The following is a 72,089-nucleotide window of genomic DNA, read 5'->3' as shown; positions in this document are numbered from 1 at the left end:
GGTGAGCTCAAAGGAAATTCATCTGCCTTAAATGAGGGAATTGGGGGGATACTTGGGACTCTGGGTGAGTTTTGGACCCTGGGCCTCTCCAAGTTTTGTCCCATAATCCTATGGATATTAGGAGGCCTAGCACATTTTAAGGAGCCCAGTAGATCATGGAAGTGTGTATCTTGGGCAAGAGGCTTTAGGAGGGTGTTGTCCTCATTTCTGAGGCTAGAAAAACACATTTAGACATCTTTCCAGATACATCTAATTCCTCTTCTAAATGAAAGTAGATTTGTAAAGACAAAGTAGAATGGTGTTTGCCAAGTGCTAGAATGAGACAGTAGTAGGAAGATTCTGAGTTTTAATTGTACAAGAAGAAATGCCTTCTGGAGATGTGTTACAGGGAGATGCTAGACATATATTAATGCATTTATTATGCTTAAAATGTACATGAATAACAATGTAACTAAGGATATATAAACATATACAATGTAGATTTGTACATGGTAGGTTATTTTTTTATTTATAAATTTAATTTTTATTGGTGTTCAATTTGCCAACGTATAGAAAAATACCCAGCACTCATCCTGTCAAGTGCCCACTTCAGTACCCATCACCCAGTCACCGCCACCCCCGCCCTCCTCCCCTTCACAACCCTTAGTTCGTTTCCCAGAGTTAGGAGTCTTTCATATTCGGTCTCCATTTATGATATCTCCTACTCATTTCTTCTCCTTTCCCCTTTACTCCCTTTCACTATTTTTTATATTCCCCAAACGAATGGGACCATATAATGTTTGTCCTTCTTTGATTGACTTAATTCACTCAGAATAATACCCTCCAGTTCCATCCATCTCGAAACAAAAGGTGGGTATTTGTCATTTCTAATGGCTGAGTAATATTCCATCATATACATATACCACATCTTCTTTATCCATTCATCTTTCGATGGACACCGAGGCTCCTTCCACAGTTTTGCTATTGTGAACATTGCTGCTAGACACATCGGGGTGCAGGTGTCGCGGTGTTTCATTGCATCTGTATATATGGGGTAAAAGCGCAGCAGTGCAAATGCTGGGTCATACACAGATCTATCTTTAACTCCTTGAGGAACCTTAACAAAGTTTTCCAGAATGGCTGCACCAGTTAACATTCCCACCAACAGTACCCCTTTCTCCACAACCTCTCCAACATTTATGGTTTCCTGCTCTGTTAATTTTTCCCATTATCACAGAGTGAGGTGGTAACACATTGTGGTTTTGATTAGTATTTCCCTGATGGCAAGTGATGCAGAGCATTTTCTCATGCGCTTGTGGGCCATATCTATGTCTTCCTCTGAGATTTCTGTTCATGTCTTTTGCCCATTTCATGATTCGAACATTTTTTCTTTGCTGTTAAGTTTAGTAAGTTCTTTATAGATCTTGGAAACTAGCCCTTTATCTGATACATCATTTGCAAATATCTTCTCCCATTGGGGAGATTGTCTTTGAGTTTTTTAGATGGTATCTTTTACTGTGCAAAAACTTCTTATCTTGATGAAGTCCCAATAGTTCATTTTTGCTTTTGTTTCTTTTGCCTTCATCAATGAATCTTGCAAGAAGTTACTATGGCCAAGTTCGATAAGGGTGTTGCCTGTGTTCTCCTCTAGGATTCTGATGCAATCTTGTCTCACATTAAGGTCTTTCATCCATTTTGAGTTTATCTTTGTGTATGGTGCAAGAGAATGGTCTAGTTTCATTCTTCTGCATGTGGATGTCCAATTTTCCCAGCACCATTTATTAAAGAGATTGTATTTTTTCCAGTGTATAGTTTTTCCTGCTTTGTTGAATACTAGTTGGCCATAAAGTTGAGGGTCCAATTCTGTATTCACTATTCTGTTCCATTCGTCTATGTGTCTGTCATTTTTTTGTAATTTTAATTTTATTTTTTATTGGTGTTCAATTTGCCAACATTCAGAAAAACACCCAGTGCTCATCCCGTCAAATGCCTACCTCAGTGCCTGCCACCTAGTCACCCCACCCCCTGCGCTGCTCCCCTTCCACCACCCCTAGTTCATTTAAAGATTTAAAGAGAGAACAGCTGGAATGCTACAATTAGAAGACTTCATGGTTCTATGAAGGTAGGATGACGGGGAAAAAAGAAATAAAGAAACAAATGGCATCCAATGGGGAGGGGCCCCGTAAGGAGCCAGGCAAAGGTCAGGGTGAGTGCCCCCAGGACAGGAGAGCCCCGTCCCAGGAGAGCAGGTGCTTCTCCAATCTTCCCGGATGGAAAGGGGCTCACAGGGAGTTAGAGCAAATCTTTAAATCTCAGGCCGAATTCATAGATTTTCTGGAAGATTTGAATATTATCTAGGTAATTTTGTGGGGACAGGTGACTCGCGGACCCTACACTTCCTTCATCTTGCCCCTCCCCCTCCTCTGTGAGATTTCTGTTGCTGTCTTTTGCCCATTTGGGGTTGGATTGTTTGTTTCTTTGCTGTTGAGCATAATAAGATCTTTATAGATCTTGGAAACTAGCCCTTTATCTTATACCCATTTGCAAATATCTTCTCCCATTCTGTAGGTTGTCTTTGAGTTTTGTTGACTCTATCCTTTGCTGTGCAAAAGTTTCTTATCCTGATGAAGTCCCAATAGTTCATTTTTACTTTTGTTTCTTTTGCCTTTATGGATGTACCTTGCAAGAAGTTACTGCGGCTGATTTCAAAAAGGGTGTCGCCTGTGTTCTCCTCTAGGATTTTGATGGAATCTTGTCTCACATTTAGATCTTTCATCCATTTTGAGTTTATCTTTGTGTATGGTGAAAGGGAGTGGTCTAGTTTCATTCTTCTGCATGTGGATGTCCAATATTCCCAGCACCATCAATTGAAGAGACTTTCTTCCAGTGGATAGTCTTTACTCCTTTATTGAATATTAGTTGACCACAAAGTTGAGTTGTGTGTCTCTTTTTTCCTCAGTTTCCCTCTTTGCCATGAACATCTTCTATGTCACTCACTCATTCTTCCACCTCGTTAACCCTCTTCATTAGGACTTCTAGTTTGGATTGCATCTCATTCAATTGATTTTTAATTTCTGCCTGATTAGATCTAAATTCTGCAGTGAAGTCTCTTAAGTCCTTTGTGTCTCGGTTGTTGAAAATAGTGCTTCCTGATCATGGAGGTGCAAGAATTTCCTAGCCATATTTTTCTTGTTTTTTTACGGATATTGTCCCAGAAGTGGAAATGCTCAATCATAGGGTAGTTCTGTTTTTAGAATTTGAGGAACCACCATATGATTTGCATAGCAACTCTAGTAATGTGCAACCCCAACACAGTGTCCAAGGGTTCCCTTTTCTCCACATTCTCAGCAGCATTTATCTCTTTTCTTTTCTATGATAGATTTTCCAAGGGATGTGTTGTGATGTCTCATTATGTTCTTGGTTTGCATTTTTCTGATGGTAAGTCATGTTGTTTACATGTTTATCATGTGTCTATTTTCTCTACGAAAATGCTGGATCACTGTACACTGTCTGGGGTCCAGGGACAAGACCAGTCTCCAGAGGTCTGACAGGATCCTCATTTAGATAGGCATGGATGGGCGCAGGGTCACTCTTCTGGCTGAGGTCTGGACCCACATTAGTCAAGAGGACACAAATGTAGAATGGGATGAAAGGGAAGCTTCTGAGGTCCTTTACTCTGCCCCTAGAGCCCATAGGTCCTGCTCCTTTGCCCCGTGATTCTGGGAAGACACTGCCTTGAGGACACCTAAATAAAACTATCCTTTTCTTCGGTGGTGTTCCTGCCTGGGGCTGTAATGCTAGAGCTGGAGAGCATGATGCAGGAGGCCTTAATAGATAGCATTATGTGCATGTGTATGTCAAGTGACCTAATTTAAACGCTGAGAAAGTAGTTATCGCAGGAAGTTGGTTTTACCTATATTCTTGTGTGCTGACCTTAGAATGTATTTCAAAAGGGGCATCCCTGAATGGCTCAGCGGTTTAGCACCTGCCTTAGGCTGAGGACATGATCCTCGGTTCTCAAGATTCTGAATCCCGCTTCAGAAGTTTTGCATGAAGCCTGTTTCTCCCTCTGCCTCTCTCCCTCTCTCTCTTTCTGTCCCTCATCAATCAATAAATAAAATCCTAAAAAAGGAAAAAGAAACTATCTAAAAATTCTTTGTAAAATCATAAGGCAAGGGCCAACTACTTATCTTTGAAAAAGAAAAGTTAGTTTAAGGCAGTTTGAAACTATTATCTCATTCGGCAGATTTAAACTTAAGGTCAGGGTGATGATCAGTGGTAGAGGTAAGGATTAGAGTAAAGGTTAGGGTCTAGGGTTAGGAGTTATGGTTACAGTTCAGTTTAGAGGCCAGGGCTAGAGGTTAGGGTTCAGATGCAGGTTAGGGTTTCAGATTCAGGATAGGTGTGGTGCATGGGTTTGGAATCGGGGTTTGGGTTGGGGTTGGGGTTTGTGTAGGATGGGTTTTGGGTTTTGGGTACAGGTACAGGTTGAAGATTGGTTTATGGATTTGGTCAGGGCTCCATCAATGTTTGGGTAAGGGTTTAGCATCAGATTACTTTTAGGATTTGTTTGGGCTTGGTTCATGTTAGGGTTGGGTTTAAGGTTAGGGTTCTGGTTAGGAATTGGGTTAGGTTTGGGTTGGGGTAGGGTGAGGGTTAGTGTTTGAGTTAGGATTTGGGATAGGGTTAGGTTTCAAATTAGGTTTCTGGTTAGGGTTTTGTGTAAGGGTTATGGATCAGTTTAGGGTTTGGATTAAGTTTTGGCTATCAAGTTAGGTTTCTGGTTAGGGTTAGTGTTTAGGGTTCCAGTAGGGGTTGGGGTAGGATCATGTTTGGGTAAGGTTAGGGTTCGGGTTAGGGATAGGGTTTGACTTAGGGTTAGGGTTCGTTTAAGGTGTTTGGGTTAGGGTTAGTGTTAGGGTTCAGGTTCAGGTTAGGAACCCTGTCTTCTGCTTCCTTTGACTCATTGTCTCTTTACAGGAAGCCACTAAAATGAGGCTACACAATGGAAATCAAGAGATCTATGAGATCCTGGGCTCTGAGAGACACTCTTCTGTGGAACTGCTGGCTCAGGACCTGTTGAGCTGTGGTAACACCTGGTAGATACAGGAAATGATTGGATAGATTTTTAGGCTTCTATACTGGAAGGATGTTATCATGGACTGTGCAAAATTATCCGTTCTGCCTTCCTTGAGCATCAGCATTGTCCAGGCCTCACCCAGGGAATGTGTTAATTCCTTTTCACATCAGAGACAGAATGAGGGGTACTGTATTCAAAACCATGACTGACTGGGAATATCAGGGTCTGGTACTCAGACCAGAGACTCGATCCCCTCTGAAATTGTACAGGACAAAGGACTTCAGTACCCACACAGAAAAATGTTCTAGGCTTCAAAGTCCATTGTTTTGAGGGGAGACATAGTAAACCATTTGTAACTTCAAGACATTCTGTCAACTGAGCAAAAACAGCATTTCTCTCAACTAATAGCATTTACAAAGACCAGTATGCCATTGAGTCATCTGTAAATGTCCCCACTGCAGATAGAACACAGAGTGTTAGAAACTCAAATATTGCTCAGGATCACATAATTTGGGCCTGAGAATAAACCAAAGCATGGGCTACATGGCATTTTCCTTAAGGTTATGTAGGTTGGTCTGTTCCTGACATAGGGAGGAAAGTTCAGGGGAGAACCACCTTCTTCTGCAGGCCTTACAGGAGCCAATTGTTTCTAGTCTGGGTCCTTGGCTTACCTTGATCATCTCTGGGTCTTGAGTTTGACCATGAATGTGATCTGTTCTCCCCCAAGACCAGCTATTGATGTAGGTAGTAGCCTGATGCACCTCTGCTTGTCAGGGGAAATGGAGTAATTGAATCCTTGGAACAACTCATCCAAGATTTCCTATGTGGATCTCATATCATATTAATATGACAGCACTAAAAGCAAGTGCTGTATGCTATACAAGACTATGTGTTGTGAAGCAAGGCTTGGGAGTCATTAGAGAGAAAGGTATGAAAGGTCACACCGAGGGTGGAATTGCTTAGAAGAGAATAACAAAAGCGAGTTAGATTTGCACACATCTGGGTGCAGCATGTTGTGGAGCTTCAGAAAATAACAGAAACTGTTTTGGCCAGAGATGGTGAAAAAGGCAGCCAGTGAAGCATTAGGGCAATGAGAGATGCTGAGGACTGGTAGACTGTTAGTTATGTATTGTTCTTCTGCTACTGTATTGCCTTAATACATCTCATCTGACAAATTGTATACATAATTTCTCACTGGTCCTGTGGATGAGGAATCCAGGCACAAATTAGCTTGGCTCCTCCACCTCAAGATCTGTCAGAGGCTGTAGCTGTGGCTTCAAGGGAGGCTAGTGTGGCATAGTACTTTCTGCCATGTATACTCAGTTCTCTGTCACATGAGACTCTATAATTGACAGCTCAAAACATATCTGGTTGAATTTGATTCAGGGATATAGAAGAAAATGGGAAAGGGAAAGAGTCAGAAGTGGAACATGAATGAGTGGAACAGAGGATAAAAGATATAAGAAGGGAGTGGATATTTCAAGTAAAACTTCAATTGGTCTGTCAATCTAGAAGGAAAAACTTGATACCTCTACAGAGCACGTTGGGAGAATACAGGGGATGTATCTGGGGGAGAGACTCTCAGAGCTCAGGATCTTAAATATCTCTTGTTTTCCATTGGGAAGACTACATTTTTGGGGCATCCTATGAAGAGGGAAATGAGTCAAAGGAAGTAGCAGGTGGGGCCCCAAACCAGAACACTAAACCTAACCCTAACCATAATCCCTAACACGAACCCTAAACATAACCCTAGCCTGAACCCTAACCCTAATCAGAACCCTAATCTGAACCTGAACCCTAACTCGAAACCTACCATGAACCCTGACCATAACTGAAAACGAACCCTAACCTGAAGCCTAACACCAAAACCGAACCAAACATGAACCTTGACCCTAACCCTAGCCCTAAACACTAATACAAACCCGGACCCATACCCTAATCCTAATCCAAACTCGAACTCGAACTTTAACCAGAACAGTATGTGAACCCTAACCTGAAATTTAGCCTGACCCTAAACCTACTGAACCCAAACCTGTACCCGATCCTGAAACCTAGCCTAAACTGAACCCTGACACTAACCCTACACAATAAGCCTAAAACCTAAACCTAAACCCTGAACCCTAACTCTCACTTTAACCCTAACCCTAACTGTAACCCTAAAAGTAATTCTTAAACCTAACCCTAACCTTAGCCCTAACCCTAGCACTAGCTATTGTTCCAATTGGCTATTAGATGTAACATGTCATTGTGTTGGATGTATTGTATTGTTAGTCAGTCACTAAGCACCTCCGGGTTACACAGGGGTATTTATGTCACAGGTCAGGACCACTGGGAACTATTGTGAAGGACACAGCCCTCGGAGGCCAAAATGAGGTAACTGGGGCTTTTACTAAATATAACAGGAAAAAGTTGGACAGTTTTACTACAGAAGATGACCATGTCTGCATCTTGGAGCATTTTCCACCCCATTGTGGTACTCCCATTGAAATGAGGCCAGAGGGAAAGTGACCATTGTGATATTACATTGCTGGAACACAGGCCACTTTCAAGTGGTACTCCATGCCACATCCTACCCCTTCTTCTCAATCTTCCATCCTTAAATTTGCCCCTCAGATACACTGGATACCAGCTCACATGCATTATAAATACTATCCATAGACACCTGATGATGTCCCTAGGAAGTGGATTCTAGCCTGATTCAACCGTGAGCAAGTTGGTAAACTGGGGTCTATGTTCTCACACAGTTGGTTAGTAGGACAAAGTACTGAGAAAGCAAGCAGAGAAATAAAGATCTGACTTCAACTCTGTCTCTTCAAAGGTAGGATCTTTCTTTAATTTTCAGAGTGGTTGCTCTGGCATTTTTGGCTCACGATGGACAGTTAAGGAGATTACATGTGGTAAGCCATCATCTTCCAAGAAGGGGCTCTAGATGGGTTTGACTGAATGAAGAGGTGCAGGTGCTGGAATCTTGAAAATGTGACTTCACTAGCTTAATGACAGGCCCACAACTGATGTACAACTCTGATAACCAGGAACGTGCATTCAAGACATTCCCCCTTTACAGCTCACTTAACTGGAGACTGTCAAGATAACAAGATGTTCTTTTTCTGTTGTCCAATTTTCAGGCGATTTGAGCTTAGGAGATTTCAGAGGTAGAGATTTTCATGTTGCTGCTGTTGTCAGGTCGGCCCTCTTCTCTGAAGCTTCTTGTTATGTGTTGGGAGACATCAACAGGTACTACAAGGCTTGGGGCAACCCACTGGATAGCAGACCACACTGTAATCTCAGCTGAGCGGACTCACACCTCTTACCCCTCATTCTGTGTGTGTCTCTGTGTGTATGTGTGTTTGTGTGTAAGGGGGGCATGTAGAAGAACTGGAAGGAGGAATATATCCTTCCTGGGCAGAAACAAGTTGCCAAGTGTTGGAAACTTGACACGTCTTTTGTGTTCAGACCAGGTCCTAGCAAGTAAGATGAGAAGGTGAATACTGTAGACTAAACTCAACTTTGAATATATTAGTCATGAGCCCAAGAATGTCTTCCATTGACTTCTTCCTTGCCAGATGTTTCTTCAGCTGTCAGACTGGCCTAAACTGGAGAACACAGTTTCTAATGGGAGTATCCCCTTGTGGTGATGTTCAGGGAGAACAATAATGTCTTTTGGCCTTGTATATATGGGTCAGTGTAGTTGCAAAACTACACCCAGGAGATCTTGGAGGAGATGAACTCTGGTTTCCATATTCTAACACCCTAGACAATTATCGGGTGCACCAGGGAAACAAGGATCAGTGCTGTTGTGAAGTGAGAATGGGAAGAGGGTTCTTCACAAAAATATGACCCCCACACAAAGATGGAGAGAAACTTGGGACCCTGTTGTAGTGTTTCCACATAATTGCCAAAGAGGCCCAACCACAAAGAGATCTGACCCTCCACTCCTAACCTCCAGCTGCCTATGAGGTGGGAAGACACTCTTCACCTTTGTTGGAATGGTGTAGAATATGTTTCTTGTTTTTGAGCAGTGGGGGTGGTTTGTTTGTTTCAAATAAAGCAATGAGTATCTTTGCATTTTACTACTATTTTTATTATTTCACCTACTTTCTCAGATATCCTGTGTAGAACCCATCTCCACTATCCCTGCAGAAATTCTCTGATCCCTTAAAAAACACCACAATAAGGAGGGTGATTTATCACAAAAGGGAGGGTGACATGAAGCTGTTCTATGTTTCTTTATAATGTTTCATCTCTCAGAACACATCAGATCATTGTAGGCCTAACAGGTCATGAGCTGTTTCCTTATAGATTTTTGTACTACTCCATCAAAGAGGCCATCTGTCACAGTGATATAACATTTCAAGGCCTTGCACTTGACCTGTCATTCCCTTCCCTTTTCTACAATGCTGCAAGCAACAACTTATCTGTCCCCACATATTGTTCAATTACTCCATCTCCCCTGAGAAGCACAGGTGTCTCAGGCCACCAATGACATCAGGACCGGTCTGGGATGTGAACAGGTCACATTCATAACTAAGCTCAAGATGCAGAGATGAGCTTGGTTCAGGGCAAGCCAAGAACCCAGACTAGAAACAAATGGATCCCCTGGGGCCTGCAGAAGAAGGTGGTTCTCCCGTGAACCTTATTCCCTATGTCAGGAACAGACCAAACTACATCACCTTAGGTGAAGAGCCATGCAGCACTTGCTTTACTCTATTCCCAGGCCCAATGTATGTTATCTTGAGCAGCATTTGAGGTTCTAATCCTCTGTGTTCTATCTGCAGTGTGGATGTTTACTATTGAATCAATGGCATACTGGTCTTCATAAAAGCTATTAGTTGAGAGAAATGCTGTTGTTGCTGTTGTTGCTCAGCTAACAGGCTGTGTTAACATTACCAATGGTTTATCATGTCTCTCCTTAAACTAATGCTAATTTGAAGCTTAGAACTTTTTAACTATGGGCACTGAAATCCACTGTTATGTACAACTTCCCTAGGGGATTGGAGTCTCTGTTCTGAGGCCCTGATATTTCCAATGGTTTGTGGTTTTGAAGCCGACTACAGTACCTATTCTTGTGTCTCTGGAGTGAAAAGGAATTAACCCTGCCTGTGGGTGAGGCCTGGGCCATGGTGACTCTCAAAGAAGGCAGAATGAATAATAATATATAGTCTGTGGTACCATGCTTCCAGGATAGAGGCCTGTCCAACAACCCAATCATTTCCTGTATCTACCAAGTGGTTACAACAGCCCAACAGGTCCTGAGCCAGCAGTTCCACATTTGAGCGACCACCCCATACACAGAAGAGGAGGTGATGCTTGCCACTACTACCGGTATGTTTTGGGAATGTCATTGCATTTCTCTGAGTTTCCTTTTTCTCCTCTGGAAAGTGCTGTGGTAAGAGAATGAACTACATATGTTTACTGTGGGAAATCTAGGAAGAAACAAGGCATAGACTTTTCTGATACCTGGCAGTTTAGAAAGGTAACTGAGCATCTTCATGTGTAGCAGTCCTCTCTCCCCAGCTAAGAAGCTCTCCACATCAAACCCCATGGGCCTGTGGCACTCAGGGTTTGCAGAAGCATGTGGAAAGCAGGCAGTTTTCCTGATTGCAAAGGACGTCTGGGTTTCCGTCTAAATAGTCCTGCTACTTGTCCGTTATGTGCCCACAATAGAGGTCACTGTAGAGGGCAGAGCAGCTCAAGGTCCACTCAGTATATGGAAAGTGTTGGTTGGATTCCTTCATCCAATAATATATATTAATCACCTATTATTGCAACATATTTCTAGCACTAAGATCATTGAATGAATACAGTAGATACAGTGTCTTGAACTCAAGTCCAATCAGAGTGTCAATCACTCTACACATCATAGGCATGCATGTCCATAGCTTGTTTAGATGTGACATCTTTATTTTGCTCTCATGGGATGAATGGATCCACCCACATTTGGACCAATTAGGGTGGATGATAAGATCAAGTAAGGGCGGGTAGGCTGGGCAGGATGGCAAAAGTGTAGGGTTCTAAGTCACCTTCCCCACATTACCTAGATAACTTTTAAATCATTCTGAAAGCCTAAGAATTCAGCCTGAAATTTAAAGAGAGAAAAGCTGGAATGATACAGTATGAAGAGTTTGCACTTCTATCAAGGTAGGAAGAAGGAAAAAGGTAAAGAAATAAAAAAGCATCCAGGGGGAGGGTCCCCTGCAAGGTTCTGGGCTAAGGCCATGCGGCAAGTGTCCCCAGGACAAGAAAGCCCAGTTCTGGAGAAGCAGATAATTACCAATCTTCCTGGACCAAAGGGTGCTCACAGGGTATTCGGTCAGGATCCCAGTAGTGGCAGGGATGCTCTCAGGCTCCCAGGGGCACTAACAGAGAAACAGTGCTATGGGGAAGAGTGCACCACATGACGCAGACCGAGCACCCTAAGTGAGGATGCTGGAGTTTGTGCTTGGCGGGTCCTCAGGAGTAGCTCAAATGGTGGCTCAGGTTACGGCTCCAGGCAGAGGTCGCTGTGAGGAGAGGACCCCAGAGCTGTTGGGGTGGTGGCTCCATTGGCGGCCCCACGTGAGGGGGCCTTCACGGCCCCAGGGGCGTGATTTCAGTGGTGCTGGTTCCAGAGCCAATGGAGCTGGGGGACACAGCCCATGATCTGGTGTTCCCCCTGGGACAGGTAGAGGCTGGGACTGTCCAGGACAATGAGGAGGCTCCTGTCACCATGTGGCACTGAGTTCTGCAGATCAGGAGCCCCTGCCTCTGTAGTATCCAGGCCCCTGCGGACTGGGAGCTATGGTAGTTATTGTGTGAGCTGACTCCAGAACTGAAGAGCTGGCTGCTGCCACTCTTTTTGTTCATCCTTGTCACTTTGTACCTGGGAGTGAGCAGAGACGTCACAGGATAAACATCTCCCACTGAGCCAGGCACCTGACAGAGACTTGACAGCTACCCCAGTTGCACACACCTGAGAATCAGCACAGAGGCCTCTCTGCAATAAGACCAGCTGGAAGAATAGGGTAAAGCAAGTTTTGACGAGGCAGCACTGGAAACTTCCAGGGGAAGTTGAGGGATTCACAGTATATAGAATCACAGTATATAGAATATAGTATATAGAATCACAGTATATAGGATATAGATACTCCCCCTTGTTTTTTGTTTTCTGATTGTTCCCCCCTCCCCCGTTTTCTCTTTTTTGCTTTTTTCCCGTACAATTTGTTTTTGGCCAGTCTGCACTGAGCAAAAAGAGCAGAAGGAAAAACTCATCACAAAAGGAAGAATCAGAAACTGTACTCTATCCCACAGAGTTACAATATATACATTGCAATTTAATGTCACCAAGTTAATTCAGAAGCACAATTATAAACCTACTCGTGGCTCTAAAAAAAGCATAAAGGATTCAAGAGACTTCAGGACTACACAATTTAGACTAATTAAGCAGAATTAAAAATCAGTTAGATGAGATTAAATCCAAACTGGAGGTCCTAACGATAAGGGTTAACAAGGTAGAAGAACGAGTGAGTGACCTAGAAGACAAATTGATGGCAAGGAAGGAAGCTGAGGATAAAAAGAGAAAAAAATAAAACATCAAGAGGCTATGTTAAGGGAAATAAATGACAGCCTCAGAAGAAAAAACCCTATGTTTAATTGGGGTACCAGAGAACACCAAAAGAGACAGAGGACCAGAAAGTGTATTTGAATAAATCATACCTGAGAACTTCCCTAATTGGGAAGGGAAACAGACTTTCAGATCCAGGAGATAGAGAGATAGAGAGATCATCCCCTAAATCAATAAAAATCAATAAAAAAACCACTCAACACCTCAATATTAAATGCTGAAACTTGCAGATTCCAAAAGATAAAGAAAACTGGGATCCCTGGGTGGCGCAGTGGTTTGGCGCCTGCCTTTGGCCCAGGGCGTGATCCTGGAGACCCGGGATCGAATCCCATGTTGGGCTCCCGGTGCATGGAGCCTGCTTCTTCCTCTGCCTGTGTCTCTGCCTCTCTGTCTTTCTCTGTGTGACTATCATGAATAAATAAATAAAATCTTTAAAAAAAAAAGATAAAAAAAGATCCTTAAAGTAGCAAGAGATTAGAAATCCCTAAACTTTATAGGGAGAAATATTAGGTTAACAGCACACCTCTCCACAGAGGCCTGGCAGGCCAGAAAGAGCTGGCAAGATATATTCAGGGTCCTAAATGACAAGAACATGCAGCCAAGAATACTTCGTCCAGCAAGGCTCTCATTCGGAATAGAAGGAGAGATAAAGAGCTTCCAAGATCAGAAAGGGAGACAGAACGTAAAGACTGCTAACTCTGGGAAACGAACTAGGGGTGGTAGAAGGGGAGGAGGGCGGGGGGTGGGAGTGAATGGGTGACGGGCACTGGGTGTTATTCTGTATGTTAGTAAATTGAACACCAATAAAAAAAAAAAAAGAAGTAAAAAAAAAAAAAAAAAAAAGAGCTTCCAAGATAGGAAGAAATGAAAAGAATATTTGACCATCAAAGCAGCTCTGCAAGAAATATTAAGAGGAATCTGTAAAAGAGAGAGGAAGTCCAAGGAAACAATCCATAAAAAAAGGACTGAATAGGTATCATGATGATACTAAATTCCTATCATTCAATAGTAACTCTGAATATGAATGGGCTTAATGACCTCATCAAAAAGCGCAGGGTTTCAGACTGGATAAAAAAGAAAGACCCATCTATTGGCTGTCTACAAGAGACTGATTTTAGACGTAAGGACACCTACAGCCTGAAAATAAAACATTGGAGAACCACCTACCACTCAAACAATCCTCAAAAAAACCTGGGGTACCATCCTTATATCTGATAAATAAAGTTTTATTCCAAGGACTGTAGTAAGAAATGAAGAGGGACACGATATCATACTAAAGGGATCTATCCAACAAAAGGACCTAAAACTCATGAATATTATTGCCTCAATGTGGTGCAGCCAAGTACATAAATCAAATAATAACCAAAATGAAGACATACTTAGATAATAATACACTTATACTTGGTTACTTGAACACAGAGCTTTCTATAATAAAAAGATCTTCTAAGCACAACATCTCCAAAGAAAAAAGAGCTTTAAATGATACACTGGACCAGATGGATTTCACAGATATTTACAGACCTTTACTTCCAAAAGCAACTGAATACACATTCTTCTCAAATTCATATGGAACTTTCTCCGGAATACACCACATACTGGATAACAAATCAGGTCTTAATTGATACTAAAAGTTTGAGATGATCCCCTGCATGTTTTCAGACCCTAATGCTTTGAAATTAGAACTAAATCACAAGAAAAAGTTTGGAAGGATTTCAAACACGTGGAGACTAAGGACCATCCTCCTAAAAGATGAAAGGGTCAACCAGGAAATTAAGAAGGAATTAAACCGTTCAAAATCTTTAGGATACAGCAAAAGCAGTCCTGAGGGGGAAATGCATTGCAATACAAGCACCCATTCAAACACTGGAAAGAACTCAAATACAAAAGCTAACCTTAAACCTAAAGGAGCTTGGGAAAAAACAGCAAATAGATCCTACACAAAGCAGAAAATAGATATTCTTTTGAGCAGAATGCAATGAGATAGAGATCAGAGGAACTGTGGAACAGAATAACAAAACCAGAAGTTGGTTCTTTGAAAGAATTAATAAGATAGAGGAGCCACTAGCCAGCTTTATTAAAAAGAAGAGAGAAAAGACTCAAATTAATAAAATCATGAATGAGAAAGGAGAGACCACCAATACTAAAGAAATACAAACAATTTTAAAAACATATTATGAACAGCTATACACCAATAAAGTAGGCAATCTAAAAGAAATGGATGCTTTTCTAGAAAGCCACAAACTACCAAACCTGGAACTGGAGGAAATAGAAAACCTGAACAGGCCAATAACCAGGGAAGCAATTTAAGTGGTCATCCAAAACCTCTCATGTCACAAAAGTCCAGGCCAGATGGCTTCTCAGGGGAATTCTATGAAACATTTAAAGAAGAAACCATACCTAATTATACTAAAGCTGTTCAGAAAGATAAAAAGAGAGAGTCCTTTCAAACTCATTGTGTGAGGCCAGCATCACCTTAATTCCAAAACCAGACTAAGACCTCACAAAAAAGGCGAATTATACACCAATATCCCTGATGAACACGGATACAAAAATTCTCAGCAAGATACTAGCCTATTGATACTATCTCAGCAAGATACTAGGATCCAACAACACATTAAGAAGATTATTCACCCTAGGTGGCGCAGCGGTTTGGCGCCTGCCTTTGGCCCAGGGCGCGATCCTGGAGACCCGGGATCGAATCCCACGTCGGGCTCCCTGCATGGAGCCTGCTTCTCCCTCTGTCTGCCTCTCTCTCTCTCTCTCTCGGTGACTATCATAAATAAATTTTTAAAAAATATATTAAAAAAAAAAGATTATTCACTATGACCAAGTGGGATTTATCCCGGGATGGAAGCCTGGTTCAACAATTGTGAAGCAATCAATGTGATTGATCATATTAGCAAGATAAGAATCAAGAAACAAATGATACTCTCAATTGATGCAGAGAAAGCATTAGACAAAATACAGCATCCATTCCTGATCAAAACTCTTTAGAGTGTAGGGATAGAGGACACATTCTTCAGCATCTTAAAAGCCATCTATGAAAAGCCCATAGCACATATTCACAGTGGGCAAACACTGGGAGCCTTTCCCCTAAGATCAGGAAACAAGACAGGGATGTCCACTCTCACCACTGCTATTCAACATAGTACTAGAAAACCAGGCCTCAAAAATCAGGCAACAAAAAGAAATAAAAGACATTCAAATTGACAAAGAACTCAAAATCTTCCTCTTCACAGATGACATGATACTGTACAAGAAAACCCAAAAGCCCCCATCCGAAGACTGCTAGAACTCTACAGCAATTGGGAATGTGGTAGGATACAAAATCAATGCCCAAAAATCAGTGGCATTTCTATACACTAAAAATGAAATTGAAGAAAGAGAAATTAAGGAGTCAATCCCAATTACAATTGCACCCAACAGCATAAGATACCTAGGAAAAAATGTAACCAAAGACATAAAGGATCTATACCCTAAAAACTACAGAACACTTCTTTCTTTTATGATAGTCACAGAGAGAGAGAGAGAGAGAGAGAGAGAGAGAGAGAGGCAGAGACACAGGCAGAGGGAGAAACAGGCTTCATGCACCGGGAGCACGACGGGATTCGATCCCGGGTCTCCAGGATCGCACCCTGGGCCAAAGGCAGGCGCCAAACCGCTGCGCCACCCAGGGATCCCTACAGAACACTTCTGAAAGAAATTGAGGAAGACACAAAGAGATGGAAAAATATTCCATGCTCATGGATTAGAAGAATTAATACTGTGAAAAAGTCAATGTTACCCAGGGAAATTTACACATTTAATGCAATCCCTATCAAAATACCATGGAATTGCTTGAGATTTGGAACAACTCATCTTAAGATTTGTGTGGACTCAGAAAAGACCCCGAATAGCCAGGGGAATATTTAAAAAGAAAACCATAGCTGGGGCATCACAATGTCAGATTTTAGGTTGTACTACAAAGCTGTGCTCATCAAGATGTTGTGGTACTGGCAGAGGAACAGACACATAGATCAATGGAACAGAATAGAGAATCCAGAAGTGGAACCTTATCATTATGGTCAACTAATATTCGAGAAAGCATGAAGACTATCCACTGGAAAGAAGACAGTCTCTTCAATCAATGGTGCTGGGAATATTGGACATCCACATGCAGAAGAATGAAACTAGACCACTCTCTTGAACCATACACAAAGAGAAACCCAAAATGGATGAAAGATCTTAATGTGAGACAAGTATCCATCAAAATCCTAGAGGAGAACAAAAGAACACCCTTTTTAAACTTGGGCATGTAGCTTCTTGCAAGACACATCCATGAAGCAAGAGAAACAAAAGCAAAAATGAACTATTGGGACTTCATCAAGGTAAGAAGCTTTTTCACAGCAAAAGAAACAGTCAACAAAACTCAAAGACAACATACAGAATGGGCGAAGTTATTTGCAAATGACCTGTCAAGGAAAGGGCTTGTATCCAAGATGTATAAAGAACTTATTAAACTCAACAGCAGGGATCCCTGAGTGGTGCAGCAGTTTGACACCTGCCTTTGGCCCAGGGCGCGATCCTGGAGACTGGGGATCGAATCCCATGTCAGGCTCCCGGTGCATGGAGCCTGCTTCTCTCTCTACCTATGTCTCTACATCTCTCTCTGTGTGTGGGTGTGTGACTATCATAAATAAATAATAAAAAATAAACTCAACAGCAAAGAAACAAATGTTCTAATCATGAAATGGGCAAAAGGCATGAACAGAAATCTCACAGAAGAAGACATAGACATGGCCAACAAGCACATGAGAAAATGCTCCGCATCACTTGCCATCAGGGAAATAGAAATCTAAACCAAAATGAGATACCATCTGACACCAGTGTGAATGGTGAATATAACAGGACAGGAAACCACAAATGTTGGAGAGGCTGTGGAGAAAGGGGAACTCTCGCACTGTTGGTGGAAATGTGAAATGGTGCAGCCACTCTGGAAAACTGTGTGGAGGTTCCTCAAAGAGTTAAAATAGCTCTGCTCTACCACCCAGCAATTGCATTGCTGGGGATTTACCACAAAGATATAGATGCAGTGAACCTCAGGACACCTGCCCCTCAATGTTTTTAGTAGAAATATCCACAATAGCCAAACTTGGATGGAGCCTCAGTGTCCATTGAAAGATGCATGGATAAAGAAGATGTGGTATATTTATACAATGGAATATTATTCAGCCACTAGAAATGACAAATACCCACCTTTTGCTTCAATGTGGATGGAATTAGAGGGTATAATGGTGAGTGAAATCAATCAGAAAAGGACAAACATTGTATGGTTTCATTCATTTGGGGAATATAACACATAGTGAAAGGGAATAAAGGGGAAAGGAGAGATAGTGAGTGGGAAATATCAGGAGGGAGACAGAACATGAGAGACTGGGAAATGAACAAGGGGTGGTGGAAAGGGAGGTGAGTGAGGTGACCTGGTGATGGGCACTGACGGGGGCCCATTATGGGATGAGCCTGGGTGTTATGCTGTATGTAAATTGAACTCCAATAAAAAAAATCATCCCACACATTGAACAAATACAAATAATAAAATAAAAATAAAATAAAATAATAAATAAAATAAAATAAAAACTCTAATCCACACCCTAAACCTAACCCTTACGTGAAACCTAACCAAACCCCTAACCCTAACTTGAATCTGACCAGAACACTAACAGGAACCTGACCTCCAATCTGAACCCTAACCCCAACACTGGTGAAAACTAACCTGAAATTTAACTCGACAACAACCCCACATGAAACCAAACCAGATTCAGATCCTTAACCCTTATACTAACCCTACTCTAAACACTAACCCTAAACCCTAACCTTAAAACAAAATGCTAACCCTAAACGCTAATCCTAAATCTAACTATGAGCCTAATCCTAAACCTAAACCTAAACCCTGAAACCTAGCCCTACCATAGTTCTAAATGGAAATTAGATGTGACATGCCATTGTGTCGGCTGTATTGTACTGGTCAGAAGCCAGTCACTAAGCACCACGGGTTTACATAGAGATACTTATGCCACAGTTCATTTTACTGGGAGTCATTGTGAAGGCTGTGGCCCTCAGAAGCCAAAACAAAGCAACTGGGACTCATTCTAAATATAAATGGTAACAATTGGACAGCTATACTACAGAAGATGACCATGTCTGCATCTTGAAGCATGTCAATACCATCTTGGTGTCGCCATTACAATGAGGTCAGAGGGAAGGTGACCACTCTGATATTAAGTTGCTGGAATCCAGGCCACTTTCATATGGTACTCCATGCCACATCCCACCCCTTCTTGTCAATATTCCATCCTTCTATTTGCGCCTAGGATACACAGGATACCAGCCCAAATGCATTAAAAATGTCATCCATGGATATCTGATGATGTCCCAAAGAAGTAGATTTTAGCGTGATTCTACCACCGTGCAGCTTGGAAACTGGGACTATGTGAGATACCCCTTGGTTTAGATATGACACAGAACTGGGAAAGCAAGCAGAGAAATAATGCTCTGAATTTAGTTCCATCTCTCCAATTTATGAGAAATTGCATTTTCAGAGTTGTGGCTATGGCATTTTTGGCCCATCATGTACAGTTAAGGAGATGACATGGAGTAAGCAGTCATCTTCCTAGATCCAGCTCTGGGTATAACTGACCAAAGGAAGGGGGAATCTAGAAAAAGTGACCTCACTTCCTTGGTGACAGGCCAACTGACCTAGAACTCTGGTAACCAGGAACCTGCCTTCTATAACTTCCCACTTTCCAGCTCACATAACTGGAAAGAGTCAAAAGAACAAGATGTTTTGTTGAGGTTGTCCTACTTTCAGGTGCTCTAGGCTCAGGAAAGTCCAGAGGAAGACATTTTCATATTGCTGTTGACCTCAGCACGACCCACTTCTCCGAAGCTTCTGTTTATGTGTTGCGAGACAACAACTGCTACCACAAAGCAACCTGGGGAAGCCCAACGGAGAGAAGACCACACTGATATAACCTGAGTGGGATCACACATCTTACCCCTCATTGCATGTGTGTCTGCGTGTTTAGGTTTATGTGTGTGGTGTGTGTGTGTGAGTGTGTAGAGGGGACAAGAAAATGAAAATGCCCTTCCTGAGCAGAAACCAATTGCCAGGTGCTGGAAGCCTGACATATCTCTGTATTCAGAACACAGGTCATAGCAGGCAAGATGAGAATTTGAGTGCCTGGGACCAAGCTCATCATCGAATATGAGTCATGAGTCCAAGTGTCTCTTGCATCTGGCTTTCTCCATCACAGATACCTTTTCAGCTGCCTCTGTGGCCTGAACTGGAGAACATGGTTTCTAAGGGGGGGAAACCCCTTGCAATGCATTCCAGGGAGGACCTTAATTCTCTTGGCCCTTTATAAGTGGGGCACTGTGTTTGCAGAGCTGCACTAAGAAGATCTCTTTTTTAATAAATTAATTTTTTATTGGTGTTCAATTTACCAACATACAGAATAACACACAGTGTTCATCCCGTAAAGTGTCCCTCTCAGTGCCCATCACCCACTCACCCCCACCCCTCACCGTCCTCCCCTTCCACAACCCCTAGTTCGTTTCCCAGAGTTAGGAGTCTTATGTTCTGTCTCCCTTTCTGATATTTCCCACACATTTCTTCTCCCTTCCCTTATATTCCCTTTCACTATTATTTATATTCCCCAAATGAATGAGAACATACACTCTTTGTCCTTCTCTGATTGACTTACTTCACTCAGCACAATACCCTCCAGTTACATCCACATTGAAGCAAAAGGTGGGTATTTGTCTTTTCTAATGGCTGAATAATATTCCATTGTATACATAAACCACATCTTCTGTATCCATTCATCTTTCGATGGACACCGAGGCACCTTCCACATTTTGGCTATTGTGGACATTGCTGCTAGAAACATTGGGGTGTAGTTGTTCCAGCATTTCATTGCATCTGAATCTTTGGGGTAAATCCCCAACAGTGCAATTGCTGGGTCATAGGCCAGGTCTATTTTTAACTCTTTGAGAAACCTCCACACCGTTTTCTAGACTGGCTGCACCAGTTCACATTCCCACTAACAGTGTAAGAAGGTTCCCTTTTCTCTGCATCCTCTCCAACATTTGTTGTTTCCTGCCTTGTTAATTTGACCCATTCTCACTGGTGTGAGGTGGTATCTCATTGTGGTTTTGATTTGTATTTCCCTGATGGCAAGTGATGCAGAGTATTTTCTCATGTGCATTTTGGCCATGTCTATGTCTACCTCTGTGAGATTTCTCTTCATGCCTTTTGCCCACTTCATGATTGGATTGTTGGTTTCTTTGGTGTTGAGTTTAAGAAGTTCTTATATAGATCTTGGAAACTAGCCCTTTATCTTATACCTCATTTGCAAATATCATCTCCCATTCCGTACGTTGTCTTTTAGTTTTGTTGATGGTAGCCTTTGCTGTGCAAAAGCTTCTTATCTTGATGAAGTTCCAATAGTTCATTTTTGCTTTTGTTTCTTTTGCCTTCATGGATGTATCTTGCAAGAAGTTACTGTGGCTAAGTTCAAAAAGGTGTTGCCTGTGTTCTCCTCTAGGATTTTGATGGACTCTTGCCTCACATTTAGATATTTCATCCATTTTGAGTTTATCTTTGTGTATGGTGCATGAGAGTGGTCTAGTTTCATTCTTCTGCATGTGGATGTCCAATTTTTGCAACACCATTTATTGAAGAGACAGTCTTTCTTCCAATGGATAGTCTTTCCTCCTTTATCAAATATTAGTTGACCATAAAGTTGAGGGTCTACTTCTGGGTTCTCCATTCTGTTCCGTTGATCTGTATGTCTGTTTTTCTGCTAGTACCACAAAAGCATGACCACAGCTTTGTAGTAAAACCTGAAATCTGGCATTGTGATGTCCCCTGATATGGTTTTCTTTTTAAAAATTCCCCTGGCTATCCGGGGTCTTTTCTGATTCCACACAAATCTTAAAATAATTTGTTCTAACTCTCTGAAGAAAGTCCATGGTATTTTGATAGGGATTACATTAAACCTGTAAATTGCCCTGGGTAACATTGACATTTTCACAATATTAATTCTGCCAATCCATGAGCATGGAATATTTTTCCATCTCTTTGTGCCTTCCTCAATTTCTTTCAGAAGTGTTTTATAGTTTTTAGGGTATAGTTCCTTTACCTCTTTGGTTAGGTTTATTCCTAAGTATCTTATGCTTTTGGGTGCAATTGTAAATGGGATTGACTCCTTAATTTCTCTTTCTTCAGTCTCATTGTTAGTGTATAGGAATACTATTGATTTCTGGGCATTGATTTTGTATCCTTCCACACTGCCAAATTGCTGTATGAGTTCTAGCAATCTTGGGGTGGAGGCTTTTGGGTTTTCTATGTAGAGTATCATGTCATCTGGTGAACAGGGAGATTCTGACTTCCTCTTTGGCAATTTGAATGCCTTTAATGTCTTTTTGTTGTCTGATTGCTGAGGCTAGGACTTCCAATACTATGTTGAATAGCAGTGGTGAGAGTGGACATCCCTGTCTTGTTCCTGATCTTAGGGGAAAGGCTCCCAGTGCTTCCCCATTGAGAATGATTTTTGCTGTGGGCTTTTCGTAGATGGCTTTTAAGATGTCGAGGAAAGTTCCCTTTATCCCTACACGCTGAAGAGTTTTGATCAGGAATGGATGCTGTATTTTGTCAAATGCTTTCTCTGCATCTAATGAGAGGATCATATGGTTCTTAGTTTTTCTCTTGCTGATATGATGAATCACATTGATTGTTTTATGAGTGTTGAACTAGCCTTGTGTCCCGGGGATAAATCCTACTTGGTCATGGTGAATAATCTTCTTAAGGTATTGTTGGATCTGATTGGCTAGTATCTTGTTGAGAATTTTTGCATCCATGTTCATCAGAGATATTGGTCTGTAATTCTCTTTTGTTCGTGGGGTCTTAGTCTGGTTTTGGAATTAAGGTGATGCTGGCCTCATAGAATGAATTTGGAAGTACTCCATCTCTTTCTATCTTTCCAAACAGCTTTAGTAGAATAGGTATGGTTTCTTCTTTAAACATTTGATAGAATTCCCCAGGGAAGACAACTGGCTCTGGAATTTTGTGTCTTGGGAGGTTTTTGATGACTGCTTCAATTTCCTCCCTGGTTATTGGCCTTTTCAGGTTTTCTATTTCTTGCTGTTCCAGTTTTGGTAGTTTGTGGCTTTCCAGGAATGCATCCACTTCTTCTAGATTGCCTAATTTATTGGTGTATATCTGTTCATAATATGTTTTTAAAATCATTTGTATTTCTTTGGTGTTGGTAGTGATCTCTCCTTTCTCATTCATGATTTTATTAACTTGAGTCTTCTCTCTCTTCTTTTTATTTTTTAAATTTTTTTAATAAATTTTTATTTATTTATGATAGTCACACACAGAGAGAGAGAGAGGCAGAGACACAGGCAGAGGGAGAAGCAGGCTCCATGCTGGGAGCCCGATGCAGGATTCGATCCCGGGTCTGCAGGATCACGCCCTGGGCCAAAGGCAGGCACCAAACCTCTGCGCCACCCAGGGATCCCTCTGTCTTCTTTTTAATAAGTTTAGCTACTAATGTCCACAATAACCAAATTGTGGAAGGAGCCTCGGTGTCTATTGAAAGATGAATGGATACAGAAGTTGTGGCTTATGTATACAATGGAATATTACTCAGCCATTAGAAATGACAAATACCCACCTTTTGCTTCAATGTGGATAGAATTGGAGGGTATTATGCTGAGTGAAGTAAGTCAATCAGAGAAGGACAAACAGTGTATGATCTCATTCATTTGGGGAATATAAATAATAGTGAGAGGGAATATAAAGGAAGGGAGAAGAAATATGTAGGAAATATCAGAAAGGGAAACAGAACCTAAAGACTCCTAATTTTGGGAAACAAACTAGGGGTGGTGGAAGGGGAGGAGGGCGGGGGTTGGGGGTGAGTGGGTGACAGGAACTGAGGGGGACACTTGATGGGATGAGCACTGTGTGTCATTCTCTATGTTGGTAAATTGAACACCAGTAAAAATTATTTTATTAAAAAAATAAGGTTGGCTAATGGTTTATCTATCTTATTAATTATTTCAAAGAACCAACTCCTGGTTCTATTGATGTGTTCCACAGTTCTTCTGGTCTCAATTTTATTGAGTTCTGCTCGAATTTTCATTCTCTTCTTCTGCTGGGCATAGGGTCCATCTGCTATTTTTTCTCTAGCTTCTTTATGTGTAAGGTTAGGTTTTGTATTTGAGTTCTTTCCAGTTTTTGAATGGATGCTTGTATTGAGATGTATTTCCCCCTTAGGACTGCTTTTGATGCATACCAAAGATTTTTAATGGTTGTATCTTCATTCTCATTAGTTTCCATGAATCTTTTTAATTCTTCCTTAATTTCCTGGTTGACCCTTTCATCTTTTAGCAGGATGGTCCTTAACCTCCACGTGTTTGAGGACCTTCCAATCTTACTAAGAAGATCTCTGTGGCTTCACGTATTCTAACTCACTAGCCAATTATCAGGTGGACCAGGCAAACAAGAATCAGTTCTGCTCTGTGGTGAAAATGGGAAGTATATTCTCCACACAACTATGGCTCCCACACAAAAAAATGAGTGAAATCTGGGGCCATCCCATAATGTTTCCATATGGGTGTCCCACAGTTTGGGTCTAGGGCAAAAAGATATGAACCTCCACTCCTAACTCCAGCTACATACGTGGTGGGAAGACACTCTTCAACTATGTTGAAATGGTACAGAATATATTTATGTTTTTGAGGAGTGGGGATGGTTTGTTGTTTCACAGAAAGCAATGAGTATGCTTGTGTTTTACTACTATTTTTATTATTTCATCTAACGTCTGAGATATCCTGAGTAGAACCCAGCTCCACTGTCCGAGCAGAATGTCTCTGAGCCCTTACAAAACCTCACACTAAAGAGGGTGATTTAACCCAAAAGTAAAGGTGGAATGAAGCCATTCTATAAGTTTCTCTATAACGTGTTGTCTAGCAGAACACATCAGATCAGGGCAGCCTGGGTGGCTCCGCGGTTTAGTGCCCCTTTGGCCCAGAGCATCATCCTGGGGGCCAGGAATTGAGTCCCACATCGGGCTCCTTGCTTGGAGCCTACTTCTCCTTCTGCCTTTGTCTCTGCCTCTCTCTCATAAATAAATAAAATCTTAAAAAAAACAACACATCAAATCATTGTAGGCCCAACAGGTCATGAGATGTGTCCTTAGACATCTTCATTTTACTCCATAAATGAGGCCAATTGCCACAGTGTTTCAGTCTTTCAATGCCCTTAACACTTGATCTGATGCCATTCTCTTGCCATTTCTGCAGTGATGCAAGAAACAGCTTATGTGTCCCCACAGAGTCTTTGCATTGCTATATCTGCAATAACCTGGAACCCAAGACTACGTGGAAGGCCTCTCATGCCTCCTGATCACAGTAACTCAGGCTCTTGAGTTACTCCAAGGCTTCAATGACTCCATCTTCCCTGACAAGCACATGTGCATCAGGCCACTGCTACATCAATTGACAGTCTGGGGTGGAAACAGCTCACATTCATGGTAAAATTCAAACCCCAGAGATGACCAGGCAATCCAAGAACCCAGGCTAGAAACAATTTTCTCTCCTGGGGCCTACAGAAGAACATCGTTCTCCCCTACCCCTTCTTCACAATGTTGGGAGCAGATGATGGTACACCTGCTTAGGGGAATGGCTACACAGCGAATGATTTGATCTATTCTCAGGCCAAACATATGTGATCTTGAGCAGCGTTTGGGGTTCTAACACTCTGAGTTCTGTCTGCAGTGGGGATGTTAACTGCTGACTCAATGGCATACTGGTCTTCGTAAAAGCTATTAGTTGAGGAAATGATGTTTCTCAGCTTAGAGAATGTGTTGAAGTTACCAATGGTTTACCATTTCTCCTCTAAAAACAATAGTACTTTGAAGCCTAGAAACCTTTTCTGAGTGGGCACTGAATTCCTTTGTCGTGTACCGTTCCTGAGGGTCAGATCACCAATGCCTGATCTTCCCAGTGGTTCATTGTTTTGAAGCTGACTAAAATGTCCCTCCTGTCTCCGGTGTGAAAAGGAATCAATCCTGTTGCTGGCTGAGTCCTGGATCATACTGACACTCAGGGAAGGCAGACTGGATAGGTTTGTACAGAACCTGGTACCATCCTTCCAGGATTGAAACCTCTGAATCAACCCAATAATTTCCTCTATCTACCTGGTATTCACCACAGCACAACATGTTATGGGTCATCAGTTCAACAGGTGAGTGACGACCCCATACACAGCACAGGGGGTGCTGCTTGCCTCTACTACAGGTATGTTTGGGAATGTCACTGCACCTCTAAGCTTCCTTTTGCCTCCTCTGAAATTTGCTGTCATAAGAGGCTGAACCTCATGGGGCTACTGTGGGAAATACTGGGTGAAAACCTGGCATAGACTTATCTGGTGTCTTGCCCTTGAGAAAGGGCTGGTGAGCAACTACATGTTTAGCAGTTCCCTCTCCTCAGTGTGGGACCTATCCACATCAACACTCATGGGTCTGTGGCAATCTGGGCTTGCAGAAGCATGTGGAACGCAGGCAGTTTTCCTGTGTGCAAAGGACTTCTGGGATTCTGTATAACTGGTCCTGCTACTTATCCTTTATGTGTCCAGAATAGAGGTCACTGGGGGAAGGCAGAGCACCTCAAGTTCCACTGAGTCTATGGAGTGTTGGTTGGGATTTCTTCATCCTATCATATAGATTAATACCTAGTATTGCAGACACATTTTTAGTCACTAATATCATTGAAGGATTACAATAGATACAGTGTCTTGGTCTCTAGTCTAATCAGACTGTCAGACGTCAATCACTGTACATGTCATAGGCACACATGTCCATAGTTTGTTAGATGTGTCTTGTTCATGGCCACTTCATTGCATGAATGGATCCACTCGCTTTTGGACCATTCGAATGGACAATAAGATCAAGCAAAGGCATAGGTGTTTCAGTCAGTTGGGACTCTCCCTTCAGGTCAGATCATGATCCCAGGGTCCTCTGTTTGAGGCCTGCATTGGGCTTGTTGCTCAGTGGGGAGCCTGCCGCTCCAGCTCCCTCTGTTGCTCATCCTGCATTTTCTCTCTCTCTCTTCAAGAAATTAATAATTATCCTTAAAATTGTTATTAAAGATCATGTAATACTTTTAATGTACTTTTGATTCAGTAAGATAAACCTTGATGCCTCCGCAGAGCATTTTGGGAAACTACAGGTGTTGTGACTAGGGAACAACTCTTAGAACCAAGGATTTCATAGGCCTCTTCTTTTCTATTGGGAGCGATTCATTTTGGGCCATTCCTGTGAAGAGGTAAATGAGTCAAAGTGAGGAGCATATGGGGTCCCTAACATGAAAATGAACCTTAACCCTAGCGGTAACCCTAATCCTAACCTGAAAGCTAACCCAATCCAAACCTTAACGTGAACCGTACCTTAAGCCTATTCTGAACCCTAACCCGAAACCTAACACTAACCCCAACACCAACACTACACGAACCATAACCCTTAACCTGAACTGAACCCGAATCTTGAAACTAACCTTGACCATAACATGAACGGGGATCAGAATGCTAAACCAACCCCGAAATCTATCTAAACCCTAACCAGAACACTAATCGAATCCTAACCCAATCCTAACCCCTCATTAACCTGACCTGAACTCGAACACAGAACTGAACACAATCCAGAAACCTATAAATAACCCTAACATTTAAACATAATCCAAAACTGTAACCCTAAAGCCTAAAACCTAACCCTAAAACCTAATATTAATGCTCACCCTAAATCCTAATCCTAACCCTAAACCCTAACACTAAACCCTAATCCTAAATCAAACCCTCAAACTAAACCCCAAACATTAACCTAACCTAAAACACAACCCTAAAACATAACCCTGAACCCTAAACCCTAACACTAAATGCTAACATTAAACCTCAATATAAACCCTAACCCTAACACTAACACTAAACATATCCATAGTTCTATTCTGAACTTAGACGTTACATGCCTTTGTGTTGGGTGTATTTTATTGGTCAAGGGCCATTCACTAAGAATCTCGGGATTACTCAGGGATACTTATGCCACAGGTCAGAATGGCTGGGAGCCATTGTGAATGCTGCAGCCCTCAGTTGTGAATATGAGGCAACTGGGTCTCATTATAAAAATAAAAGGGGGATCCCTGGGTGGCGCAGCGGTTTGGCGCCTGCCTTTGGCCCAGGGTGCGAACCTGGAGACCCGGGATCGATTCCCACATCGGGGTCCCGGTGCATGGAGCCTGCTTCTCCCTCTGCCTATGTCTCTGCCTCTGCCTCTCTCTTTCTCTCTCTGTGACTATCATAAATAAAAAAAAATTTAAAAATAAAAGGAAACAATTGGACAGTTTTACTAAAGAAGATGAACATGTCTGCATCTTGGAGCATTTCCACCCCAGCGGGGTGCCCCCATTGAAATGGGGCCATAGGAAAAGTGACCATTGTGATGTTACTTTGCTGGAAACCAGGCCACTTTCAAGTGGTACACAATACCACATCCCACCCCTTCTTGTCAATCCTCCATCCTTCAATTTGTGCCCCAGATACATAAGACACCAGCCCACATGCGTTAAAAATATCATCCATAGACACCTGATGATGTTCCTAGGAAGTAGATTCTAGCCTGATTACCAATGTGCAAGTTGAGAAACTGGGGACAATGTGAGAGACACATGTGGTTAGATAGGACACAACTATGAAAAAAAGTGGAGAAATAATGGTCTGAATTCAGCTCCATCTCATAGGTAGGACCTTACTTGTATTTTCAGAGAGTTGTGGCTATGGCATCTTTGGCTCATGATGCACAGTTAAGGAGATGACATGGGGAAAGCAGTCATCTGCAAAGTAAGGGCTCTGGATAGGTCTGACTGAAGGAAGGGGCCTAAGAGATGGAATCTTGAAAATCTGATTTCCTTGGTGTCAGGCCACAACCTATTTAGATCTCTGGTAGCCAGAAACCTATGTTTTAGAACTTCCTGCTTCTAAGCTCACTTAATTGGAGTGGTCAAGAAAATAAGATGTTCTGTTGCTGTTTTCCTACAGTCAGGAGCTCGTGGCTCAGGAGAATCCAGAGGGAGTGCATTTCATGTTGCTGTCGACCTCAGCTCAGCCCTTTTCTCTGAAGCTTCTGTTATGTGTTGGGAAACATCAAAAGGTACCACAGGCAAATTGAGGCAGCCAATTGAAGAGTAGACCACACTGTGATTTAAGCTGAGTGGGCTCTAACACCTCATTGTATGTGTGTCTGTATGTGTATGTTTTTTGTAAGTGTGTGTGTAGACAGGACAGAGGAGAGGAACATGATCTTCCTGGGAAAAGGGGGGCTGCTGTTGGAAGTTTGACACATGATTTGTGTTCAGTCACCCAGGTCATAGTAAGCAGATGAGAAAATGAGTGTTGGGGACCAAGCTCAACTTTGAATATGGTAGTCATGAGCCCAAGTTACTCTTTCATCTGGCTTTCTCCTTGCCAGATGTGTCTTCCTCTGCCCCTGTGGCTTGAACTGGGGAACACACATTCTAATTGGGGTATCCCTTTTCGGTGAACTCCAGGAAGGACCCTAATGTCTCCTGGCCCTGTATATTTTGGGAACTGTTTTTACATACCCGCACACAGGAGATCTTGGAGGAAATAGTCTGTGGCTTCAACTATTCTATCTGCCTAGACAGCTATCTGGTGCAACAGGAAAAGAAGACTCCATGGTGTTCTGAGGTGAGAATAGGAAAGTGTTCTTCAAAGAAATTCATCCATGCACAAACATGGAGAGAAACCAGGGGCCCTCTTGTAGTGTTTCTTCATGAGTGCCCCACAAGCTCAACCCCAAAGAGATATGAACCTTCATGGCTAACCTACAGCTATGTATGAGGTGGGAAATCTCTCTTCATCTATGTTGGAATGGTGCAGAATATATTTCATGTTTTGTGGAGTGAAGTTGGTTTTTTTTGGTTAACACAAAGCAATGAGTATCTTTGCATTTTAGTACTATTTTTATTATTTTACCAATACGTCCCAGATATCCTATGTAGATCCCAGCTCCACTGTCCCTGCAGAAAGTCTCCTGTTACAACTCATCATACTAAATGATTTTTTTAACACAAAAAGGAGGGTGAGATGAATCTACTCTGTATACTTTTCCATAATGTGTCTGTCAGAACACATCAGATCACTGAAGGCCCAATATGTCACGAGCTGTTTCCTTATAGATATTCATAGTACTCCATAAATGAGGTCATCTGCAAGAGTGATTCAGTCTTTTAAGGCACTTGGCCTGTAGAAAGGGCTGCTATGCATCTTCCTGTGTAGCAGTTCTCTCCCCAGCAAAGAAGCTCTCCACATCAACCCTTATGGACCTGTGGCAGTCTGGGTTTGCCAAAATACATGGAAAGCAGGCAGTATCCCTGTTGGCAAAGGACTTCTGGGACCCCATCTAACTGTCCATAGTTTGTTAGATGTAACATCTTCATGGCTGCCTCATGAGATGAATGGATACACCCACATTTGGACAATTAAAATTGGTAATAAGATGAAGAAAGGGTCTGAGTGGCTCAGATAGTTAGTCCTCTGCCTTCAGGTCAGATCATGGTCCCAGGGTCTTCAGTTTGAGCCCTACATTGGCCTCGCTATTCAGTGGGGAGCCTGCCTCTCCTGCTCACCATGTTTATTCTCTCTCTCTGTCTAAGAAATTAGTAATTATCCTTAACCTTTTTTTGGTAAGATATAAAGTAAAACTTTGGTCTTTGGATCCAGAAGGAGAACATTGATGCCTTCACAGAGCACTTTGGGAGACTATAGGGGTTGTGACTGGGGAGCAACTCAGTACGAAGGATCTCATAGACCTATTGTTTTCCATTGGGAGTGCTTCATTTTGGGGCCTTCCTGTGAAGAGGCAAATGAGTGAAAGAGAATAGCAGATGGGATCCCTACCCTGAAAACGAACCTGGATGATTACCTAATGGTAACCCTAAGACCTAAACTGAATGCTAACCCTAACTCTAATCCAAACCTAACCCGAACCATAACCCTAACCCCAACATGAACCCTACCCAAAACATGACCCCTAAACTGAACGAGAACTCAAACATTGAAACTAACCATAACCATAACACGAACGTGGACCTGAATCCTAAACCGTACCTGAACCTTATCCCAACCCTAACCAGAACAATAGTTAAACCCTAACCTGATTCCTAATGTGACATTAACCTGACCTGAACCTGAATACAAAACTGAACATGATCCAGAAACCTAAACCTAATGATAACCCTAAATCATAACCTAAACCTAACACTAAACCCTTATGCTAATACTCACCCTAATACATAACACTACCTTAAGCCTTACCCATAACCCTAACCTTAAACCCTAACCCTCAACCTAGAACCTAAACATTAACCTAACCCTAAAACCTAACCCTAAACTCTAACCCTAACCCCTAAACCTAAAGGCTAATCCTAAACTCACCCTTAACCCTAACACTAACTCTAAAGCCTAGCACTAACCCTCCCTCTAATCCTTACCCTAAACTGTAACACTAATGCTCACCCTAAATCCTAACCCTAAACCTAACCCTAACACTAAACCTAGCCATAGTTTTAATTCGAACTTAGATTTGACATGTCATTCTGTTAGCTGTATTTTATTGGTTAGAAGCCAGTCACTAAGCACCTCCAGGTTATACAGGGATATTTGAGCCATAGGCCAAGATCCCTGGAGTCACTGTGAATGTTGTTGCCCTCAGTTGCGAAAACTAGGCAACTGGGTCTCATCCTAAATATAACAAGAAACAATTAGAAAGTTTTAATACAGAAGATGACATTATCTGCATCTTGGAGCACTTTCAACCCATCGTGGTGTCTCCAATGAAATGAAGTGAGAGGGAAAGTGACCATTATGACATTACTTTGTTGGAACCCAGGACAATTTCAAGGGGTACCCCATGCCACATCCCATCCCTTCTTGTCAATCTACCATCCTTCAATTTGTGCCTCACATACACAGGATACCAGTCCACACGCATTAAAAATATCACCTAAAGAAACCTTATGATGTCCCTAGGAAGTAGATTCTAGCCTGATTACCACCAGGCAGGCTGGGAAACCAGGGACTCTGTGAGAGACACAGGCGATTATATAGGACACAGAACTGGGGAAGCTAGTGGAGAAACAAAGGTCTGAATTCAGCTCTGTCTCCTCATAGGTAGGATCTTATTTGCATTTTTAAAGAGTTGTGGCTATGACATTTTTGGCTTATGATGTATAGTTAAGGAGATGACCTGGGTTAAGTAGTCATCTACCAAGAGGTTTTGGACAAGTCTGAGTGAAGGAAGGGGCCCAGGTGCTGGAATCTTAAAAAAGTGACCTCAATTCCTTGATGACAGGCCCAAAACTGATTAGAATTCTGGTTACCAGGAACCTGTGTTCTAGAACTTCCCACTTTCCAGCTCACTTAAGTGGAGACAATCAACAGAATAAGATGTTCTGTTGTTGTTGTCCTACTTTCACATGCTCTCACCTTAGGAGAGTCAAGAGGGAGAGATTTTCACGTCTCTGTTGATGTCATCTTGGCCCACTTCTCTGAAGCTTCGGGTTATGTGTCAGGAGGCATCAACAGGTACCACAAGGCAACGTGGGGCAGCCCACAGGAAAGCAGACCACACTGTGATCTCAGCTGAGTGGGCCCATACCTCTTGCCCCTCATTGTGTGTGTGTGTGTGTCTATGTGTGTATGTGTGTGTGAGTGTGTGTATATAGAGAGGATGGAGGAGAGGAACATGCCCTTCCTTGACATAAACCAGCAGGTTTGGGATGCCTGACATATCTTTTGTGTTCAGTCCCAAAGTCATAGCAGGCAAGATGAGAAGGTGAATGATGGGGACCAAGCTTAACTACGAGTATGTTAGTCATGAAACAAAGAGTCTCTTTCATCTGGATTCCTCCTTACCAAGTGTCTCTTCAGCTATACCTGTGGTCTGAACTGGATTACACATATTCTACTGGGGTATGCCCTTGTACTGATGACAAGGGAGGATCTAATGTCTCTTGGCCTTGTATATACGAGGCACTGTATTTGCCGAGGTGCACTGAGGAAATAATTGTGGAGATGGTATGTGGCATCAACTGTTCTATATCCCTAGTCAATTATCAGGTGCACCAAGCAATCAAGGATCAATGCTGTTCTCATGAGAGAATGGGAAGAGGGTACTCCACACAAATATGGCCCCCACAGCAACATGCAGAGAAACCTGGAGCCTCCATAATGTTTCCATGTGAGCGCCCGACTCCTAACCTCCAGCTACGTATGAGGTGGGAAGACACTCTTCACATATTTTAGGGTGATGCAGAATATATTTTATGTTTTTGATTAGTGGCGGTGGTTTGTTTGTTTCACAAAAAGCAATGTGCATTTTACTACTGTTTATTATTTCATCTAACGTCCCAGATATCCTTCATAGAACCCAGCTCCACTGTCCTTGCAGAACGTCTCTGAGCCCTTACTAAAGAGGATGATTTATCAAAAAATGTAGGTTGGGATGAAACATTTCTATACTGTGTCATCTGTCATAACACATCAAATCATTGGTCCAACAGAATATGAGCTTTGTCCTTATAGATCTTAGTAGCACTCCATAAATGGGACATTTGCCACATATATTCAGCCTTTCAAACCCTTGGCACTTGACCTGATGCCATTCTTTTAACATTTCTGCAGTGCTGCAGAACACACTATGTGTCTCAACAGACTGTTTTAGTTGCTAGATCTGCCATAACCTTGAACCCCAGATTAGGGGGAAGGCCTCTGATGCCTTCTGACCCCAGGTAGCTAGCTCTTTTTGTAGAGATCCACACAAGAATTCTTGGATGAGTTGCTTCAAGTCTCCAATTACTTCATCTCCTCTGACAAGCACAGGTGCATCAGGGCACCAATGAAATCAATTGCCAGTCTGGGGTGAGAACAGGTCACATTCATGGTCGAACTCAAGACAGATGATGAGGGCAAGCCAAGAACCCATACTATAAACAATCGGCTTCTCTGGGGCCTGCAGAAGAAGGTGGTTCTCCCTTGAACCTTCATCCCTCTGTCAGGAATAGACCAAGCTACATAAGCTTAGGGGAAATGCCATGCAGCCCATGCTTTGGTCTATTCTCAGGCCCAATGTATGGGATCGTGAGCATCATATGTGTTTCTAACCCTCTGTGTTCTATCTGCAGTGGGGATGTTTACTGGTGACTCAATGACATACTGATTTTCATAAAAGCTATTAGTTGAGAGAAGTGCTGTTGTTGCTCAGCTAACAGAATTTGTTGAAATTACCAATGATTTACCATGTCTCCCGCCAAACCAATGGTACTTTGAAGCCTAGAAACTCTTTCCTATTGACACTGAAGTCTTCTGTCCTGTACAACTTCCAGAGGAGATGGGAGTCTCTAGTCAGGGCGCCAGACACTGATGTTCCCAGTGATTTATGGTTTTGTTTTGTTTTTTGTTTTTTTTATGATAGGCATACAGTGAGAGAGAGAAAAGCAGAGACACAGGCAGAGGGAGAAGCAGGCTCCATGCACCGGGAACCTGACGTGGGATTTGATCCCAGATCTCCAGGATCGCGCCCTGGGCCAAAGGCAGGCCCTAAACCACTGCGCCACCCAGGGATCCCTGATTCATGGTTTTGAAGCTGACAACAAATGTCCCTCATTTTGTCCCTCGTGTGAACTGGAATAAACCCTGTCCCTGGGTGAGGCCTAAACTATGCTGATTCCAAAAGAAGGCATAGTTTTTACACTCCCTGTTGCTATCCTTCCAGGATAGTAGCCTCTAACACAACCCAATCATTACCTGTATCTACCAGATGTTCAACACAGCCCAATAAGTGTTGGGCCAGCATTCAGACAGATGAGTGACCACCCCATATGCAGCACAGGGAGTGAGGCTTGCCTCTACCACCTGTATGTTTTGAGAATGTCACTGCTTCTCTCTGAGCTTCCTTTTCCTCCTCTGAAAAGTGCTGTGGTAAGAGGATGAACTCCGTGGGCATACTGTGGGAAATCCTGGGAGAAATGCTGGCATAGACTTTTCTGTTGCCTGGCCTTGTAAAAGGGCTGCAGGGCATCTTCATGCATGGCAGTTCTCTCTCCACATGGAAGAAGCTCTCCACATCAACACTCATGGGTCTGTGGTACCTGGGTTTACTGAAATACGTGGAAAGTAGGCAGTATTCCTCTTTGCAAAGGACTTCTGGCATTCAATCTAAATGGTATTTCTACTTTCCTTTATGTGCTCAGAGTTAGGGGTCATTGGGGGAATGGAAAGCAGCTCAAGGTCCTCTATGAATAGTGCTGGTTGGGATTACTTCATCCAAGAACATAGATTTAGCAACTAGTATTGCAGACACATTTCTAGTCGCTAAGATCATTGAAGGAATAAAGTAGATACAGTTCTCATTTACATACCTCCGTTTAGATGTCAGTCAATCACTCTACACATTGTAGGTAGGCATGTTCATAGTATGTTATATATGGCATCTTCATGGCTGCCTCATGGAATGAATAGGTCCACCCACATTTGGACCATCAGGATAGATGATAAAATCAAGTAAGGGCACTGCATGCTCAGTCACTTAGACCTCTGACTTCAGGTCAGTTGATGATCCCATATTCCTGGGATTGAGCCCTACATTGGGTACCTTGCTCAATGTGGTACCTGCTTCTCCTGCTTCCTCTGCTACTACCCTTCTTATTTTCTCTTTTTCTCTGAAAGATATTAATTAATATCCTTAAAAATTTTTGTAAAAGATCAAGTAAAACTTTGGTCTTTGGATACAAGAGAACATTGATGTCTCCACAGAGCAAATTGGGAGACTATAGGTGTTGTGGAACGACTCTCAGAGCTCAGATTCTCATAGATCTCTTGATTTCCATTGGAGCGATTCACTTTAGGGGCTTCCTGTGGAGAGGCAAATGAGTCAACGGGAGTAACAGATGGGGTCTCTAACCTGAAATCAAACCCTACCCCTAAATCTAAACCTAATCCCTAACCCGACCCTAACCTGAACCCGAACCTGAACTCAAAACCTAACTGGAATCTGAAAATGAACCTGAAACTTGGCCCTAATCCTAACTCTAACCCTTTAACAAACCTGGACCCAACCCTAAACTTATCCTGAACCCTAACCCGAACACTAAGCCATACACTAGACAAAACCTAACCAGAAACCTAACCAGAAACCTAACTCTAACCAGAATCCTAACACTAACCCTCACCCTCACCCAAAAAGCTAACCCAAATCCTAATACGAACCCTAATCAGAACACTAAAATGAACTCTAACCCTAACCGGAGCCCAGTTCTAATCCTAATCTTAACCATAATTCTGACCCTAAACTCTGACCTGACATTGACCTGAGCTCTGACCCAAATCCATAACCCAAACTAGAACCTATACCCAACCAGTAAACCGAAACCCATTCAAACACAATCTGAAACCCAACATAGCCCTATTCCAAACCTGTCCCTACCCCTGTCCCAAACCCAACCCCTTACTCAAATCTGAACCTCAGCATCTAAGCCTAGCTCTTAACCCCAACCATAACCATAACCATACCCCTAACTGGACCTCTTATTCTAAAGCTAGCATCTACCTATTATCCTGACCCTGACCCTAAGGCTAAATTCGCCAAATTAGATGTTTATTTCAAACTGCTTTCTTTTTTTAAATTATTTTTATTTATTTATGATAGTCACACACACAGAGAGAGAGAGGCAGAAACACAGGCAGAGGGAGAAGCAGGCTCCATGCACCAGGAGGCTGATGTGGGACTTGATCCCAGGTCTCCAGGATCGCACCCTGGGCCAAAGGCAGATGCCAAACCACTGCGCCACCCAGGGATCCCTCAAACTGCTTTCTAATAACTGCTTCCACATGGTTAAATTGCTGTCACTTGTCTTATGCTTTCACACAGACATTTGAGATAGTTTCTTTTTTATTAAGAATTAATTTATTTATTCATGAGAGACACATTGAGTGGGAAAGAGGCAGAGGGAGAAGCAGGCTTCATGCAGGACTCCCAATAATGGATTCAAACCAGAGACTCTAGGATCATGTCCTTGGCCTAAGGCGGGTGCTAAACCACTGAGTTACCCAGAATGCCCCATTAAGGATAGTTTCTAAGGTCAACACGCAACAGTATAGGTAAAACTCACTTCTTGAGATATCTCCTTTCTTTCTCACAGTTGAAATGGGGTCAGTTGATATGCACATGCACACATAAATGTGATACATGTTAACGTCACACCAATGATGCCAGAGGGAACAGCACCCAAGTAATCATTGTTTCTCAGAGTTAAGTATATAGCACATGCCTTATGATTCACAGTTCCTCTTCAGATACCTCCTCAAGCATTATTATTGGTGTGGTGCTGACTCTACCAGCAGTACATGCTTCATACATGTTCCCTAGAGCTCCTCCTGACAACACCATGAGCTGCCTGTGTGTATTACTTCCTATTGTGCAAGTTTCAAAAGGTGGAGAATTTCCCAACAGGGGCACTGAGGAGCTGGTATTTGACCTCAGGCCTTCAGGTTCTGCTTAGTTCTCTGCGGTATGGTGTCAGAGAAGCCCACACACAGTAACTGGAGAGAGGGGGCTGTGCTTAAGCTGGGGCACTACATGGCCAGTGAGACTCCTGAGCCAGGGGTTCAATGGGCCACATGTGTATTGGGTCCTGCAGATGACAGCTGCATAGTCTCCTGTGTCCCTGTGCCTGCAATGGTAATGTTCTCCTGGTGACCTTCCTCTGGGCAGTGTTTTCAAAATCTCCATTCTCACCCAGGATGTAATGCCTCACTCATTTAACCACATGGTTTTCTTTTTTTTAATAGTAAATTTATTTTATATTGGTGTTCAATTTGCCAACATACAGAATAACACCCAGTACTCATCCTCAAGTGCCCCTCTCAGTGCCCGTCACCAATTCACCCCCAAGCCCTGTCGTCCTCCCCTTCCACCACCCCTAGTTCATTTCCCAGAGTTAGTTGTCTTTTTTTATGATAGTCCCAGAGAGAGAGAGAGAGAGAGAGAGAGGCAGAGACATAGGCAGATGGAGAAGCAGGCTCCATGCACCAGGAGCCTGACGTGGGATTCAATCCCGGGTCTCCAGGATCATGCCCTTGGCCAAAGGCAGGCACCAAACCACTGCACCACCCAGGGATCCGAGTTAGGAATCTTTATGTTCTGTCACTCTTTCTGATATTTCCTACCCATTTCTTCTCCCTTCCCTTCTATACACTTTCACTATTATTTGTATTCCCCAAATGAATGAGAACATATAATGCTTGTCCTTCTCTGATTGACTGATTTCACGCAGCATAATACCCACAGCTCCATCGACGTCAAAGCAAATGGTGGGTATTTGTCATTTCTAATGGCTGAGTAATATTCCATTGTATACATAAAGCACATCTTTATACATTCATCTTTTGATGGACACTGAGGCTCCTTCCACAGTTTGGCTATTGTGGACATTGCTGCCAGAAAAATCGGGGTGCAGGTGTCCCGGCATTTCATTGCATCTGTATCTATGGGGTAAATCCCCAACAGTGCAATTGCTGGGTCGGAGGGCAGGTCTATTTTTAACTCTTTGAGGAACCTCCACACAGTTTTCTAGAGTGGGGGACACTTTCACATTCCCACCACAGTGTAAGAGGGTTCCCTTTTCTCCACAACCTCTCCAACATTTGTGGTTCCCTGCCTTGTTAATTTTCCCCATTATCAGTGGTGTGAGGTGGTATTTCATTGTGGTTTTGATTAGTATTTCCCTGATGGCAAGTGATTCAGAGCATTTTCTCGTGTGTGTGTTCACCATGACTTTGTCTCCCTCTGTGAGATTTCTGTTCATGTCTTTTGCCCACTTCATGATTGGATTGTTTGTTTCTTTGGTGTTGAGTTTAATAAATTCTTTATAGATCTTGGAAACTAGCCCTTTATCTGATACGTCATTTGCAAATATCTTCTCCCATTCTGTAAGTTGTTTTTTAGTTTTGTTGACTGTATCCTTTGCTGTGCAAAAGCTTCTTATCTTGATGAAGTCCCAATAGTTCATTATTGCTTTTCTTTCTTTTGACTTCATGGATGTATCTTGCAAGAAGTTACTGTGGCCAAGTTCAAAAAGGGTGTTGCCTGTGTTCTCCTCTAGGATTTTGATGGAATCTTGTCTCACCTTTAGATCTTTCATCCATTTTGAGTTTATCTTTGTGTATAGTGAAAGAGAGTGGTCTAGTTTCATTCTTCTGCATGTGGATGTCCAATTTTCCCACCCCATTTATTGAAGAGACTGTCTTGCTTCCAGTGGATAGTCTTTCCTCCTTTATCGAATATTAGTTGACCATAAAGTTCAGCATCCACTTGTGGGTTCTCTAACCCATTCCATTGATCTATGTGTCTGTTTTTGTGCCAGTACCACACTGTCTTGATGACCACAGCTTTGTAGTACAACCTGAAATCCAGCATTGTCATGCCCCTGGCTATTGTTTTCTTTTTTAAAATTTCCCTAGCTATTCGGGGTCTTTTCTGATTCCACACAAATCTTAAAATAATTTGTTCTAACTCTCTGAAGAAAGTCCATGGTATTTTGATAGGGATTGCATTAAACATGTACATTCCCCTGGGTAACATTGACATTTTTACAATATTAATTATGAGAATCCATGAACATGGAATATTTCTCCATCTCTTTGTGTCTTCCTCAATTTCTTTCAGAAGTGTTGTATAGTTTTTAGGGTATAGATCATTACCTCTTTAGTTAGGTTTATTCCTGGGTATCTTATGTTTTGGGTGCAAAGGAAATGGGATTGACTCTTCAATATCTCTTTCTTCAGTTTCATTGTTAGTGTATAGAAATGCCACTGACTACTGGGCATTGATTTTGTATCCTGCCATGCTACCAAATTGCTGTAAGAGTTCTAGCAACTCATACAGCTTTTGGAGGCTTTTGGGTTTTCTATGTAGAGTCTCATGATATAGGCGAAGAGGGAGGGTTTGACTCTTCTTTGCCGATTTGAGTGCCTTTAATGTCTTTTGTTGTCTGATTGCTGAGGCTAGGACTTCTAGTACTATGTTGAATATAAGTGGTGAGAGTGGACATCCATGCCTTGTTCCTGATCTGAGGGGAAAGGCTCCTAGTGCTTGCACATTGAGAATTATATTTGCTGTGGTCTCTTCATAGATGGCTTTTAAGATGTTGAGGAATGTTCCCTGTATTACTACACTCTGTGGAGTTTTGATCAGGAATGGATGCTCTATTTTGTGAAATGCTTTCTCTGCATATAATGAGAGGATCATATGGTTCTTGTTTTTTCTCTTGCTGATATGATGAATCACATTGATTGTTTTACGAGTGTTGAACCAGCCTTGTGTCCCAGGGATAAATCGTACTTTGTCATGGTGAATAATTTTCTTAATGTACTCTTGGATCCTGTTGGCTAGTATCTTGTTGAGAATTTTTGCATCCATGTTCATCAGGGATATTGGTCTGTAATTCTCCTTTTTGTTGGGGTCTTAGTCTGGTTTTGGAATTAAGGTGATGCTGGCCTCATAGAAACATTTAGAAGTACTCTATCTCTTTCTATATTTCCAAACAGCTTTAGTAGAATAGGTATAGTTTCTTCTTTAAATGATTGATAGAATTCCCCAGGGAAGCCATATGGCTCTGTACTTTTGTATCCTTGGAGGTTTTTGATGAGTGCTTCAATTTCCTCCCTGGTTATTGGCCTGTTCCGGTTTTCTATTTCTTCCTATTCCAGTTTTGGTACTATGTGGCTTTCCAGAATGTGTCCATTTGTCTAGATTGCCTAATTTCTTGGCATATAACTGTTTATAATATGTTTTTTTTAATTTTATTTTATTTTTTATTATGATAGGCACACAGTGAGAGAGAGAGAGAGAGGCAGAAACACAGGCAGAGGGAGAAGCAGGCTCCATGCACCGGGAGCCCGATATGGGACTCGATCCCGGGTCTCCAGGATAGCGCCCTGGGCCAAAGGCAGGCGCCAAACTGCTGTGCCACCCAGGGATCCCAAGGATCTTCTCTTTATCTTTGGAATTTGCAAGCTTCACTATTAGATGTCGAGGTGTTGAACAGTTTTTATTGATTTTCGGGGGGGGGGGGAGGATCTCTCTATTTCCTGGATCTGAATGCCTGTTTCCCTTCCCAATTTAGGAAAGTTTTCAGCTATGTTTTGTTAAAATACATATTCTGGCCCTCTGGCCCTTTTAACGCCTTTGGGAACCCCAATTAAACGTAGAGTTTTCTTCCTCAGGCTGTCACTTATTTCCCTTAATCTATCCTCATGATGTTTTAATTGTATCTTTTTTTCCTGAGTTTCTCTCTTTGCCATCAACTTGTCTTCTATGTCACTCACTTGTTCTTCCACCTCGTTAACCCTTGGCCTTAGGACTTCTTGTTTGGATTGCATCTCATTCAATTGATTTTTATTTTTTTTTCATTCAATTGATTTTTAATTTCTGCCTGATTAGATCTAAATTCTGCAGTCATGAAGTCTCTTGAATCCTTTATTCTTTTTTCTAGAGTCACCAGTAGCTGTATAATAGTGCTTCCGAATTGGCTTTCTGACATTGAATTGTAATCCAAACGTTTTAACTCTGTGGGAGAGAGGACTGTTTCTGATTCCTTCTTTTGAGGTGAGAGTTTCCTTCTCATCATTTCGCTCAGTGCAGAGTGGTCAAAACAAGTTGTGTTGTCAAAAGGTGAAAAAGAAAGTAGAAGAAGAATGAAAGAAAAAGAGAAAAAGAAGAAAAAAGAGAAAAAAGGAAAAAAGAAGAGAAGAAAAAGAGTATAAAAAGAAAAACAAAAAAAGGGGGGGGAAGCAAACGGAAATCAAAAAGCCAAAAAAAAGGATAAAAGAAAAACAAAACAAAAAAAAGAAAAAAAGAAAAACAAGGGGGAGTATCCTTTGATTATGTATACTGTAAATCCCTTGACTTCCCCTGGAACTTTCCAGTGCTGCTTGGTCAATAATTTTTTCCCCTGTCCGTCTAGCTGTTCTTCTGGGGGAGGGTCCTTCTGTGCCAATTTTCAGATGTTATCACCTGGGGGGGCTGCTCAGCAAAAGATATTTAAGCTGTTTAACCTGTGAGGCCACTGTGAGGCTCAGTGGGCATCGTTTACCCCGTGAGGCCCCAGGAGGAACAACCACAGTTGTGGCGGCCAGTGCTGGAGCCCTGGATTCAGTTCCCACAGTAGCTACAGGGCTCTTAGTCTGCAGGGGCCTGGATGGTTGGGGGCGGGGCTGCTGATCTGCTCAGCTCGGGGCAGGAGGGCACTTGCTGTCCTGTGCCCTCCTGGCCTCTTCCTATCCCCGAGGGAGGTCGAATCCTAGGCTGTGTCCCTGGTGCCCTGTGCTCCCAGGCCTGTACTGTTGGATTCATGCTCCAGGCTGTGCAGCTCCCTCTACGTGGAGCCACAGCCTGAGTCCATCCGAGCTGCTCCCAGGTCCAGCTGTGCACACGCTTCAGCACTTTAGGGAGTTCAGTGCACTCTCTCCAGGGCACAGGTGCTCCATTACTGTCCCAGGGAGCCTAAGGGCATCCCCGCCCCTACTGGGGTCCTGCTCTAACTCCCTGTAATCGCCTTTCTGCCCAGGATGATTGGTGAAGCTTCTGCATCTCCACAACAGGGCTTTCCTCTCCTGGGGGCAGTCACCCTGGCCTTACCCTAGCTCCTCTTGGGGCCCCTCCCCCTTGGATGTTTTTTGTTTCTTTATTTCTTTTTTCCCCATCTTTCTACCTTGATAGAAGTGTGAAATCTTCTCACTGTAACATTCCAGCTGTTTTCTCTTTAAATCTGAGGCCGAATTTGTAGATTTTCAGGATGATTTGAAGGTTATCTAGGTAATTTGGTGGGGACAGGTGACTTGGGGATACTACTCCTCCGCCATCTTGCCCCACCTTCCCACTTATGTTTTTTTAGACACTCTGGCTGCTGGGAACCTCGAGAAATGTAGAATTTGCTGGGCAATTTGCCACTTAAGTATAATTAGGTTTCTGCTAAGAAACAAGACAAAGAAGTAGATATTGAGTGGCTGCCTGCACTTTCCTGTTCTGATTAAATTCATTGGTCTGTTGAGGGTAGGTCATCATGTTGTCCAGGAGATACTCTTGGGGCCCTCTTCCCTTAGTGTCATATGATGCACGGTATATATTTTGAAACTTTTTGTGCACCATCATTGTGTGTGAACATGGATTGATGTGTGTGTATGTGTGATTGCATATGTACAAGGGAGAGCTAGGGCACAGGGAAGGCCATGGCCACCCGATTGCCAGCACTGTCTAGTACCACTCTACATTGGCACTGACACTTCATCCCAAGGAATTGGGGAAGCATACCCAGATTATCTCCATGGTGAACTGGAGTGCGTCATAAGAGCCAACAGACTTTGACACATTCTGCATCCCCCTGGAAGGAAGAAGTCATATCTGCAGGTTGAAACTTTTTCCTTCCCCCTGCCCTGGACAAACTGGAAGAGACTTTTTAAGTATGAGTTGAAAAACAATCCTCCAAAAGGGGGAGAATAACTCATGATTCTGAAGTCTAGAAAGTTGATATACACCTGTCCAATATCTTTGCAAGGAAGGTAGATAAGGCTATTGATGTATTGAAAAACATTTAAAACCAAAGGAAATCCATAAGATTATGAGAATTTTTCTTTCCTAAGTATTTTATTTATTTAGGGAGAGGGACTGAATGAGAGGGCATGAGTGAGTCCAGGGGCAGAGGGAGAGGGAGAATACCCACCAAGTGGGGAGCCTGATGAAGGGCACAACCCAGTATCCTGTGATCATGACCTGGGCTGAAGGTAAATTCTTCACCCACTGATTCAGCCAGAAGCTAAGTTGTTATGAGATTGTGCTAGTCACTCCATTCTCCACATTCACCCACTTTCATCTCTTATGAAGATCTTTGGCATATTTTTTATCCATTTCCATCATTTGGCTCTTTTTAAAACCTAGATTCATCTCTTTTTAAAGTATTTTATTTATTTATTCATGAGAGACACAGAAAGAGAGAGAGGCAGAGACACAGGCAGAAAGTGAAGCAGTCTCCATGCCGGGAGCCCAAAGTGAGACTTAATCCTGGGTCTCCAGGATCTCACCCTGGGCTGAAGGTGGCGCCAAACACTGAGCCACCTGGGCTACCCCATAGATTCAACATTGAGAAAGGATGAGCCCATGTCTCAGAGCAAATTAGTCTGCCTTAAACTGGGGAGCCTGGGGGAATCTTTGGGACCGTGGGAGAGTTCTGGACACTGGGCCTCCCAAGTGTCCCAGAAGCCTATGGATGTTGGGAGACCTAGTGCATTTGAAGGTACCCAGCAGAGCATAGTAATGTGTAGCCTGGGCAACAAGTTTAAGGAGGATGCTGGCCACATTTCTGAGGCTAGGAAAAGGCATTTAGACATCCTATTCCTCTTGCAAATGTAAAGTAGATTTGTAAAGACAGAAAGAATGATGTTTCCCAAGGACTGGAAAGAGGCAGTAGTGGGAAGTTTCTGATTCATGGAATAGAGTTATTGTTGTAGAAAAATGAATTCCTTCTGAAGATAAGTTACAAGGGGAAGAGGGGCAAGATGGCAGAAGAGTAGGGTCCCCAAATCACCTGTATCCACCAAAGTACCTAGATAACCTTCAAATCATCCTGAAAATCTATGAATTCAGCCTGAGATTTAAAGAGAGAATAGCTGAAATCCTACAGTGAGAAAAGTTCACACTTCTATTAAGGTAGGAAGATGGGGAAAAAGAAATAAACAAAAGGCATCCAACGGGGAAGGGCCCCACGAGGAGCCTGGCTAAGGCTGGGGCGAGTGCCCCCAGGACAGGAGAGCCCCGTCCCGGAGAAGAAGGAACTGCACCACTCTTCCTGGGTGAAAAGGGGCTCGCAGGGAATTAGAGCAGGACCCCAGGAGGGCGGGAATGCCCTCAGGCTCCCTGGGACACTAACAGACACCTGCGCACCCAGGAGAGTGCACCGAGCTCCCTAAGGGCTGCCGTGCGCACACACTGAGCTGGGAGCAGATCGGGTGGCCACTCCATGGAGGGAGCTGAGCAGCTCTGGGAGCACCTCGGAGGAGCTCCGGCAGTGGCTCTGGGGAGGGGGCTGCGTGGCCGGGAGGAGCTCGGTGGTGGCGGCTCTGGCAGAGGAAGAGGCTCCGTGCGGAGGGGGCTGCACAGCTCCGGGAGCACCTCAGAGAGGCTCTGGCAGTGGATCCATGGAGAGGCAGCTGCGTGGCCCAGAGCGCAAATCCAACAGCGCAGACCGGGAGCACAGGGCGCTGGGACACAGCCCAAGATCCGGCCTCCCCCGGGAGAGGCAGAGGCCCAGAGGGCCCAGGACAGCAAGTATGCTCCTGCCCCAAGCTGAAGAGATCAGCGGCCCCACCCTGGAGCCTCCAGGCCCCTGCAGATGGGGAATTCCATAGTTACTGCGGAGGCTGAATCCAGGTTTCCAGAGCAGCCACTGGGGTTGTTCCTCCAGGGCCTCATGGGGTAAAGAACCCCCACTGAGCCCTGCACCAGGCAGAGGGAAGAGCAGCTCCCCCAAGTGCTAACACCTGAAAAAGAGCACAACATGTCCTTCCTGCAAAAGACCAACGAGACGGAGGTTCCAGGGGAAGACAAGGGACTTAAAGTATACAGAAACAGAAGATACTCCCCTGTGTTTTTTTTTTCTTCTTTATGTCTGATTGCTTCCCCCACCCTTTTTATTCACCTTTCTTTCTTTTTCTTTCTCTTTTTCTTCTCTTTTTCCCTTTTTTCTTCCTTTTTTCTTTTTCTCTTTTCTTTCCTTCTCTCTCTCTCTTTTTCTCCTTTTCCCAATACAACTTGTTTTTGGCCACTCTGCACTGAGCAAAATGACTAGAAGGAAAATCTACCTCAAAAGAAAGAATCAGGGATCCCTGGGTGGCGCAGCGGTTTGGCGCCTGCCTTTGGCCCAGGGCGTGATCCTGGAGACCCGGGATCGAATCCCACATCAGGCTCCCGGTGCATGGAGCCTGCTTCTCCCTCTGCCTATGTCTCTGCCTCTCTCTCTCTCTCTCTGTGACTATCATAAATAAATAAAAATTAAAAAAAAGAAAGAATCAGAAACAGTCCTCTCTCCCACAGAGTTACAAAATCTGGATTACAATTCAATGTCAGAAAGCCAATGAAGAAGCACTATTATACAGCTACTGGTGGCTCTAGAATAAAGCATAAAGGACTCAAGAGACTTCAGGACTGCAGAATTTAGATCCAGTCAGGCAGAAATTACAAATCAGTTGAATGAGATGTAATCCAAACTAGAAGTCCTAATGACCACGGTTAATGAGGTGCAAGAACAAGTGAGTGACATAGAAGACAAGTTGATGGCAAAGAGGGAAACTGAGGGAAAAAAAGACAATTAAAAGACAATGAAGACAGATTAAGGGAAATAAACGACAGCCTGAGGAAGAAAAACCTACGTTTAATTGGGGTTCCCAAGGGTGCCGAAAGGGTCAGAGGGCCAGAATCTGTATTTTAACAAATCATAGCTGAAAACTTTCCTAATATGGGAAGGGAAACAGGCATTCAGATCCAGAAAATAGATCTCCCCCCCCCGAATATCAATAAAAACTGTTCAACACCATGACATTTAATAGTGAAGCTTGCAAATTCCAAAGATAAAGAGAAGATCCTTAAAGCAGCAAGAGACAAGAAATCCCTGACTTTTATGGGGACGAATATTACGGTATCAGCAGACCTCTCCACAGAGACCTGGCAGGCCAGAAAGGGCTGGCAGGATATATTCAGGGTCCTAAATGAGAAGAACATGCAACCAAGAACACTTTATCCAGCAAGGCTCTCATTCAAAATAGAAGAAGAGATAAAGATCTTCCAAGACAGGCAGGAACTGAAAGAATACTTGACCTCCAAACCAGCCCTGCAAGAAATTTTAAGGGGGACTCTTCAAATTCCCCTTTAAGGAGAAGTTCAGTGGAACAATCCACAAAAACAAGGACTGAATAGATATCATGATGACACTAAAGTCATATCTGTCAATAGTAACTCTGAACATGACGGGCTTAATGACCCCATCAAAAGGCGTAGTGTTTCAGACTGGATAAAAAAGCAGGACCCATGTATTTGCTGTCTACAAGGGACTCATTTTAGACAGAAGGACACCTACAACTTGAAAATAAAAGGTTGGAGAACTACTTACCATTCAAATGGACCTCAAACAAAAGCAGGGGTAGCCATCCTTAATCAGATAAACTAAAATTTACCTGAAGAATGTAGTGAGAGATGAAGAGGAACACTATCCCTTACTTAAAGGATTTATCCAACAAGAGAACTTAACAATCCTCAATATATATGCCCTGAATGTGGGAGCTGCCAAATATTTAAACCAATTAATAACCAAAGTGAAGAAATATGTAGATAATAATACACTTATACTTGGTGACTTCAATCTAGCTCTTTCAACCCTCGATAGGTCTTCTAAGCACAACATCTCCAAAGAAACAAGAGCTTTAAATGATACACTGGACCAGATGGATTTCACAGATATCTGTGAACTTTACATCCAAACTCAACTGAATATATATTCTTCTCAAGTGCACATGATACTTTCTCCAGAATAGACCACATACTGGGTCACAAATCGGGTCTGAACCAATACCAAAAGTTTGGGATGGTCCCCTGCATATTCTCAGACCAGAATGCCTTGAAATTGGAACTAAATCACAACAAGAAGTTTGGAAGGACCTCAAACACGTGGAGGTTAAGGAACATCTTGCTAAAAGATGGAAGGGTCATGGGATCCCTGGGTGGCTCAGCGGTTTAGAGCCTGCCTTCAGTCCAGGGTGTGATCCTGGAGTCCTGGGATTGAGTCCCATGTCAGGCTCCCTGCATGGAGCCTGCTCCTCCCTCTGCCTGTGACTCTGCCTGTGTCTCTGCCTCTCTCTGTGTGTCTCTCATAAATAAATAAAATCTTTTAAAAAAAAGATGGAAGCGTCAAAAGAAAAAAAGATGAAAGGGTCAACCAGGAAATTAAGAAAGAATTAAAAAATTCATGGAAACTAATGAGAATGAAGATACAACCGTTCAAAATCTTTGGGATGCAGCAAAAAGCAGTCCTGCGGGAGAAATACATCGCAATACAAGCATCCATTCAAGACTGGAAAGAACTCAAACAAAAGCTAACCTTACACATAAAGGAGCTAGAGAAAAATAGCAGATGAACCCTATGCCCTGCAGAAGAAGAGAGTTAATTAAAATTGGAGCAGAACTCAACGAAATTGAGAACAGAAGAACTGTGGAACAGATCAACAGAACCAGGAGTTTGTTTTTGAAAGAATTAATAAGATAGATAAACCATTAGCCAACCTTATTAAAATGAAGAGACAGAAGATTCAAATTAAGAAAATCATGAATGAGAAAGGAGAAATCAACCAACATCAAGGAAATACAAACGATTTTAAAAACGTATTATGAACAGCTATACAGCAGTAAATTAGGCAATCAAGAAGAAATGGACGCATTCCTGAAAAGCCACAAACTACCAAAACTGGATCAGGAAAAAATAGAAAACCTGAACAGGCCATTAACCAGGGAGGAAATTGAAGCAGTCATCAAAAACCTCTCAAGACACAAGAGTCCAGGGCCAGATGGCTTCCCAGGGGAATTCTATCAATCGTTTAAAGAAGAAATCATACCTATTCTTCTAAAGCTGTTTGGAAAGAGAAAGAGATGGAGTACTTCCAAATTGGTTATATGAGGCCAGCATCACCTTACTCCAAAACCAGACAAACACCCCACCAAAAAGGAGAATTACAGACCAATATCCCTGATGAACATGGATGTAAAAATTCTCAACAAGATACTAGCCAATCAGATCCAACAATTCCTTAAGAAGATTATTCACCATGACCAAGTAGGATTTATTCCAGTGACACAAGGCTGGTTCAACACTTGTAAAACAATCAATGTGATTCATCATATCAGCAACAGAAAACCCAAGAACCATATGATCCTCTCATTAAATGTAGAGAAAACATTTCAAAAAATACAGCATCCATTCCTGATCAAAACTCTTCAGAGTGTAGGGATACAGGGAACTTTCCTTGACATCTTAAAAGCCATCTACAAAAAGCCCACAGCAAATATCATTCTCAATGGGGAAGCACTGGGAGCCTTTCCCCTAAGATCAGGAACAAGACAGGGATGTCCACTCTCACCACTACTATTCAACATAGTATTGGAAGTCCTAGCCTCAGCAATCAGACAACAAAAAGACATTAAAGGCATTCAAATTGACAAAGAAGAAGTTAATCTCTCCTTCTTTGCTGATGACATGATACTCTACATAGAAAACCCAAAAGCCTCCACCCCAAGATTGCTAGAACACATACAGCAATTTGGTAGCATGGCAGGATACAAAATCAATGCCCAGAAATCAAGGTATTCCTATACACTAACAATGAGACTGAAGAAAGAGAAATTAAGGAGTCAATCCCATTTACAATTGCACCCAAAAGTATAAGATACCTAGGAATAAACCTCACCAAAGAGCTAAAGGATCTATACCCTAAAAACTATAGAACACTTCTGAAAGAAATGGAGGAAGACACAAAGAGATGGAAAAATATCCCATGCTCATGGATTGGCAGAATTAATATTGTGAAAATGTCAATGTTACTCAGGGCAATTTACAAGTTTTATGCAATCCCTATCAAAATACCATAGACTTTCTTCACAGAGTTAGAACAAATTATTTTAAGATTTGTGTGGAATCAGAAAAGACCCCGAAAAGCCAGGGGAATTTTAAAAAAGAAAACCAAAAATAAAATAATAAAATAAAATAAAATAATAAAATAAAATAATAAAATAAAATAAATAAAATAAAATACAATAAAATAAAATAAAATATAAAATACAATAAAGTAAAATAAAATAATAAAATAAAATAAAATAAAATACAGGGACACCACAATGCCAGATTTCAGGCTGTACTACAAAGCTGTGGTCATCAAGACAGTGTGGTACTGGCACAAAAACAGACACATAGGTCAACGGAACAGAATAGAGAACCCAGAAGTGGACCCTCAACTTTATGGTCAACTAATATTCGATAAAGGAGGAAAGCCTATCCATTGGAAGAAAGACAGTCTCTTCAATAAATGGTCTTGGGAAAATTGGACATCCACATGCAGAAGAATGAAACTAGACCACTCTCTTGCACCATACACAAAGGTAAACTCAAAATGGATGAGAGATCTAAATGTGAGACAAGATTCCATCAAAATCCTACAGGAGAACATTGGCAACACCATTTTCGAACTTGGCCACAGTAACTTCTTGCAAGATACATCCATGAAAGCAAAAGAAAGACAAACAAAAATGAACTATTGGGACTTCATCAAGATAAGAAGCTTTTGCACAGCAAAGGATACAGTCAACAAAACTAAAAGACAACTTACAGAATGGGAGAAGATATTTGCAAATGACATATCAGATAAAGGGCTAGTTTCCAAGATCTATAAAGAACTTATTAAACTCAACACCAAAGAAACAAACAATCCAATCATGAAATGGGCAAAAGACATGAAGAGAAATCTCACAGAGGAAGACATAGACATGGCCAACAAGCACTTGAGGAAATGCTCTGTGTCACTTGCCATCAGGAAATTACAAATCAAAACCACAATGGCGTACCACCTCATTCCAGTGAGAATGGGGAAAATTAACAAGGCAGGAAACTACAAATGGAGAGGATTCTGAGAAAAGGGAACCCTCTTACACTGTTGGTGGGAATATGAAATGGTGCCCCCACTCTAGAAATCTGTGTGGAGGTTCCTCAAAGAGTTAAAAATAGATCTGACCTATGACCCAGCAATTGCACTGTTGGGGATTTACCCCAAAGATTCAGATGCAGTGAAACGCTGGGACACCTACAACTTGATATTTCTAGCAGCAATGTCCACAATAGCCAAATGTGGATGGAAGGAGCCTCAGTGTCCATCAAAAGATGAATGGATAAAGAAGATGTGGTTTATGTATACAATGGAATATTACTCAGCCATTAGAAACGACAAATACCCACCATTTGCTTCAACGTGGATGGAACTGGAGGTTATTATGCTGAGTGAAGTAAGTCAATCGGAGAAGGGCAAACAGTGTATGTTCTCATTCATTTGAGGAATATAATAGTAAAAGGGAATAGAAGGGAAGGTAGAAGAAATGTGTGGGGAATATCAGAATGGGAGACAGAACATAAAGACCCCTAACTCTGGGAAATGAACTAGGTGTGTTGGAAGAGGAGGAGGGTAGGGGGTGGGGGTGAGTGGGTGATGGGCACTGAGGCAGACACTTGATGGGATGACCACTGGGTGTTGTTCTGTATGTTCGTAAATTGAACACGAATAAAAGTTTAATTTATATAAAAAAGATAAGTTACAGGGACATTGCCCTAAGCTATTAATGCATTTAATATGCTTAAAATATTCTCTATTAACTTAATATAATCAAGGAAATATAAATATATACATGGTAGATTCGTAGATGTTAGGTTTTTGATCACGTGTACTGTAGATCAATAAGATGTATTTCAGGGATGCCTGGGTGTTTCAGTGGTTAAGAATCTGTCTTGAGGTCAGGGCATGATCCCGAGTTCTGGACACATGGGTCCACCCTGCATGGAGTCTGCCTCTCCATCTGCCTGTGTCTCTGTTTCTCTCTCTCTCTCTCTCTCTCTCTCTCTCTGTGTCTCCAGAATAAATAAATAAATAAAACAATAAAAATGAATAAACAAAATATATTTCATCTAAATCCTGTAAACATAGAGAAATGAGCAGTGGAATATTAGACTTCCCTTTATACCCTCCAATTTTACTGTTGCTATTTTAACTCAGCCACTTTCCTTGAGACAACTGTGATCAAACAAATTGTTCTCATCAAATGCCCAAGTACTTAAAGGCTCAAAATCATAATCTACGAAAGTATTACTGAGCTTTTGAAAAGGTAGTCTTGGGCAGCCCTGGTGGCGCAGCAGTTTAGCACCGCCTGCAGCCCAGAGTGTGATCCTGGAGACCCTGGATCGAGTCCCACGTCAGGCTCTCTGCATGGATCCTGCTTCTCCCTGTGCCTGTGTCTCTGCCTCTCTCTCTCTCTGTGTCTCTATGAATACATAAATAAAATCTTAAAAAATATATAAAAAATGATAAGGTAGTCTTCAGTGGTAATTTATTCCTCTATCAATTTAAAAAATCTCACACTAATTGAAAATTCTATTACCTATTATATACACTTCAATATTCATTCAATGATTTTTAAAATCATAATTATTTCTTTTTAGGCAAGTGGTTGGATTTTTTTTATCCATATCATAATATGCTGGCTTCAGATAGTGTCCGCTGTTTAAAGTTTTGTTTAGGTGTCATTACTTTTGCCAGTCAACTTTTCAAAGCCCCATTATAAATATTAAAATAATGTTGGCCCCAGTTTTATTGATATATTGACATAGAGCACCTTGTATGTTGAAGGTAAACAGCATAATGATTTTACATTCCTATATTGTGACATGATGACCAGAGTGTGTTTAAACACCATCATCTCTGATAGACACAAAAATATAGTAAATAAAAAATGATATTCATTGTGATGAGAACTCTCATTATTTCCTCATTTTGCCAACTCTCAGATACAGTATAAAGCAGTATTCACTGTAGTCATCATGTTGTACTGTAAATCACTATTACTTCTTTATCTTAAAGTTGAAAGTTTGTATATTTTCACATTTCCCTCAACAACCATTTTGGTTACTTCAATCTGATCTCTTTTTTTGAATGACTTTTTTCTTTTTTCTTTTCTTTTTTTTTTAGATTCCACACATGTGTCATTCTCAGTCTCATTCATTTCAATTGGCAAAATGATTTCAAAGTCCAGTACCATTACCACATGTAGCAGGATTTCCTTTCCTGGAATAGTGACTCCTATTTCATTCTACAGCTAACACTTCTTTATCCATTCACCACTGATTGGTATGGATGTTTTCATGTATTGGTTGTTGAAAATAATGTTTCCTGCTCATGGAAGTGCAAACAATTCCCACCATATTCTTCTGTTTTCTGTGCATATGGTCCCAGAAGTGGAAATGCTCAATCATAGGGTAATACTCTATTTAAATTGTGAAGAACCACCATATGGTTTGCATAGAAACTGTACTAATGTGCGATCCCAACAACAGTGCTCAAGGGTTCCCTTTTCTCCACATTCTCAGCAACATTTCTTATCCCATGTCTTTTCTATGATAGCTTTTCCAATGGATGTGATGTGATGTCTCATTTTGTTATTGGCTTGCATTTTTCTGATGGTTAGTCATGTTGTCTACCTGTTTATTATGGTCTATCTTCTCTAGGAGAATGACAATGCACTGTACAATGATCTGGGGTCCAAGGACAAGAACAATCTCCATTGGACCATCACGATCCTCGTTTAGATAGGCATGGATGGGTGCAGGGTCACGCTTCTGGCTTAGGTGAGGTCCCATACTTGTAAAGAGGACACCAATTGAGATGACAGGAAAGGGATGAAAGGGGGGATTCTGAGGTTATTTACTCTGCTCCTGAAGCCCATGGGTCCTCCTTCTTTACTCTAAGATTCTGGAAAGACACTGCTTTGAGGAAACTCAAATAAAACTACTCTTCTCTTTGGGGGTGCCTGCCTGGAGCTGTAATGCTAGACATGGAGAACCTGATGCAGGAGGCCTCCTATGCAATGATATTGTGTGACTTCTCCTGGAGGAACTACAGAGGAAAGACTCCTGCAGATACCACTGTGGTTACTCCCTGCCCAGAGACAACTCAAAAATCTTAGTGGCATTTATCCCTGCAGTCCCTCAACAGTGGTTGAGGTGAAGTGGCTTCCAGGAAGTTTTTATTGATTCATTCCACAACTGGGCACAAAGCACTTGGGTACCTTGGTGGACCCATCCGTGGAGCTGAAAATACCACGAGGTTCCTGCCTTTAGGAACTCAGTCTGGAGATGGATAAAAGCACAAAAACAACAATGCATGAAAGAAAAGAGCAAGTGCTGTATGTTACATAAGACTGCTGTGAAGCAAAGCTGGGGCATCACTGGAGAGAAATGTATAAAAGGTCTTACTGAGGGTGACATTGCTGAGAAGAGAATAATGAAAGAGCATTAGATCTGCACACATCTGGGTGTGTGCAGAAGAAGGGACTCCTGCTGCAGACACTAACAGAAGCTGGTTTGGCTAGAGGAGGTGAAAAATGCAGCATGGCTGAGGGGAAACACGGAGGAGAATTAAGGAGAAGGAAGGGGTCAGGGAGAGATGCAGTGGCCTGGTGGACACTTTGTGATGTATTGTACTTCTGCTTTTGTATTCCACAATTCTTCACATCTCAAAATTCATGTATTTAGTTTCTCTCCAGATCTGGGGATGAGGAACCCGGGCACAAATTTACTTGGTTCCTCCAACTTAAGGTATGTCGGTGGCTGTGGTGGTAAACATATGGGAAGAGAGTTTAGCAGAGGACTTTCTGCCATGTGGGCTCAGTTCTCTACCATGGGAGCCTCTATATGTGGCAGCTCAAAAAATCTCTGGTTGATTTTTGATTCAGGAATAGAGAAGATATTTGTTTTTTTTTTTTTTTTAAAGAAGATATTTGAAATGTGAAAGGGTCAGAAGTGAAACAGGAGAGGAAAGAAATAGAAAGAGAAGTTATTTCCAATTGGACATAGATGTGACATTTCTTCATGTAGGTTGTATCCTATTGGTCCTAATCCCATCACTAAGCACCTCACGGTTACGCAGGGATACTTAGGCCACAGGTCAGGATCGTTTGGAGCCATTGTGAAGGCTATGGGTGTCAGAGACCAAAACTGGGCTACTGAGTCTCATTCTACATATAACAGGAAACAATTGAACAATTTTACTACAAATGATCACCACATCTGTATCTTGGAGCATTTCCACCCCACCTTGGTGCACCCATTGAAATGAGGCCAGAGGGAAAGTGACTATTGGGATATTACATTGCTGGAACCCAGGCCACTTTCAAGTGGTACTCCCTGCCACATGCCACCGTTTCTTCTCAAACTTCCATCCCTAAAATGAGCCTCAGATACACAGAATACCAGGTGACACGTGTTATAAATATCATCCATAGACCCCTGATGATGTCTCTAGGAAGTAGATTCTAGCCTGATTCTCCCACCGTGCAGGTTGGCAAACTAGGGACTATGTGACAGACACCATGGGTTTGATGGGACACAGAACTGGGAAAGCAAGCAGAGAACTAAAGTTCTGAATTCAGCCCCATCTCTTCAAAGTTAGGACCTTACTTGCATTTTCAGAGTTGTGGCTATGTCATTTTTGGCTCATGATGGATAGTTAAGGAGAGGACATGGAATAAGTAGCCATCTGCCAAGAAAAGGTTCTGGATAAGTCCGACTGCAAGAAGGGAGGGGGGCTGTTATCTTAAAAAAGTGACCTTACTTCCTTGGTGACAGCCCCACAACCTATTTAGAACTCTGGTATCCAGGAACCTGCATTCTAGAACTTCCCACTATGCAGCTCACTCAACTGGAGAAGGTCAAGGGAATAAGATATTCTGTTGCTGTTGTCCTTCCATCAGGCACTCTGGACTCAGAAGTGTCTAGACGGAGAGATTTTCATGTCGCTGTTGATATCAGCTCATCCCTCTTTTCAGAAGCTTCTGGTTATGTGTCGGGAGACATAAACAGGTACCACAAGGCAACTCGGGGCAGCCCACTGGAGATCAGACCCCACTGTAATATCAGCTGAGTGGGCTAACACCTCTTAGCCTTCTTTCTGTGTGTGTCTTTCAGTGTATTTGCATGTGTGTGTATGATTGTGTATATGGGACAGAGGAGAGAAACATGCCCTTCCTGGGCAGAAACCAGCTACAAGGTGTTGGAAGACTGACACATCTTTTGTGTTCAGACCCTTTTGTGAACACAAGATGAGAAGGTGAGTGCTAGAGACCAAACTCAACTTTGTACATGTTAGTCATGACCCTGAGTCTCTTTCATCTGGCTTTCTCTTTGCCAGATGTCTCTTAAGCTCTCGCTGTGGCCTGCACTGGAGAACTCGGTTTCTAATGGGGTTATCCCCTTGCAGTGATGTTCAAGGAGGACCCTAATGTCTCTTGGCCCTATATATATGGGACACTGTATTTGCAGAGCTGCACCCAGGAGATCTTGAAGGAATTGGTTTGTGGCTTCAACTATTCTAGAGAATTATCGGGTGCTTCAGGCATACAGGGATCATTGCTGTTCTGAGTTGAGAATGGGAAGATTTTTCTCAACACTACTATGGCCCTCACACAAACATGGAGAGATACCTGGGACCCTCTCATAGTGTTTCCACATGAGTGCCCCATGGGGCCAACCGCAAGGAGATCTGAATCCGAATCCTAACCTGAATCTGAACCCTAACCCTATCACAAACCCGAATCTGAATCATAACCCCAAAGTCAAACCCTATCCCAAAACTTGACCCTAAACCTTTCCTTATCCCTAACATGAACACCGACTGAACCCTAACCCAAAATCGAACCATAACCTGTGAAATAATCCAACCCTAGCCTGAAGCATAATTGGACACTAACCAGACCTCACCTGAAACCAAACCCTAAGGCCTAACCCTAACCTAGTCCGAAACTTAACCCTAACCCTAATCCTAACCCTTACCCTAACACAAAACCTAAACTGAAATCTAACCCTAAACCTAAATCTAACTTGAATCCTAACTGGAATATTAACTGGAACATTAACCCAAACCCTAAGCCAAATCTGCACCTGAACCCTATACCAAAACCTAACCCCAACCCTAACCAGAACCCTAACCTGAGCCCTAACCCTAACCCTAACACTAACTGTAAGCTGACCCTAAACACTTACCCAAACACTGACTAGAGTCTTGTCCTGAATACATAACCCATTCTCCAAACCGTACCCAAACCCATAACCAGAACCCCATCCAACACCAACACCAACTCAACCAGATCCCCGATTCCAAAACCGTCCCGAGCCCTATCCAGACCCGAACCCCTAACCCACTTCTGAATCCCAACCCCTATACCTGACCCCTAACCCTAACCCTAATCCTAACCCTAACCCTAACTCAACCCCTTAATCTAACCCTAATCCCTACCCCTGGTCGTGACCCTGACGCTAAGGCTCAATTCGCCAAATTAGATACTAGTTTATTTATTTATTTTTTTAATTTTTTTGAGATACTAGTTTAAAGCTGTCTTCTAGTAACTCTTCTTTCTCATGGTTAAGTTGTTGGAACTTTTATGCTTTCTTTCTTTTTTTTTGTTTTATGCTTTCACAGACTTTGAGATACTTAGTTTTTCTTTTTTAAAGATTTTGTTTATTTATTCATGAGAGACAGAGAGAAAGATAGAAAGAGAATGAGAGAGAGAGGGAGAGAGAACCAGGTTCCATACAGGGCTCCCAAGTTGTTATGAGATTGTGCTAATCACTCCACTCTCCACATTACCCCACTTTCACCTCTTCTGAAAATCTTTGGCATCTTGTGTATCCATTTCCTCATGCGGCTCTTTTAAAAAAAAACTTTGGAGAAAGCTGAGCCCATGGATCCAAGCAAATTCATCTGCCTTAAACTAGGGAGCCTCGAGGAATTCTTGCAAGTGTGGGAGAGTTTTGGACCCTAGGACCCTCTAAGTTTGGTCCCAGAAGCCTATGGATGTTGGGAGGCCTAGCGCATTTGAAGATGTCCAGCAAAGCATAACATTGTGTAGCCTGGCAAGAGGTTTTAGGAGGGTGCTGGCCTCATTTCCAGTCCAAGAGACACACTTTTAGACATCTCTTTTCCAGATGCATCCTATTTCTCTTCCAAATGTAAAGTAGATTCGTAAAGATGGAAAGTAGAATGGTGTTTGCCAAGTGCTGGACAGAGACAGTAGTGGGAAATTTCTGACTCATGGTAGAGAGTTTTGGTTTTATTTTGTTTGTTTTTGAGTTTTGGTTTTAGAAGAAGAAATGCCTTCTGAAGATGGGTTACAGTGAATTTGTACAAACCTATTAATGCATTTAATATGCTTAAAATGTACTCTATTAAATTAATGTAATTAATGAAATATAAACATATACATGGTAAACTTGAAGGTTTTTGATCATGTGTGTTGTACATCAATAAAGTCTATTTCAGGGAAACCTGGATGCATCAGCATTTAAGCATCTTTCTTCCACTCAGGACATGATCCTCATGTCCTGGGATCTAGTCCCTCATCAGCCTCCTTGAATGGAGCCTGCATCTCCCTCTGCTTGTATCTCTGCCTCTCTTTCTCTCACTCTCTCTCTATATCTGTGTGTGAATCTCTCATGAAAAAATAAAATCTTAAAAAAGCAAATAAAATATATTTCATTTAAAAGCTGTAAATGCAGATAAATGATAACAGGACTATGTAGTCTTTCCCTTATACCTTCTAATTTTACTGCCACCATTTTTTTCTCACCCAGTTTCCTTGAGACAACTTTGCTCAAAAAAAATCTTCTCAGTCACATGCCCAAGTACTTAAAGGCTTAAAATCATAATCTTCCAAAGCATAAAAGAGCTTATGAAAAGGTAGTTTTAAGGGTTAATTTATTCCTCAATTTTTTAAATCCCACACAAATTGAAAATTCTAGTGCATCCACTTCAATTTTCATTCAATGATTTTTAAAATCAGAATAGATTGTTTTTAGGCAAATGGTTGGATATTCCACATAATACTTTACTGGCTACAGACAGGGGCTGCACTTTAAAATTTGTTTAGTCATCATTACGTTTAACAATCAACTTTCTAATTCTCATTATGAATATTAAAATAATGTTGGTCCAAGTTTCATTGATACAATTGACAAAACACCTTGTATGTTGAAGGTAACTAACATAACGATTTTACATTCCTATATTGTGACACTATTACCAGAATAAATTTGGTTAAACACCATCATCTCTTATAGATACAAAAATATAGTAATTAACTAAAAAAAAGGTTTTCCTTGTGATGAGAACACACAATATTTACTCACTTTCCAACTCTCAAATACACTATAAAGCAGTATTTACTGTTGTCGTCATGTTGTATTGTAAATAGTTATTACTTTTTTATCTTAAGGTTGAAAATTTGTACCTATTCACATTTCCCTCAACCACCATTCTGGTTACATCAATCTGATCTCATATGCTATTCTCACTCATTTCACTTGGCATAATGCCTTCAAAGTCCAGTACCGTTACCACACGTAGCAGGATTTCATTTCCAATGGCTGATGCCTTTTCTGTTATACAGCTAACACTACTTTACCCATTCACCACTGATGGGCACGGACATTTTCGAGTCTTGGATGCTGAAAATTCTGCTTCTTGATCATGGAGGTGCTAGAATTTCTTAGCCATATTCTTCTCTTTTCTAGGGATATGATCCCAGATGTGAAAATGCTTAACCATATGGTGGTTGTCTTTTTATATTTTGAGGAACCAGCATATGTTTTGCATAGCAACTGTACTAATGAGCGATCCCAACAACAGTGCCCAAGGGTTCCCTTTTCTCCACATTCTTAGCAGAATTTCTTATCTCATGTCTTTTCTATGATAGCTCTTCCAATGGATGTGATATGATGTCTCATGGTGTTCTTGGCTTGCATTTTTCTATGGTTGGTCATGTTGTCTACCTGTCTAGCATGTGCTTATGTTCTCTTAGGAAAATGCCATAGAACTTTACACTGCATCTGGGGTCCAGGAGAAGACCAGTCTCAAAATGACCATCAGGACCCTCGTTTAGATAGGCATAAATAGGTCAGGGTCACTCTTCTGGCTGAGGTGAGTTCCCATATTTGTAAAGAGGACACCAAGGGAGAGGACAGGAAAGGGATGAAAGGGAGGCTTCTGAGTTCCTTTACTCTGCCCCTGGAGCCCATAGATCCTGCTCCTTTTCCTTGTGATTCTGAAAGACACTGCCTTGAGGACCCCCAAATAAAACTCTCCTTTACTTTGGTGGTGTGCAAGCCTGGGTCTGTAATGCCTTAGGGACTGTGGGAGAGTTTTGGACCCTGGGCCCCTCCAAGTGTGGTCCTAGAATCCTATGAATGTAAGGAGGCCTACCACATTTGAAGGTGCACAGTGGAGCATAGCAGTGTGTAGTCTGAGCAAAGGGTTTTAGGAGGGTGCTGGCCTCATTTATGATACTTCAGAAATGCATTTAGACATCTCTTTTCCAGATACATCCTATTCCTCTTTCAAACGTAAAATAGATTCATAAAGACAGAAAGTAGAATGGTTTTTGCCAAGGGCTAGACAGAAAGAGTAATGGGAAGTTTCTGACTCATGGTAGAGAGTTTTAGTTGTACAAGAAAAAATGCCTTCTGAAGATAGGTTTCAGGGACTTTGTCCTAAGTTTTAATGAATATAATATGCTTAAAAATGGTCTATTAACTTAATGTAATTAAGGAAATTAAAACATACATGGTAGATTTGTAGATGGTATATATTTGATCATGTGTATTGTACATGAATAATATGTATTTCATATTTTGGGTGGCTCAGTGGATAAGCATCTGCCTCTAGCTCATGGCCTGATCCTGGGGTCCAGGGATCGATTCCCACATCAGGCTCCCTGCATGGAGCCTGCTTATCCATCTGCCTGTGTCTCTGCCCCCTGCCCCATGTCTCTCATAAATAAATAAATAATTAATTAATTAATTAATTAATTAATTAATTAATTAATTAGATAAAATATTAAAAATAAATGAAATATATTTCATTTATTTATTTTTTTTAAAGATTTTATTTATTTATTCATGATAGTCACAGAGAGAGAGAGAGGCAGAGACACAGGCAGAGGGAGAAGCAGGCTCCATGCACCGGGAGCCCGACGTGGGATTCGATCCCGGGTCTCCAGGATCCCGCCCTGGGCCAAAGGCAGGCGCCAAACCGCTGCGCCACCCAGGGATCCCCTATATTTCATTTAAAAATCTGTAAATGCAGAGAAATGAGGACAGGACTATGTAGTCTTCCCTTTTTACCCTCTAATTTTACTCCTGCTATTTTTTCCCAGTCACTTTCCTTGAGACAACTTTGCTCAAACAAAATGTTCTTGTCACATACTCAAGTACTTAAAGGCTTAAAATCAGAATCATCCAAAGCATAAAAATGCTTTAGAGAAGGTAGTTTTCAGGGTCACTTTAATCCTCCATCAATTTTTAAAATCTCAAATTGAAAATTTTATTGTAACACCTTCAATTTTCATTCAATGATTTTTAAAATCAGAATTGTATCTTTTTAGGCAAATAAACAATATCATATCCATATCATATGATATGGATAGCCAGCCATTATGCTGGCTACAAACAGGGTCTGCTGTTTAAAATTTGGTTTAGGGGATCCCTGGGTGGCGCAGCGGTTTGGCGCCTGCCTTTGGCCCAGGGCGCGATCCTGGAGACCCAGGATCGAATCCCACGTCAGGCTCCCGGTGCATGGAGCCTGCTTCTCCCTCTGCCTGTGTCTCTGCCTCTCTCTCTCTCTCTGTGACTATCATAAATAAATAAAAAATTAAAAAAAAATTTGGTTTAGGAATCCCTGCTTTTACCAATCAACTTTTCCAATCCTCATTATGAATATTACAATAAAGTTGGCCTAAGTTTTATTGATAATATTCACATAGAGTACCTTGTGTGTTGAAGGTAAAGAGCATAATGATTTTACATTCCTTTATTGTTACACGATGACCAGAATAAGTTTGGTTAAACACGATCATCTCTGATAGATAACAAAATATAGTAAAAAAAAAACCTATTTTCTTTATGATAACTCTTAATATTTATTCTCTTGCCAACTCTCAGATACATTATAAAGCTGTATTCACTATAGTGGTCATGTTGTACTGTAAATCGTTATTACTTTATTATCTTAAAATTGAAAATTTGTACCTTTTCACCTTTCCCTCAAACACTATTATGATTACTTCATTCTGATCTCTTTTTCTTTTTCTTTTTTTTAAAGATTTATTTATTTATTTATGATAGACATAGAGAGAAAGAGAAGCAGAGACAGAGGAGGAGGGAGAAGCAGGCTCCATGCCAGGAGCCCAATACAGGACTCGATCCTGGGACTCCAGGCCAAAGGCAGGCGCCAAACCACCAAGCCACCCAGGGATCCCCTGATCTCTTTTTCTGAATTTGTTTTTTCCTTCTTTCTTTTGTTTCTTTTTTCTCTTTTGTTTTAGATTCCACACTTAAGGGAATATATATGTGTGCCATTTTCTGTCTCAATCATATCACTTAGCATAATGCCTTCAAAGTCCAGTACCATTACCACCTGTAGCAGGATTTCCTTTCCTATGGCTTACTCCTATGCCAGTCTACAGCTAACACTTCTTTTTCCACTCACCACTGATGGGTATGAATGTTTTGATTACTTTGTTGTTGAAAATAATCCTTCCAGGGCGGTCCTTTCAGTGGCTTAGCACCACCTTCAGCCCCGGTGTGGTTCTGGAAACCCGGGATCGAGTCCCATGTCAGGCTCCCTCTGCCTGTGTCTGTGCCTCTCTCTCTCTCACTCTCTCTCTCTTTCTCACTCTCTCTCTCTCTCTCTCTGTGTCTTTATCATGAATAAATAAATAAAATTAAAAAAAGAAAATAGTCCCTCCTGATCATGGATGTACAAGCATTTCCTAGCCATATTGTTCTCCTTTCTAGGGATATGGTCCCAGAAGTGCAAGTGTTCTATCATATGGTACTTCTCTTTTTAAATTTTGAGGAACCAGCATATGTTTTGCGTAGCAAATGTACTAATGGATGACCCCAAAAACAGTGTCCAAGGGTTCCCTTTTCTCCACATTTAGAGCAGGGTTTCTTATCTCTTGTCTTTTCAATGGCAGCTCTTCCATGGATGTGATATGATGTCTCATTGTGTTCTTGGCTTGCATTTTTCTGATGGTTAGTCATGTTGTATACCTGTCTATCATGTGTCTATTTCTCTGGGGAATGCCAAAGAACTGTACACTGCCTCTGGTTTTCAGGGAGACCAGTCTCCACAGGACCGTCAGATACCTTGGTAGATAGGCATGAATGGGTGAAGGGTGACTCTTCTGGCTGAGGTGAGTTCTCATATTTCTAAAGATACGAATGGAGACTACAGGAAAGGGATGACAGGGAGGTTTCTTAGGTCTTTTATTCTGCCCCTGGAGACAGTGGGTCCTCCTTCTTTGCCCTGTGGTTCTGGAAAGACACTGCTATGAGGACACCCAAATAAAACTCTCCTTTTCTTTTGTGGTGTGCTTGCCTGGGGCTGTTATGCTAGAGCTGGAGAACACGATGCAGGATGCCTCATTTGCTAAGGTATCTACATATTTATGCTGGAGGAACAGCAGTGTAAGAACTCTCACAGAGGCCAGTGTGGTCATCTCCCTAACCAGAGGCAACTGGAAACTCTGAGTGACATTTATCTCTGCAATCTATGTGGTTGAAAGAGAAAATGTCTTCTAAGAACTTCTGATTGATTCATTCCATAACTAGGCCCTAAGCACTTGGGTACCTTGGTGGGACTATGGGTATATCTAAAAGTACCATGAGCTCCCTGATTTTAGGAATTCATAGTCTGGAGATGGACAAAAGCCCCAAAGCAATAACACATGAAAGAAAAGAGCAAGTATTGTATGCTATACAAGACTGTGTGCTGTGAAACCAGGCTGGGGTATCACTGCAGAGAAAGATATGAAAGGTCTCATTTCTGGTGACATTGGTGAGAAGAGAATAACAAAAGGCAGTTAGATCTGGACATGTCTTGGTGCAGCTTGTTGAGAAGAAAGGACCCCTGTTGCAGATACTGACTAATAGAAGCTAATTTGGCCAGAGGAGGTGAAAAAGGCAGCCAGCATGGTTGGGGTGAAATGTGGAGGAGAATTGAGGAGACGGGAGAGGGCAGGGAGGGTTGCTGATGCCTGGTAGACCGTTAGTTAAGTATTGTTCCCCTGCTACTAAGTTCCCCAATACGTTCCATCTCACAAATCATATATTTAATTTTTCTCCAGTTCTGTGGATGAGGAATCCAGGCAGAAATTGTATTCGTTGCTCCACCTCAAGGTGTGTAGTGGGCTGTGGCTGAGGTCTCATGAGCGGGAGCCTGGCAGAGCAATTTCTGCCACATGAAATCAGTTCTCTGCCATGGAGTCTCTATACTTCGCAGTCCAAAATATCTATGCCAGATTTTTGATTTAGGGATAGAGAAGGAAATGGGAAAGTGAAAGGTCAGAAGTGGAACATGAGTGATGGAACAGGAGAGGAAAGAAATAGCAAGTGAGACGCTATTTCAAATTGGAATTAGATGTGATATCTCATCATTTTGTCTGTATCGTATTGGTCAGAATCCAGTCACTAAGCACCTTAGGGGTATACAGGGATAATTATTCACAGGTCAGGATTGCAGGAGCCATTGTGAAGGATGGAGGCCTCAGAGGCCCTAATGAGGCAACTGCCTCTCATACTAAATACAGAAGAAAACAATTGGAAAGTGTACTACAGAATCTGACCATGTCTGCATCTTGGAGCATTTGCAACCATATAGTGACCCCATTGAAATGAGGCCAGAGGGAAAGTGGCCCTTGTGATGTTACATTGCTGGAACCCAGGCCACATTCAAGTGGTACTCCAACCACATCCACCCCTTTTTGTCAATATTCCATCTTTAAATTTGAGGCCCCGATACACAGGATATGAGGCCACATGCATTATAAATATCATTCATAGACACCTGTCCCTAGGAAGTAGATTCTACCTTGATTCTACAACCATGCAGGTTGGGATATGGGGGACTATGTGAGTGACACCGTGGTTTAGATAGGTTCCAGAACTAGGAAAGAGAGCAGAGAAATAAAGGTCTGGATTCAGGACAGTCTCCTCAAAAGTGGGCCCTTACTTGCATTTTCAGAGTTGTGGCTATGTCATTTTTGGCTCATATTGTACAGTTAAGAAGATGACATTTGGTAATCAGTCATCTGCAAAGATGGGGCTCTGGACAGGTCAGACTGAAGGAAGGGGCTGCGGTGCTGGAATCTTGAAAGTGACTTCACTTCCTTGGTGACAGGCCCACAACTGATCTAGAGCCCTGGTAACCAGGAACCTGTGTTCCTGTTCACTTAACTGGAGATGTCAAGAGAATAAGATGTTCTATGGCAGTTGTCCTATTTTCATGTAGACTTCATGTCCTATTTTCTATGTAGACTCAGGAGAGTCCAGAGAGAGAGAGATTTTCATGTCGATTTCAACATCAACTCGTCCCTCCACCCTGAAGATTCTTGTAAATTGGCCAGAGAAATCAACAGGAACCACAAGGCATCTTGTGACAGCCACTGGAGAGCAGATACCACTGTGATCTCAGCTGAGCGAGCTCACACGCCTTATCCCTCATTTTGTATGTGTATGTTTATGTGTGTGTGTGTATGTGTGTGTGTGTGTGTGTGTGTGTGCAAGTGTAGAGGGGATAGAGGAGAGGAACATGCCCCTCCTTGGCAGAAACTAATTGTCAGGTGTTGGAACCTGACACATCTTTGGTGTTCAGACCCCAGATCATAACAGGCAAGTTGAGAAAGTGAGTGCTGGAGACAAAGTAAACATTCAATATGTTACTAATGAGCCCAAGAGTCATTTTCATTGGCTTCCTCCTTGCCAGATGGCTCTTCAGCTGCCCCTCTGGCCTGAACTGTAGAACACAGTTTCTTTTCTTTCTTTTCTTTTTTATTTTTATTTATTTATAAATTTATTTTTTACTGGTGTACAATTTGCCAACATATAGAATAACACCCAGTGCTTATCCCATCAAGTGCCCCCCCTCAGTGCCTGTCACACAGTGACCCCCAGTCCCCACCCACTTTCCCTTCACCATCCCTAGTTCGATTCCCAGAGTTTGGAGTCTCTCATGTTCTGTCTCCAGTTCTGATATTTCCCACTCATTTTTTCTCCTTTCCCCTTTATTCCCTTTCACTATTTTTTATATTCCCCAAACGAATGAGACCATATAATGTTGACTTATTTCACTCAGAATAATACCCTCCAGTTCTGGGGTGGATCCCTGGGTGGCTCACTGGTTTTGCACCTGTCTTTGGCCCAGGGTGCAATCTTGGAGTCCTGGGATCGAGTCCCAGCGTGGAGCCTGATTCTCCTTCTGCCTGTGTCTCTGCCTCTCTCCCTCTGTGTCTATCAAAAATAAATAAAAATAAATCTTAAAAAAAATACCCTCCAGTTCCATCCAAGTCGAAGCAAATGGTGGGTATTTGTCATTTCAAAAGGCAGATAATATTCCATTGTATACATAAACCACATCTTCTTTTTTTTAAATTTTATTTATTAATGATAATCACACACAGTGAGAGAGAGAGAGGCAGAGACACAGGCAGAGGGAGAAGCAGGCTCCATGCACCGGGAGCCCGACGTGGGATTCGATCCCGGGTCTCCAGGATCCCGCCCTGGGCCAAAGGCAGGCGCCAAACCGCTGCGCCACCCAGGGATCCCCTATATTTCATTTAAAAATCTGTAAATGCAGAGAAATGAGGACAGGACTATGTAGTCTTCCCTTTTTACCCTCTAATTTTACTCCTGCTATTTTTTCCCAGTCACTTTCCTTGAGACAACTTTGCTCAAACAAAATGTTCTTGTCACATACTCAAGTACTTAAAGGCTTAAAATCAGAATCATCCAAAGCATAAAAATGCTTTAGAGAAGGTAGTTTTCAGGGTCACTTTAATCCTCCATCAATTTTTAAAATCTCAAATTGAAAATTTTATTGTAACACCTTCAATTTTCATTCAATGATTTTTAAAATCAGAATTGTATCTTTTTAGGCAAATAAACAATATCATATCCATATCATATGATATGGATAGCCAGCCATTATGCTGGCTACAAACAGGGTCTGCTGTTTAAAATTTGGTTTAGGGGATCCCTGGGTGGCGCAGCGGTTTGGCGCCTGCCTTTGGCCCAGGGCGCGATCCTGGAGACCCAGGATCGAATCCCACGTCAGGCTCCCGGTGCATGGAGCCTGCTTCTCCCTCTGCCTGTGTCTCTGCCTCTCTCTCTCTCTCTGTGACTATCATAAATAAATAAAAAAATAAAAAAAAATTTAGTTTAGGAATCCCTGCTTTTACCAATCAACTTTTCCAATCCTCATTATGAATATTACAATAAAGTTGGCCTAAGTTTTATTGATAATATTCACATAGAGTACCTTGTGTGTTGAAGGTAAAGAGCATAATGATTTTACATTCCTTTATTGTTACACGATGACCAGAATAAGTTTGGTTAAACACGATCATCTCTGATAGATAACAAAATATAGTAAAAAAAAAAAACCTATTTTCTTTATGATAACTCTTAATATTTATTCTCTTGCCAACTCTCAGATACATTATAAAGCTGTATTCACTATAGTGGTCATGTTGTACTGTAAATCGTTATTACTTTATTATCTTAAAATTGAAAATTTGTACCTTTTCACCTTTCCCTCAAACACTATTATGATTACTTCATTCTGATCTCTTTTTCTTTTTCTTTTTTTTAAAGATTTATTTATTTATTTATGATAGACATAGAGAGAAAGAGAAGCAGAGACAGAGGAGGAGGGAGAAGCAGGCTCCATGCCAGGAGCCCAATACAGGACTCGATCCTGGGACTCCAGGCCAAAGGCAGGCGCCAAACCACCAAGCCACCCAGGGATCCCCTGATCTCTTTTTCTGAATTTGTTTTTTCCTTCTTTCTTTTGTTTCTTTTTTCTCTTTTGTTTTAGATTCCACACTTAAGGGAATATATATGTGTGCCATTTTCTGTCTCAATCATATCACTTAGCATAATGCCTTCAAAGTCCAGTACCATTACCACCTGTAGCAGGATTTCCTTTCCTATGGCTTACTCCTATGCCAGTCTACAGCTAACACTTCTTTTTCCACTCACCACTGATGGGTATGAATGTTTTGATTACTTTGTTGTTGAAAATAATCCTTCCAGGGCGGTCCTTTCAGTGGCTTAGCACCACCTTCAGCCCCGGTGTGGTTCTGGAAACCCGGGATCGAGTCCCATGTCAGGCTCCCTCTGCCTGTGTCTGTGCCTCTCTCTCTCTCACTCTCTCTCTCTTTCTCACTCTCTCTCTCTCTCTCTCTGTGTGTCTTTATCATGAATAAATAAATAAAATTAAAAAAAGAAAATAGTCCCTCCTGATCATGGATGTACAAGCATTTCCTAGCCATATTGTTCTCCTTTCTAGGGATATGGTCCCAGAAGTGCAAGTGTTCTATCATATGGTACTTCTCTTTTTAAATTTTGAGGAACCAGCATATGTTTTGCGTAGCAAATGTACTAATGGATGACCCCAAAAACAGTGTCCAAGGGTTCCCTTTTCTCCACATTTAGAGCAGGGTTTCTTATCTCTTGTCTTTTCAATGGCAGCTCTTCCATGGATGTGATATGATGTCTCATTGTGTTCTTGGCTTGCATTTTTCTGATGGTTAGTCATGTTGTATACCTGTCTATCATGTGTCTATTTCTCTGGGGAATGCCAAAGAACTGTACACTGCCTCTGGTTTTCAGGGAGACCAGTCTCCACAGGACCGTCAGATACCTTGGTAGATAGGCATGAATGGGTGAAGGGTGACTCTTCTGGCTGAGGTGAGTTCTCATATTTCTAAAGATACGAATGGAGACTACAGGAAAGGGATGACAGGGAGGTTTCTTAGGTCTTTTATTCTGCCCCTGGAGACAGTGGGTCCTCCTTCTTTGCCCTGTGGTTCTGGAAAGACACTGCTATGAGGACACCCAAATAAAACTCTCCTTTTCTTTTGTGGTGTGCTTGCCTGGGGCTGTTATGCTAGAGCTGGAGAACACGATGCAGGATGCCTCATTTGCTAAGGTATCTACATATTTATGCTGGAGGAACAGCAGTGTAAGAACTCTCACAGAGGCCAGTGTGGTCATCTCCCTAACCAGAGGCAACTGGAAACTCTGAGTGACATTTATCTCTGCAATCTATGTGGTTGAAAGAGAAAATGTCTTCTAAGAACTTCTGATTGATTCATTCCATAACTAGGCCCTAAGCACTTGGGTACCTTGGTGGGACTATGGGTATATCTAAAAGTACCATGAGCTCCCTGATTTTAGGAATTCATAGTCTGGAGATGGACAAAAGCCCCAAAGCAATAACACATGAAAGAAAAGAGCAAGTATTGTATGCTATACAAGACTGTGTGCTGTGAAACCAGGCTGGGGTATCACTGCAGAGAAAGATATGAAAGGTCTCATTTCTGGTGACATTGGTGAGAAGAGAATAACAAAAGGCAGTTAGATCTGGACATGTCTTGGTGCAGCTTGTTGAGAAGAAAGGACCCCTGTTGCAGATACTGACTAATAGAAGCTAATTTGGCCAGAGGAGGTGAAAAAGGCAGCCAGCATGGTTGGGGTGAAATGTGGAGGAGAATTGAGGAGACGGGAGAGGGCAGGGAGGGTTGCTGATGCCTGGTAGACCGTTAGTTAAGTATTGTTCCCCTGCTACTAAGTTCCCCAATACGTTCCATCTCACAAATCATATATTTAATTTTTCTCCAGTTCTGTGGATGAGGAATCCAGGCAGAAATTGTATTCGTTGCTCCACCTCAAGGTGTGTAGTGGGCTGTGGCTGAGGTCTCATGAGCGGGAGCCTGGCAGAGCAATTTCTGCCACATGAAATCAGTTCTCTGCCATGGAGTCTCTATACTTCGCAGTCCAAAATATCTATGCCAGATTTTTGATTTAGGGATAGAGAAGGAAATGGGAAAGTGAAAGGTCAGAAGTGGAACATGAGTGATGGAACAGGAGAGGAAAGAAATAGCAAGTGAGACGCTATTTCAAATTGGAATTAGATGTGATATCTCATCATTTTGTCTGTATCGTATTGGTCAGAATCCAGTCACTAAGCACCTTAGGGGTATACAGGGATAATTATTCACAGGTCAGGATTGCAGGAGCCATTGTGAAGGATGGAGGCCTCAGAGGCCCTAATGAGGCAACTGCCTCTCATACTAAATACAGAAGAAAACAATTGGAAAGTGTACTACAGAATCTGACCATGTCTGCATCTTGGAGCATTTGCAACCATATAGTGACCCCATTGAAATGAGGCCAGAGGGAAAGTGGCCCTTGTGATGTTACATTGCTGGAACCCAGGCCACATTCAAGTGGTACTCCAACCACATCCACCCCTTTTTGTCAATATTCCATCTTTAAATTTGAGGCCCCGATACACAGGATATGAGGCCACATGCATTATAAATATCATTCATAGACACCTGTCCCTAGGAAGTAGATTCTACCTTGATTCTACAACCATGCAGGTTGGGATATGGGGGACTATGTGAGTGACACCGTGGTTTAGATAGGTTTCAGAACTAGGAAAGAGAGCAGAGAAATAAAGGTCTGGATTCAGGACAGTCTCCTCAAAAGTGGGCCCTTACTTGCATTTTCAGAGTTGTGGCTATGTCATTTTTGGCTCATATTGTACAGTTAAGAAGATGACATTTGGTAATCAGTCATCTGCAAAGATGGGGCTCTGGACAGGTCAGACTGAAGGAAGGGGCTGCGGTGCTGGAATCTTGAAAGTGACTTCACTTCCTTGGTGACAGGCCCACAACTGATCTAGAGCCCTGGTAACCAGGAACCTGTGTTCCTGTTCACTTAACTGGAGATGTCAAGAGAATAAGATGTTCTATGGCAGTTGTCCTATTTTCATGTAGACTTCATGTCCTATTTTCTATGTAGACTCAGGAGAGTCCAGAGAGAGAGAGATTTTCATGTCGATTTCAACATCAACTCGTCCCTCCACCCTGAAGATTCTTGTAAATTGGCCAGAGAAATCAACAGGAACCACAAGGCATCTTGTGACAGCCACTGGAGAGCAGATACCACTGTGATCTCAGCTGAGCGAGCTCACACGCCTTATCCCTCATTTTGTATGTGTATGTTTATGTGTGTGTGTGTATGTGTGTGTGTGTGTGTGTGTGTGTGCAAGTGTAGAGGGGATAGAGGAGAGGAACATGCCCCTCCTTGGCAGAAACTAATTGTCAGGTGTTGGAACCTGACACATCTTTGGTGTTCAGACCCCAGATCATAACAGGCAAGTTGAGAAAGTGAGTGCTGGAGACAAAGTAAACATTCAATATGTTACTAATGAGCCCAAGAGTCATTTTCATTGGCTTCCTCCTTGCCAGATGGCTCTTCAGCTGCCCCTCTGGCCTGAACTGTAGAACACAGTTTCTTTTCTTTCTTTTCTTTTTTATTTTTATTTATTTATAAATTTATTTTTTACTGGTGTACAATTTGCCAACATATAGAATAACACCCAGTGCTTATCCCATCAAGTGCCCCCCCTCAGTGCCTGTCACACAGTGACCCCCAGTCCCCACCCACTTTCCCTTCACCATCCCTAGTTCGATTCCCAGAGTTTGGAGTCTCTCATGTTCTGTCTCCAGTTCTGATATTTCCCACTCATTTTTTCTCCTTTCCCCTTTATTCCCTTTCACTATTTTTTATATTCCCCAAACGAATGAGACCATATAATGTTGACTTATTTCACTCAGAATAATACCCTCCAGTTCTGGGGTGGATCCCTGGGTGGCTCACTGGTTTTGCACCTGTCTTTGGCCCAGGGTGCAATCTTGGAGTCCTGGGATCGAGTCCCAGCGTGGAGCCTGATTCTCCTTCTGCCTGTGTCTCTGCCTCTCTCCCTCTGTGTCTATCAAAAATAAATAAAAATAAATCTTAAAAAAAATACCCTCCAGTTCCATCCAAGTCGAAGCAAATGGTGGGTATTTGTCATTTCAAAAGGCAGATAATATTCCATTGTATACATAAACCACATCTTCTTTTTTTTAAATTTTATTTATTAATGATAATCACACACAGTGAGAGAGAGAGAGGCAGAGACACAGGCAGAGGGAGAAACAGGCTCCATGCACCAGGAGCCCGACGTGGGATTCAATCCCGGGTCTCCAGGATCGCGCTCTGGGCCAAAGGCAGGCGCCAAACCGCTATGTCACCCAGGGATCCCTATCCATTAATCTTTCAATGGAAAGCGAGGCTCCTTCCACAGTTTGGCTATTGTGGACATTGCTGCTAGAACTATTGGGGTGCAGGTGTCCCGGTGTTTCACTGCATCTGTATCTTTGTGGTAAATCCCCAACAGTGCAATTGTTGGGTTGTAGAGCAGATCTATTTTTAACCATTTGAGGAACCTCCACACAGTTTTCCAGAGTA

Source organism: Canis aureus, chromosome Y, assembly GCF_053574225.1.
Source record: "Canis aureus isolate CA01 chromosome Y, VMU_Caureus_v.1.0, whole genome shotgun sequence".
In the NCBI taxonomy this organism is placed as follows: Eukaryota; Metazoa; Chordata; class Mammalia; order Carnivora; family Canidae; genus Canis; species Canis aureus.
Note: the sequence above shows the minus strand (reverse complement) of the source record.